The following is a 51,437-nucleotide window of genomic DNA, read 5'->3' as shown; positions in this document are numbered from 1 at the left end:
CTTAATACTCAATACTTAATTTTAGATTAGTTATTTTTATTATTTATTTATTTATTTAATGTCATGTATACTATATTTTCGTAAATTAATTATTTATCATATGTTTGAATTGTTATTACTTTATTATTATTTATTACTTATTATTTATTTTTATCAAGTAATTTTATCAAGTAATTTTTTTGTATAATCAAGCTCTTTATTTACTAAGGATTTCGGAATCTTGAAATCGAGGCCCTCCCATCATACTGGTGGAGCCTTGATTCGGATCCCGAGCCTAGGGAACATAAACTCGGGATTGCGACTTCTCGCATCTCGATCGATTATCCCATCATCGGCCAATTGTTTTTATTAATTATATATATGTATATATTTTTTAAAAGGGTTAACTTTCTAATATTGATTCTCATACCTATTTTATTATTTTAATGCTTAATCTAATAATTTTTAATTTCTTAATCTTCTTTTAGCCTACCATTTGTTTCATTCGTTTATATTTATATTTTATTATTGTTGTTTTGTTATTTACCTATTTTTTATACATATTTTTTATTTTAATGATTCTAATTTTTTTACTCATTATTATTTTTATATTTTTAATTTATATTATCATATTATTATACTATGTCCCCATTATTTTACTAACAAAAGACTACATTAAGAAAATCATCATAACTAACACCAACAAAAGCCCAATAGGATAATCTAAAAATGGTACCGTCAATGGAACGGGCGTCCGAGGGGTGCTAATCCTTCCCCGGGCGTAACCGTACTCCCGAACCTAGATCCAGAAAATTGTAGACCGGTTTAAAGTTCTTTTCGGTGGGCTTAAAATTAATTTAAGTTTTCATCGATTAGAATCGAGTCAATAGGTGGCCAATCGCACCTAGTAAAAAAAAAAGATTGGTGGCGACTCCTAGTTTAATTTTTTAGTGAGTTTTCACAGTTCATCGTATAGCGGTCGGGTTCCCGGACCCGCACGTTACGACACTACTAAGGAAAATTGATTGCATTACGTAAAAGCTTATTAGAAAAACTTTGTGTTACCAAAAGGGATTGATAGTTCAACTATATAGAATGAAAATGCTACTCCATGAATGGATTAGGAATGGAAAAGTGAATTTGCCTTATGTTACACGACCACCAACAATAGAAGACAAGTCTAATATGAGGTATTGTGACTACATTGAACAATTGGTCATTCACTTCTTAAATGTAGAGACTTGAGTAAAATATTCCACAAGAATACGCTAATAGGAAAGTTACTAATTAAGAACAATAAGGTTCAGAACAACTCGCTTCCCGCTCATGCATGAAATTTTCAAGACTTTGACTCTTCATTATTTTATGAATTGCAATTTGACAATTAAAAAGAAAAGAAATTCATATTTATCCATTAGCTTTATTGTTTATATTTTGACTACAATTATGTTATACTATTAGTTGTAAGCTTTATCGCTCATTATTTGATCATAGTTCATCACTTCTTATTTAAGCTGTAAGCTTTACTGCTTATACTTTGGTTGTAATAACAATAAGCTACTGGTTGCAAGCTTTATCACTTATTTTTTTACCATAGTTCGTCACTCTTACTGCAACTGCAAGTTTTATTGCTCACATTTTGGTTGCAATGATTTTTTTTTATTAGTCATAAGTTTTACGCTCATTATTTGATCATAATTCATGATTCATATCCCAGTCACTACTTTTGTCGCTTATAATTGAACTGTAATGATGTTATGTTATTGGCTGCAAGCTTTATTGCTCATTTTTTAGCCCTGGCTTATTAATTACAAAATTCATCGTAGCTCTTACGCTTAATTATTTAATGGGTTGAATTAATCTCTATCACGTCAGGTTAAAATTAACCTTCTTGATGTAAAGTTAGGAATTCCCTTTGACCGCATACAATGATGTGAAATGTAAATAAGTACGCAACATGAGTATAACATTATTATTATTATTATTATTGCAAAAAGAAAAAAAGATACCATATATCATAGCAAAGTACTAACTCAAATGAGCTTGAAAAAAAAAAAGAGAAGTAAAAGTCTACCCAACTACAAACTCTATAGATAATAGTTACTATTTTAACCTTTACTATTGGTAAAGGGAATTAGTTTTTCTCATAATTCAATATCACGCTTTCTTAGTGAAGTTAATCTTTATTGCAATGTCTTTTAACTCATTTTCCAAGGAAGACTTGTCACCCTCCATCTTAATAAAAGTTATGGCTCTGTATCTATAATCATTGAGGCACTCAAGTTTAAATCCAACACTATAAGTGTCATCAAAATACTGTAACATCAATTGCGATTTCTCTGGTGAAGAACTCATTAGTGGAGTATGAGAAATCACTAAAGCTCTGTCCAACACCTCCATTATGAAACAAATGACATCTACATTATTTAAAGGAGATGTACTTCAAAATTTCCCCTATATATTAAAAATATGTTTTAAGTATTCTACATACTTCGTTGAAATTTGAAAATCCTGAAAGTCGACTTTTCTACCACTTTCCTCAGTACGAGAGTTACTTAAGTGTCAAAAATACTATTAGTACCCCTATATTATAGCATTAGGGAAGAAGAAGCATGAGGATTAATCAGAGTAGCTCTAACATCATCAGTAATTGCTCCAACATCATCAACAACCTCAATACTCGGAGTAGCTCTAACATCATGAATAACCTCAACATTCGAAGTAGTTCTAACATGAACTTTGACATCAAGAAAACCTTCAATAGCAAAAATAACCTCAATGTCAAGCACAACCTTATCTTGAGTAGCCTAAGGAGTAAGAATAATCATAGTTTCAAACAAAAAAATGAAACAACATCACTTGAAATAGCATAGTAATATGTTTCTACCTGGTTTATATTGGAACTCTAAGTGTGAAAGGAAAACAGAACATTTAAATCAACGAAATCATCAAAAGAGCTTGGCAATATATCCTGCTTTTTAAAAGAAAAAGCAGCATTCTCAACTTTAGCCTCATCAACATGACTCATCATTTGATTTGTCATTGCATTCAGAATCATATAATTCTTTCTTAGTCTCAACTTTAGAAGTCTCTTCCTCTTCAACCAAATTAAGTTCTACTCTAGTAGTTTTTGCTTTTTTAAAAAACATAAAATGAGGAACTGAATTAAAAAAAAAAAGTAAATGAAGAATCAAATGATGAACTTACTTTTTGATGCACATGTTTTGTTCAATAAGTAAGAGGGTGAGGAGCAACATCTTATTCATTTGAATTTTTCTTCTTTTTAAGAGAAATCAAGCATAAGGATACATCAATGTTACTAACACAAGGAGTGTAAAGACGAGGTTGGAATTAACTAATAGCACCATAAAATTTTTCCATTCTTTAAGATACTCTCCTCAATAAGCAAACCATCTAGAAATGTGAATACTAACTCTATTAAAAGATGGGACGACACAACTTTTAAGTTTATGTAAACAGAATTGAAGTGCTGCCATGAAGAATGAAGAAAAGCTGATAGATGAAGAAGAGTCAAGCAAAATTGATTGATCAAATCCAAATTGGCATGCCACTTTAAGGAAAATACACTTCAATCTAGAGAGTGAATCTCTATCTCTACCTGGACTAACACTTTCAAGCATATAAGGCAATTGGGAACTATGAACCCATATGTAAAAGTTAAAATCTCGTGAGCTTATTCTTTTAGACTATAATGGGTGATAGTCATAAAAAATTCCAAAATCACCAAATCCATTTTTAAGCTACACATAAGGACTCGTATTGAATTCCTTTGTCACATCTATCACTTGAAGAATATTACCTTTTGAGATCAGAACATGCCATGCCCAAGCTTTATAGTTATTTCTAGATAAATGGTTATTTAGACTTGACAATTCGTGTTTTCATATTTTAAATGTGTCAGATACTATTAGATAAGAAACACGCTAAGATTAAACATGAACACGACACGAATAATATATGTGTCTTAAATTTGAAATATGTACACGTATATATTTAATAACCATGTAACACAACACAATTAATATATTTATTAAACTGTCAATATAGGACACAACACTATTAATAACATGATTAACACATTTGACAAGTTTAATACGATTAATTAAAAATATTTACAATTAAATATAATTTTATTATTTAAATTTAAAATCAATAATTTTAAAAATAATTATAAAAAATAAAATAATAATAACATCAAATATAATAAAATTAATATAAATAACATATATAAAATTCATTATCATATAATATGATAAAATCCATCATTAACATTTAACTTAAAATATTAATAATATCTAAAATGATCCAAAATGATAACAAAGCAAAAGTTCAAAATTAAGGTTTAGGCAAGTCATAATTACATTATCATCCTTATAAAATTAAAAAAAAACTTATTAAAATAATTATTTAAAATGATTTAAGTGAAGCCAAAGTAGTCTTTGATTATTAATTTTTAACAAGTTGGTAAATATATCACGTATACACGTTTAAACATAATTAATATGATTAATTAAAAGTATTTAAACATGTTAGTCGTGTCTGATACATTAAGATATGAAAATTTGCATGTTTTAACGTGTCAGACACAATTAGACATAAAATATGCTAAAACTAAATGCAAACTTGTTTAACCCTGTGTCATGTTAATATGTTGTGTTTAAAATTACCCAATTTAGGGTTATTCATAAAAAAATATGTGAAAGGATATACATTAGTTATAGGAGTGCAACTACCAAACCTTTCTCATAAACACATTTAAATGAAAAAAACATCTATATAAGTCAAAATTTTATAATACCCAGTTGATTTGGCAATCTTAAGTTGGTACAAGTCCAACTTCTTATACAAAGATCCTAAATACAAATGAGCAAAAAGAAAACGTATCCCTTTGGCAATCTTTATTGCTAAAATAATGACTACTAAAGAGATACTATCATTTGAACACCTTAGAAATATATGTCGTGCCAACAAAAAAATTAATAAAGTCACTAGCTCATGCTCATGGTCTAGATACTCAGGAATATCAATCTCAACTACTTTAGCATTCAACTTTTTGTAAAATACCCTTATCCAATTCGAGAAGCATGCAATCTTCAAAATTTTACTTAAACTCTTGAGTAACTCAAGAAATAATTATAAAATACTTACCTCTTCTTAGAGATGTAAATGGGTATTAAGTAACTGAGTATCTGTGGGTACTCGACACGATAACATAGGATTCGAGTACCCCATAATCAATTATGGGTCGGGTTTGGGTATCACTTTTAGGGTACCTTAAACTCGAACTCAATTATATTTATTTCAAGTATTAACAAGTACCCGATACCCCTATAACCCCGATTATACTTATATTATATAAAATGTTATAAAATTTTGTAACTAGTAAGACTTGAACACGCCATGTGCAAAATAATTTTGTTCACGCCATGTTCAACAACAGTATGCTACAAGCCATTTTTTTAAAAAAATTTTACACACTGTATTCAAAAAAAAAAATCTACATATCATGTTCAAACATTTTGCTATATACTATGTTTACTACACACCATATACACAAACATATTGTTACACGTCATGTGTTCAAATATTTTTTACACGTCACGTACATTAGAGTTGTTACATGTAAACATGGCATGTAACACTTTTGGCAATGTTTTAATTTACAGACATAGTTTAAGAAATGAATAGAGTGGATTTTCCATTAACTTTGTGGTTCTGTGAAAAGCAATAAACCTAAATCATGTCTTGATATCATTTATGCTCTTAGGTTTGTAAATCAACAACGACATGATGAGATGACAAGAGATAGACCAGAGCGTGATGGTGATGATGCTCAAATTAGAGAGAGCTAAATATTTGAGAGAGTTAAGGAAGCATGTAATTCGTCTATATAGCGGGACGGTGAAATTGCATATTAATTTCTCTTAAATATCTTTAAAGGCATTTTTGTCAAATCATTATAAAAATTGAGTAAAAATAGTTAACTTTATATCAATGGTTATTATTGAAATGGATATATGAAGAGAGTTATTTCTCATAATTTTTTCAAAAAAATATCATATTAACTTGGTCATAATCATGAAATTTTAATGGTATTAGGATCTAAACTGAAATTAATAAATTGGAAAAATATGGTAATTCAATTTAGGTAAATTATTGTACAAGAATTAAGTTCACATTTTCTTATAAAATATAAAAATTAATTATATAATTTGACCTTTCTACCCTTACTACTTAGGTGAAAAAACCTAACGTACTTTGAACTTCTCATTCCTTCCCCATTCTATTTGTTCGGTCTTTTTCTTCCAAATGCTCCATCGCACACAATGCCACAGCTAGTTCCCATGTTTTCATCCAAATCTAAACCCAAGCCCCAAATCAAACCCCATTGAAAGAAAACTCCTTTTTCTTTTCCCTGACTCAAAAATTCAAAACTTCAAAACCTCAAAACCCAAAGCAGGAGAAAATCTCCCAAGGCCTCATTTCTTGTCCCCTCTCCCTTGTTCCTCTTCCCCTCCTTTACCAAAACATTTAAAACCCTAAATCCTTGATAAGGGAAAGACGCTTTGCCCCTTCTGTCCTCTTCCTTTTATTTTCCTTGATGATCTGACCAGTCATTTTGGTTTTTCTCATCGAGTTTGGTCCGCAATGTCGGACGACATGTTATTACATTTCTCTTCGAACTCGTCAAACCAATCGGACCATTCTTTGCCCACCAAGATTGCAAAGCTCGAAGCTCGCTTGGTAGGCAAGGCCTCTTCGGCAACTGCTTCTCAGCAACCGCCGCTACCGCAACAACAGCAGCAGCAGCAGCAACAACAGCAACAGCAACCGCCGGCTTGGTCTTCTTTATCTTCGGCTTCGAAATTCGCTTCTGCTGAGGAGTTGCCCGACGCTTCTAGTTCAAGTGATTCCGATGACGAGGTAAAAAGCCCTTACCATTCTCTCGACATTGTTTTTTATTTTTTTTTCAATTTCAAATGCGGAATGATAGAAAAATAACTGTTAGTTTCGGAGCACATTTTCTCGGAACAATTTATTTTAGTTGGAAGGGCTGCGATTTGGATGTTCCTATGTTTATGGCTTATTGCTTTGCAGTAATTATTTAGCGTGGCATTGGCCTACTTTGCATTGTGATAAGACATTCCTGATCGGAATGATTGGTGTAAATGATTAGAAGTTTTGATTCATTATGGTGGATCATTGAAACCAGTAGAATGTTTGGGTTCATTACTGCACTTTCACATTTGAAGTTGTTGCCAAGTTTGTAGATAAATTTTGTAGCATTTGATCAAAAGAGTAATCATATCTATGACATGTTTGGCAGTTTCACCATTTATATATATGCTATTTGGACTATGTGAATCCCCATCCCCTTATCTTCAAGTGTTGTGGAATTCATTGATATCGTTCTAGTTTTAAGACTTGGATTAATGTCTTTTTATATGTCTTATGATGCTAGAATGGAGGAGAGTTTTTAATACAAGCCAATACTCTGAAGCGCCAGAAAGTTCAAAAAGATGATAACTTGCCTGTGTTTGAACATGTTGAGGTAGGTTTATGATTCATGAGCTAATGTTTTTGGGGGTTTGAAAATAATCTCTTTGCTTTTGAGGTCGTGAAGGTGATTTGATGACATCTTTTGTGAAGCAGTTGGTTATATAGCCTCACTTATTGTCTCTATTTATCTCTCTGAGCACTGTAAATTTTCCTTATTGCTTCCAGAAAAGGATTATGTATTTATTGTTGCTTGAAAAATGAATCAGGCAGTTGCAGACGGGAGGCAGAAGATTGTGGAAGCCATGGAGTCCAAAGCAAGTTCTGATGGAAATAGGAGAAAACAAGGTCGTGGAAGGGGCCATTCTGTTTCAAGCAGAGGCCGTGGTTCTAGAGCTAATGATCAGACAAGACAACCAATCTCTAGTTCCTTACTATCACCTTCAAATGGTCAGCTTGAGAACTCATATCATAAGGTGTGCCTCCACTGCCACAGGATGTTCTGCTTTTTATTCTCTCCCTGATGACAATTAAAGTCACCAATGCCGGAAATGCACTTTTGCATTGTGTCTAGTGCCCTTTTTGGCATGTTGGACCATTGATTTGAGTGCTGTCTACTTGCTTAGCTCAAGAGGCGGAGAAGATGGCTAAGTTGGGGCATTTAGAGGTCAAACTTTTTAAGTTGAAAGAGTAGAGATGAAAAACAGAAGGAAAATAAACTAATCTTGAGGACATTGGTCACATTTCTTCTCTTTCAATATTTAAGCTTATTTTCTGCGATTTCTTTACTTTCTGCTCCGTATACTGCTCCAGAGGAAGCAGAGATATGAAGGACAACTAAAAACGTCAGGTTTCCTGTGATAAGAGAAAATGATTATACTTTAAACTGGAGCTTAAACCTGTGGGACTCTGGTGGCAAGTGTCTGTCAATTTTTTCTTCCATATTTAACTGATTTATTGAAAAAGACAATTTAATAAGAACTTTTCCTTTCTTAAATTTTTAAATAAATAGAGGAAAATTGGGAAAAAATGAAAATTTAATGCTCTTTCCTTATGGCTTACCAGACTGGTTCTTTAAGAAAAATTACAATATTATTATAACAGACTAGTTCTAAAAGTCAAATCACATACAATTACAGGCATTTTGATACTATTTATACTCATTTTGTAGGATAGTAGGCCTAAAGAGCAGTTTCGGACTGATGACCAAATTTCAGTAGAGGTATGTATCCTGGTAAAGTCTGTCTTCATTTTAACTATTTCAATTTCTTCTTCATTTATTTGGGCAATAGAATTTACTTCTTTTTAGTCTAGAAAATCTGGAGCAAAAAGAACTATGATTTGTTTTTGCAATTTTTCTAAAATATATTTTTGGGTCATTTTACTATCTGGGTCATTTTCTTTAGAGGTGCAGTAGATGTTATAACTCACATTTCTGACCCTTTTGGTTGGCAACTTACCTTAGGAAGAGGTGACATCTTTACGTGCAAAAGTTGCCGCATTGGAGGAGGACCTACGGAAATGTCGCCAAGAAGCTTCTGACTATCAAAATCTTTGCCAGCTACTAGAGAAGGTTTTAAAGTACCTCTGCTATATGACTTTTTTTTCATCTGCAGTGCACAATTCTTTATGTACTTACCTCTTAGTATTTATGGTGTTTTGGCAGGAATTGAAAGATATTAAAGATTATGACCAGCAAATGAAGCCAAAGGTGTTTATTGGGATTTATTGATGGATCTCAATGTGCTGCAAGTTCTAACTTTATTCAATGGCCATAGATATGAGCTTATATCACACCTCTAGCACAATTATAGTCTAGATCTAAGATAAACAAGATTTCTTTTTTGGGTGGTGTTTCCCGCCACCAGGGAAGGGGTGGGGGAAGGATTAAAATGTTGCAAACAAGAAATATATAAATTCTCTATTTCTGTCATTAACTAAATCCTGGAAGAGATCTAAAAACTCTATTTTTTTATGCTCAGAGGAAACCAAATTTTTTTACTTCTATCCATTTTCAGAAATACACATAAAAAATGAACATTTTTTAGCTGGAGCCTAGAATAGTAGACTACAAATGACTTTTACAAGTTCTTTTTGTATTCCATTGGAATAAAGTAGCAGCAAAGTTCTTGTATACTGCGTTGTAAACTGAAACTGTAGTAAATCGGCGTCATTGATTAGTTGTCCTTTTGATCCAAGGAATTCATCTTCTAAGGTCAATGTCAGAAAAAATAACCACTTCTTTTCCAATGTAATTTGACTCATTTCTGAAAGAAGCTTACAAGTTATGTAATAATGGAATCTAAGACAGCTAGATTCTTGTTATTGCTATAATAGAGGGCTTGTTCTTTGCTTTAGTCTGATAGGAAAATTTTGCCTAATATTTCAATACACCTCTGCGTCTTCACTGGTTACGCTTTTCTGTAATATTCTTGTGAACCATTAATTTAATGTGCATTATTGAACTTCTAAAATTGTTGTTCGTTTCACAAGATAGGTATTCACTCATACCTAAAAGGGAAAACGAAAATGACTATAAAGGAAAATTTTGTTTATTAAGTGTGCTCGTTAGCAATTTATGGTGTCAGTTTTAATTCTGGACCTCTTATCGATTGTGATTCAGAGAACAAAAATGATATCTGATCTGCTGATAGCTGTTTCAAAAGCTGAGAGACAGGAAGCTAGGATGAAAGTACGGCAAGATTCGTTGAGACTCGGGAATGTGGGTGTAATCAGGTATATAAAGAAGCTTTCAAGATTTAGTTAATGTGCTTGGAACAGATTCTTCATACTTGGTGTGGTGCTTAGTCGGAGTGAAGGAAAAAGCAATTAGGGGAAAATTTTGAAAAAGAATGTTCAAATATTTTATACAATGAAAAGCAAAGAAATGGTAACTATTTTAGGTATCTAATAGTGTTCAATAAAAGAATATAGTAATAAACTGGGATGAACGATTTCACAAATTCTTTAGACTTGGCAATGTGGGTGTATTCGGGTTTGTAAAAAATTCTTAGCTTTAGATAGCAAGCTTGCTATGGATTCTTCATGCTTGGTATAGTGCTTGGTCTGTGTGAGAGAAAAGCAAAAAGAAAAATTTTGAATTGATTGCATAACAAAAAGCAAAATAAAGGTGAAAATGTTAAGTATTTAAAAGTGTTCAAAATAAGGATGTACAGATATAGATGGACTCATAAAGTTGCAACATGTTATTTGAGAACATTATCAGATAGTTCCTTATGATTGTTGCAACCTACAGTGCTAAAATAACACATTGATAGTGTGATTCCTCAAAGAGAGATTTTACCATAAGAAAAAAACTGCGCACATTATGTATTGAAAGGCAGGCTTCACAATTTGCAGGGATTAATAAAACATGTGATCCTGATATTAAACTTAAGTGGGAGGAAAAAAAGTGTTTTGATAAATTATGCAAAAGCAAAATTTGTTATGATTATCTCTTCACACTGCTGGCGTTATATGGTTTGAGGATCCAAAAATGCTGCTTGGTTTAATATTTTTCTTTCTTTCTGTATCATTTGCATCATTCATGTTAATGTGGTACCATGGTATTACTACTCGTGTCATCTATTAATTTATAAGTTGACCTATGTATTCTATCCTTCAGAGCCGGAACAGTCATATCTGAGACATGGGAGGATGGGCAGGCGCTGAAAGATCTAAATGCTCACCTTGTATGTTCTTCTCTATTTCTGTCTCTCTCTCTAATGAGTAATAAAAGGATAAGTTAATTGATGCAATAAATTAGGCCTTAGCATTCTTTTTTGTAAGTATACTGGCATGATGATTGATATTGCTTTTCTCTTTTTTAAATATGTTTCCCTTTCCCTTTGCATTTTCTTTTCTTTTAGAGACAATTGTTAGAAGCCAAGGAGGCTGTTGAACGGCAGAGGAAACAATTGAAGAAGCGACAATCTGGTAAAGCATAATTTCTGTGATAACAAGGTTTAAGAGTTCCTACTGTCTGTATATCAAGTTCTGAAATTATGATATGGGAATAGATTTAGGAATTTGTTCAGTCTGTTTTAAGTGTTATGGAATTATAAACAGGATAACTTAAGGACATCAGTTCACATAATTCCAGTCTCAAAACCTGTTGCTAGGCTGAAGCCCAAATTTTTTGTTGCTTACAGGCATGCGTATTTGCTTATCTAGGAATAGCTCCAGGTTCTAGAGCTCAATTAAATTGAGAAATTATTACTCTAATTCCTAATTAGCTAGCAACCATCTTCTCTAGTACCAAAAGGACCTCTTTGTTGACAAAGGACCCATGATCTTAAGCCTTCGGCTTCCAAAGTGGATGAACTTTATCTAACTAAGCTATTAATGTGCCATTAACTTGCCTTTTGGTCCTTGTTCTTGTTGCCCTGGTAGTTATAATGTGATTTATGTTTAAAAAGCAAAAGAGTTAGACAAGGTGTTTTGCCTCTTATGAGACAAGAAGTAAGCCAAGTAATGAAGCATAAACCTTTTGAGAGTCAATCTCTTAAACTATAAGTTAATTCAATAAAAAGATTGAGGTGTAAATTGAACATAAAAATAAGTTTGAAACTAAAATTAAATAAATCAGCGTTAATATCAAACATTAATAATTTAATAACAGTTACACAAGTAAATATACTCAAGATAAGGAAAGGAAAAGATCTTAAGATCTGTTGGAATCTTTATGGTGGGCCACTATTTACTAATATGTCATGAGTCATTACCAAAGAAGTGGAGGAAGTTTCTGGTGAGCCATCATATGACCAAAAAGATGCCATGCACTGCAGAGACTCTTTTAATGCTGGAGGTGCCCAAAAAGCTTCAATAGTGTAAAAAATGTGCTATTTTAAGTCGCTTCATAAGAGAAGGTTGTGCTAACCTTGAGTCGAGCTATATTTAACATATCATATTATTTTTTAGCCATGCCTTGCATCAGGGTGCACCTTGAAAAGGATTTTGACCACATATATGACTCATTGATTTGGATTAATGACATCTGAAATGCACATGCACCTAACTTTTACTTGAAGATTTAGTCTTGGTGTACATGCACCTAACATATAGGTGCATACAGACATAAATCGATGCTCTCATTGATATGGAATATACACAAATATTGTAGCATACATGCAGACACACCCAAACATGACTCCACACACAAATAAATATGTAAAAGAGTACACATCTAAAAGACAAGCAATTTTCTCTTGCTTGAAGACAGGGGTGATGCGACTGATGCAGAACCAGGTGCACAAGAAGAAGATATTTTAATTCAAGATGAGATATACAAATCACGTCTAGCCAGTATTAAGCGTGTAAGTTTATCACTCCATGTGATTGTTCGTGATTCTATCTGATATTATTAGAGAGCACAAAAGTTCTACTGATTTTTAACTTGCACATCCTTAATGGTTGAGTTGTGGATTTTCTGTAGGAGGAGGAAAGTATTCTCCGTGAAAGAGATCGCTATGAACTAGATAAGGGAAGGCTTATACGTGAAATGAAGCGCATTCGAGATGAGGATGGTTCCCGTTTTAACAATTTTCAGATACTTAATAATCGATATGCCCTTTTAAACCTTCTTGGCAAAGGAGGATTCAGTGAGGTTTATAAGGTCAGAACTTTGGCAAGCTTATATCTTTTGTGATTCTATTGTTTTCTTAAGCATGTGTGACGGAGGCCTATTTGCTATGTCAAAAGTCTAGAGCTCCTTTGCCAAAATTGGCAATTGTGAAAGTATATCTTTTTGCAGTGATTTGAAGTAAGAAATTTCCGGCAGGCTTATGACTTGGTAGAGCATAGATACGTTGCATGTAAGCTTCATGGTCTGAACGCTCAGTGGAGTGAGGAAAAGAAGCAAAGTTACATACGGCATGCAATTCGAGAGTACAACATTCACAAGACATTGGTGCACCATCATATTGTTCGGCTTTGGGACATTTTTGAGATTGACCAGAATACATTCTGCACTGTCTTAGAGTACTGCAGCGGTAAACTCTCTCATCCATATTATTCTGTCTGGGGGTCTTATTTCAGTTTTCCTGGTAGAGAAGACCTGCAAATTCTGTCTGGACAATGGTTTTAAATCTGCCTTGCATGCTTGACTCTAATTTCTCTGTCTTTTGTCTTTTATTTTGTTTTCTTTTCTTTCTTTCAGGCAAAGATCTCGATGCTGTATTGAAGGCAACACCTGTACTGCCTGAGAAAGAAGCTAGGATTATCATTGTTCAAATATTTCAAGGCCTTGTATACTTGAATAAAAAAGCACAGAAGATTATACATTATGATCTGAAGCCTGGTAATGTTCTGTTTGATGAGTTAGGTGTAGCAAAAGTGACTGACTTTGGTCTTAGCAAAATAGTAGAGGATGATGTTGGTTCTCAGGGTATGGAACTCACATCCCAGGGAGCTGGAACTTATTGGTGAGTGATGCAGCTTAGTGTCCTTCCTTGTACCTTTGAAATTTTTACCTCTTCTGCTTCTTCTCCTCATTTATGCTGCAATGTCCTCATATCTTATGCCAATCATGTGCTAAATTTAGCACTTTTTCCAACTTGGATGCAATAAAGAGTCTCTGTTGAATAATTGACCATCATCTTCTATGGTAATTTGGCCTTTGAGAAGGGTTTGAGTAAAGAAAACTCGTACCTATTTGTTGTGGATGTTTTTGAATATGATGCTGTAGCAATGGCTGTATGATTTTGAAATACGTATAGGAAACAAGAGTGCTGATGTCACATAAATAATGATTGATGTCATGAGCACAAATTTATTAAATTTCCTAATGAGGATAAATTATTGGAAAGAAATCTCTATCTCTCTCTGGTTCTGATTCTTTGTGCTATATTTTTTATGTTGAAAACATAGTGCATTCTACATATTGTCCCTGAAACTGGATTTTGTTTATATCAGTGTTCAGTGGCTGTCATAACAGGATATGTTTCCATATAAGCAGCGTTGTTAATCCACTATAATGATTGTTTATAGGCTTTTTTATCATTTTCCCCCTTTTCTCTGTATTGCTTTTGAATTAATGAGAGATTCTAGTTTCCTATGTTTGGATGTAACCTCATCTCTTTGATATGTGCTTGGTCATCTTCACAGTTTCTTTTCATGAGCAACAGTGTGTCAATTTTTGTTTTGTAATTTCAGGTACCTGCCCCCAGAATGCTTTGAGCTCAGCAAAACACCTCTGATTTCATCAAAGGTTAGTGACTCTATCCCCAATCATTTTCTTCTCTCTCTGTTTTTCTTGCAAAATGAGAAGTGGGGCCATCTAAGTCGAACTGATAAGTTGATGGTTTCTTTACCATGTAGACTGTAACTTTTCTGACCTTGTGAATTTTTGTTTCAGTTCATTGGATTTAGAATGCCTAAATGTTGTCTGACCCAATACACCATTGTTACTTGATTTGTTATTTGGGTCTTCAGCTTTTTATTAATGTGATATTCCTTTGGAAGCAGGTGGATGTTTGGTCTGCTGGTGTTCTATTTTACCAAATGCTTTTTGGTAGACGCCCCTTTGGGCATGACCAGACTCAAGAACGAATATTGCGTGAAGACACAATTATCAAAGCACGCAAGGTTGAATTCCCATCAAGACCTACTGTCTCCAATGAGGCAAAGGTTAGTTCTGTCTATTTAGGTAGATTCTGCTGCATATTGTTTTCTTGATGGATGAAACAACTTCTGTACATAAACATCAAAATCAGAGTTATATATTATGGTTATCATAGTATGACAGTTTGACTATGATTTGATGTTCAATTGTTTATTGTAGATAATTTCTTGTCAGATAATACTTCCGCTCAATGGTGATCTCATAGCTGCAGAGTTTACTTACTCTTCTCCTGTGTTAAGAAGCACAGAAATTGTATTGCTGCATGCACAATAAGGGCATTTGTTATCTGTTAATGTATAATGATGCAGATTTTCTGGGTTTAATATTGTTTTTCAGAAGTTTGAGGCTTTCATTTGCTTTGACTATCATGGAATGCCGATACATGTGGAGAACTTGTGGTAGCTTGATGATTGACTTGATCATATTTTTAAACGTGCAGGATTTGATTCGTCGATGTCTAACCTATAACCAATCAGAAAGGCCGGATGTTTTGACAATAGCACAGGATCCATATCTTACATATTCAAAGAAGTAAAAAGAAAAATGTACACATACACAGCTAAAGGGGCTCAAGAAGAGCAGGGGAATAGAAAATTTCCTTTTGAATTATTTTGGAATATCCTCATGGAATTTTGTATAGGTTGTAAAGGTTTTGTAATTATACCCTGCTTGTTTTGACCTGACAATTTAGTTTATTTTTTTGGTTATCGTTTAACTTCAATTCATTTTTTTTCGTTATGTATGTTGTTGTGCATATGATAGTTTCATTTTTCTTGATAGCCAAGCATAGAAAAGATGGCTTTTAACTGATTAATCGAATGAACCTTTCTTCTTTTTTTAAAAAAAAGTTTGTATTACATTATACCGATTAATTTAATAGAGGGAACTAATTTAGAAAAGAATACCCTTTGAATGATTTCGAAAGAAGTTGTGATTATGAGTGCCTAGTTGATCTTATTGAGGATAAATGTCTACAATTCTATATTGAGATATTTATTTAAGTCCATTTGTATTATAATGTTAAATCTTTTAATTGAGGGGTTTGTTTTACAATTTAGGAACCCTTTCTGTCCTGTCCCATATAAGACCCTCTACAAGCGACAAGTCTTACAGCAAGCAAAACGACTAAACACATCCCCCGCAGGCTGGAGCCACAAAAACATTATCCTCCCATCTCATGGCTCCATCTCTATCTTCTACTTCGGCATTTCCATGCTCAAATTCTCACTGCAACCCAAGCCTGCTTCTAAGGTGTGAATCATCATCGCCTGACTCAAGGCTGCCGGCAAGAACATCGAGACTTGAGATAGGGTCTCCCATAATTGTGGTTGAAGCACCCAAAATGGTGAAGACTGCCGCATCAGTTCCATGCCTCAGAGTTAATGCCGGCTTGGTCAAGCCTGGGGATGTTGGAAGGTTTGAGCTTTGGCCATGGTAAACAAATGTTGTATGTTAATGAATGTATGACTGGACTTGACTTCCTGTGCAGAATTGTTTCAAGAAAGCCCAAGGATGTGTGGGCAGTTCGTCTGGCTATTGGCACCTATCTCTTAGACAGGAAATACTTCAAACCATTGGAGTTTGATGAATGAATCTGATTCACAATAGCTTCAAGGTCCTTTTCCAACAGAGAAGCTCTATACTTTTTGTGCATGTAATTGGTCTTAGTTTATGCAACTCCCATGTTTGGGGGAACCAAATATTTGCAGCAATCTTCACTTGTATTTCGTTTTCATAATAAGGAGAGAAAGGTGCAAAGGGTTATATTGTCATTATACTTTAATTATCTATCTATCTATCTATATTTATATAATATTACGGATGTTGAACAAATTTTTATTAATAAAATTGGTCATATTTATTCATTATATTTTCAAATTATTATTGTAGATATTTTTTATCGTTAATATTATTAATTAAATTTATATAATTTTTAAATATATAAGATCATTGTTGTTAAAAATATTTTTTATTATATATATTAATAAGATTTATCTAATTTTTAAATAAAAATTTAAATTGTATTTAATGATTTTAGTTAAAAACATTTTTTTAATTGTAATAATATGAATAATGTATAAATATTACAAAATTTCAATTATATATAATTAAAATGTCAAATTTTTTTATGCATATAAGTGTCTTTCAATTATAATTGTCTTTTATTGTAAAAAATTAATTTTATCTTTTAAAATATTTATACTTTATATATAATTCTTGAGATAAAATAATATTATCATTATAAATCTATAACTATATTGAAAGAAGCTCCAAGAGGGTTTCAACATTCTGACACGTCCAGTCTTTGGTTTTGCTCTACGTAAAGCTTTAATCATTTGACTTGTGACTGATTTTTTTGTTATGAGTTTGAGATTTATGGGACATGGTTAATGACTATTCTTTCTATCTTTTTGCTCATTTTGCTTGCTCTCAGAGGTGGCTGATTCTATGGGCTCCGACCTTCAGATTTGATGGAGCATAGTTGATGGTTTTCATTTTTTGTTCATAGTTTTACTCCTTTTGCTTGCTCTTTTTGATTACATTTTTAGATTCTGGCTTCGTTGACAATGTACGGCAGCTGTTTTCGGCTCGACTTGGGTTCCTATTTTGGGCTTTGATTATCAATAATAGGTGTTTCTGACTTTACTCAACTTTCTATTTTGGGCTTTGCTTTAAGCAAACGATGACTGCCGGCTCCTTGCTACGCTGCATGTCAGTTGTGCTTCCGTGACGTGTTCAACTATTTGATTTTTGTTGTATAGTAATAGTACCATACTAGATATGTGTTTGGGTTTGTTGAAATTTTTTCTTCTGCTTTGCCTAGGGTTCTTTTAGGATTTGTAAAGAATAATTAATGCATTTTGGTATTTTTGCTCTATTTAATCCATTCAAGAACCTTCATGTCTACTGTTTTCCCTTTACTTTCTTGCCTGTTTTCTTTTTGCTTCTATCACCAGTGTTGTGGTTATGGTTTGGTTTCGATTTGTTGTGCTTTGTTGGTTTTTGTATGTTTCATTTCTTTTGTTTTGATTTGCTTAGCGTGTTTGTCTTCTTGGTCTTTTGTTTATTGTTTGGTTTTGTTCTGTAATACCTTACTAGATAGGTGTTGAGATTTGCTTAAATTTTTTAGCAACTACAAATTAGAATACCTTATCCTTTTTGTATGAAGATAGTAGTCTTGCATTTTTTTTTTATCAGGGCATCAGTCTTTTCTCAATAATATAATCATCATTTTTGTTTAAACATTGCGTAATAACTACACTTATACTCCATAATTTTTTGAAAAAAAATATTTTATATACTCCAAATATTCATTGATAGTTTATATGCTAATATAATTAATATTACATATTTATATGTCTATTACATCAACAGCTCTAAACTGAATTAAAAAAATTAATTAATAATCCTGATTACAACTCACGTGCATCACACTTGTATGAAAATAATATGAATTTGGGAAAACTACTTGAATAGCAATTTGTCTATCTAATCCACCATGTTTGATCAGCTCTTCAATGGAAAGTTCATCTCCTGAGGCTGCGATTGTATAGCCCATTGGGAAGTAGGAATTGATTTTGCAATTTGTTAATCGTGTAATAAATTGTAATCATAATAACGTCATCATTATTGAATAATCATGGTTCAAAAATCATAAGGTCGATTTGCTGGAGAAGATGATTGAGGGAAGGACACTAATAGAGGTGACAAAGCTGGAAATGCCAATAGAAAGATATAAAAAAATATATTGAGAAGGGAAACGAAAAAAGAAAAGAGAAAAAACACACAAGATAAAAATCAAATAAAGGAAAAAAGGAATTTCAACAAACCTATATTGGTCAATTTAACAAATCTTAGATTTGATTCATTAAACTCTTGCGTTGATTAGTAAGCTCTAAAACTAGTTTAACAAATTTTGAAATCGATTCATTATACCTTATAATTGATTTTAAAGTTTAATAAATCGATTTGAGAGTTTGTTAAAATAGTTTTTAGGATTTATTAAATCGGTTTAATCAACCTTGAAACCATTTCAAAAATCAATTCATTAAACCTTAAAAAGGGTTGTAGAATTCAATAAATCGATTTGAGGGTTTGGTAAATTGATTTTACGGTTTAATGAATTGGTTTGAGGTTTTGTTAAACTAATTTTAAGATTTAATGAATCATTTTGAAAGTTTGATAAACTGGTTTTAAGGTTTAATGAATTGGTTTGAAGGTTTATTAAACCAATTTTAAGATTTAATGAACCGATTCGAGGGTTTCTAAACCTTTTAGAGTTTAATGAACTGATTTGAAGGTTTATTAAATCGATTTTATAGATTAATGAATCAATTTGAAGATTTGTTAAATCGATTTAAGGGTTTGCTAAATTGGTTTTAGGATTTAGTCAATTGGTTTAAGGGTTAAACTAGTTTTAGGGTTTTACTAAAACGATTCAATAAATTCTAAAACCGATTCTAAAGTTTAATGAATTGGTTTAAGGATTTGTTAGGTTGATTTACTAAATCGGCTCAATAAAACCTAAAATCGGTTCAATAAACTTTAAAATCGATTCATTGAATCCTAAAATCAATTTTAAAGTTCATTGATTTTAGGGTTTGTTAAATCAATTTTAGAGTTTAATGAATCGGTTCAAGAGTTTATTAAATTATTTTTAGGATTTAAGAATAGATTTGAGAATTTGCACGATTTTAAGGTTTAATGAACTGGGTCAAGGGTTTGTTAAATTTATTTTAAGATTCAATAAACTCTAAAATCAATTTAACAAGTCTTAAAATCGATTCATTAAACCCTAAAATTGATTTATTAAACTTTAAAATCAATTCTAATAAACCAATTTTAAAAGTTTGTTAAATTAGTTTTAGGGTTTAAGATTTATTAAATTAGTTCAAAAACTCCAAAATCAATTTAATATAATCTTAAAACCAGTTCAACAAATTTTAAAATCGATAAAAAAACCTTAAAATCAATTAAAAATATATTTAAATTAGTTTACAAAATCCTAAAATCAATTTGAAAAACCCTTAAACCGGTTCAAAAAACCTTAAAAATTGATTCAAATTTTCTTGAATGAATTCTTAATTACTTAGTTATATTTTTTGATTTAAATTTATTCTTATCAATTTAATTGATTCGACATTCGAGTCTCATCCTCGTTAAAGGATGGTTCTAGCTTTGGCTTTTCTACAATGTGTATCTATCTATTGGCTGTTTGTTGGTGGAAATAAAGGGGAAAGAGAAGGGAAGGAGAGCGGAAGGAAAGCCCTCGTCGGCATAGAGAAGGAGAGGGACGACTAAATGAAGGTGGAGGGGAGACAAATGCTATGAACAGGTGTCAAGCATAGGGACCCCATGTAGCTAAAATTAAAATAGTTTAGTCTCGATTCTGTTTGCCTTATAAGCAGTGACTTGTTCGCTGTAGCGATAACAAAACCTCATAAACAAACAATCATACATAATCGCGCACAATACGCCCTATATGGGCGCACCGTAGCAAAATTCAGGAGTAATTTCAGCTTTGCGCCTTTTGCCGCCCATAATTTGCATTTGTTGACCTCCCACACTATATCCCAACCTCTGTCGCTAAACTTCACGGCGTGTTCTCACGCCTTAACCTGCGCACCCTACAGCGACCTTTAAAATCGGAGCAACCAAGAAACTGCAAAAACATCCGAAAAAGGAAAAAAAAAAAAAAAGACACTCAACGGCCTCAGTCGTCCGTTTTTCCACTGCAAGTCCAAATCATTTCTCTCTGTTTTTCTCTTTGAGGCACATGAACTCAAATTAGCTGCTCTTACTGGTAAGTTTTTTTAACATTAATTTCATTAATTTCTTTTACAATCTCCTACGCTTTTTTAACCGCAATTTTTTTGTTTTAAATTAAAGTTGTTGAAGTACCCTAGAGTGAAATTTCAAGTAGATAGTTTGTGTTATTTTTGCTTTATTCGCTTGATATATTTTGTTTGGCTTGGGTTTTGGCTTGCTAGGTTTGAAACTATTGTGTAGGGTTTTGGAAATGATTTTCTTTTTCTGCTTTAGGAGCTTTATTATTGGAAGTTTTTTCTGTTTGTGAGAATGACAAGGATTTTCTATACGCAAATGAGGCTCGAGTTGTTTTTATTTAGGGTTTATATATTGTAGTACATGGATTTGATGTTATTTTCTTTTTGAAAGACAGAAAAGGAAAACTAATTGAGAAAGAGATGTTTGATTGTTATTTTTGTTGTTTGCTTTTTGGCTTTCACTTCCTGGAAAGTTGCTAAAAAGCACAGGCAAATGATGAAAAGCAAAATCAGATATTTAATTAAAAATAAGCACATGGTTAAAATAAGCAACATGTTCGAACTTAATTGTTCTGTATTAATTAAACCATGCATTTTGATATTAACAAGACTATAGTTCTTAATTTTGAATTATCCAAAAATATCAGTACTATTTGTGTTGTATCTAAACGCTCTTATTGTTACGTAATAATCAAATAATACTTCAAAAAATGTTGATCTTGTATGCATAGTGTTTAGGATGTTATATTGTTGCTTTCAGATGCATAGCTGTCTTTATTTATTTATTTCTTCATATCTCTAAAATTGGGAAACTTACTCTGAAAATTCTAGGTATTGTATCACTGTTTATCATTTCTGCTAATTGTTACTGATTTACTTTTCTTCTTAATTCTTTTACAGAGGCTGGCTAATTTTGTAGTTCATCATGTTTATAAAACAGGTGATCATTATTTTTTGATAGAGTTGGCTTATTTAGTTTTGAACTTTCTGCCTTTAGTTCATTTTTTGATGACTTTTTTTTTTTGAATATCTTTTATTTCCATATAGATTATTATAGAAGGGTTCAAAAGCTACAGGGAGCAGATTGCTACTGAGCCTTTCAGTCCAAAAGTTAATTGTGTTGGTAATGTTGTGTTTACTTAAAAATGCTAGTTGATTCTTTTCTATTGCTTGTTGAAGGCAACTATAGAGGGCATTGTAAGAGATTCCTGTCTTTTGAAGCTTTATGCTTGTTTTATCTTTTTGTGATTTTAAAAGTATGCTGATTTATTGTATGGAGAAGCGTTCAATATAATTTTTGCAAGTAATTTTCTTTGGACTCTGAAAAATATTAAATTTATTTTGATGGAAATTTTGGTTTAGAATTGCTTGGCACCACTTTTCTCCTGCTATCAGTTGGAAGGATGTCCTTAATTTATCATGTGTGTATGGGAATTCCCATTATTAAAGAAAGTAATTTTTATATTACAATTATAGCATGGAGATCATGGATAGTTGTTTTGATGCTTTTATCTGTCACCAAGGTTATCCATGTGGTTTTTAAGGTGGACTTATTATGCTTTGAAGGAAATAAATAATAATTGTACTTTGCTTTCATGGAGATGTACATATTCTTTTCTTTTGTGTGTTTGTTTCTGTGTTCAGTAAAATCTTTTAGTGTGTCAACCATGCTGTCTGAGTTATAATCTGTAATCATTTCTGATTGCGTGCTATTAAAACTAGGTAATTTTATATCTAACATTTGGTATTTATTTAAATGATGGCTTCTGCAGTTGGTGCTAATGGGTCTGGCAAAACAAACTTTTTTCATGGTAACTGTAATTATATTATTTCATTTCAATTTGTTGACTGGTGTTTCTTGAAACCAAATGACTTTGAACTTGATCTTTGTGCTTTTATTGTAGCAATTCGTTTTGTTTTGAGTGACCTCTTCCAAAATCTGCGAAGTGAAGATAGGCATGCATTGCTACATGTATGTTTCACAATATATTTCTTCATTTTAAACTATTTTGATGTGGTTTTCTCATCCTTTAATTTTAATATATGTCACAATTAAACAGGAAGGTGCAGGACACCAGGTTTTATCTGCATTTGTGGAGATTGTTTTTGATAATTTTGACAATCGTATCCCGGTAATTGTTCTTACTTCGTATTGTTTCTTTTCTTTGGAAGAGGAAGGTTGTATGGCATGACTTTTATTTTCCTTTCCGTGATGAATGTCTGTGAAATATTAGTATTATCTAAATTTTTGATACTATTACTGGTAATTTTAGTTGTTAAAAAAGTTATTTGATTAATGCTGCTCTCTGGTGTTTAAATGCAAAAAGTTCGCCTAAACTGCACCATTTTCATATGATTGTTTTTTTTCTTTCTCTTAATCATATGAAACCTTTTATTCTTGTTTTCCCATCATTCTTTGAAATAACAAGGCTCCATCATCTGGACATCGAGACAAGGTGTTCTTTTATTTGCTGAAAAGAAGTTAGTGCTTCGACAAATGGCAAACATTTTCAGGTTATGTTAATGACTGATGCTTTTAATCGTGTATTGGCTATCTGGCTTTGTTTCTAGAAAGAATTAGAGAGCATGAGAAAGTAGAAAGGTTTCATGGGGCTTAATGATGAAAATATTTGATATGTTCTATTTTATTTTATTTATTTTTCTGGTGCTTTTCGAGATTTGAATAGACTGTGATTGCTTAGGTCCTCCTTTAAATGTTCCTTTGATAATCATCGCCATTTTCTGGATGATTCTTAAATCAATCACTTGTAAATACTTAACCTTTTGAACCTTCTTCCTTGAGATTTTCCTTGCATTTTGCTATTTAAACTTTCTATATTTGTTGTAAGTCCTCCTTTAGATATTCCTTTGATCCAGAATGACTTTATGGATGATTCTTAAATTTACTCGCTGGTGAATGCTATTCAAAATTTCTGCAATTATGAAATGCTGTGTGCTGCTTCTTAAGTCTTAGTATCATATGCAAGCCTTTGAAATTTGTCAATTTTTAGGATTTTGGATTTAGCAACTTGTCTTCTGAGTTGGTAGTTTACCCCCCCGGATTAGTTCTTTTCATTTCTTTTGGTTGTTGTGACCAACTGCACATTTTCTTAAGGTGACCTTTGAGCCTATCATCTTCTCCTACTACTGTCATGATGATGAAAAGGATCCTCATTTATTGAGGTAGAGAGTAAGATGATAGAGGGAGAGCAGTAGAGATCAATTATAGAGCCAAAAGGAACTTTTCTTCTGGCTTCTAAGGTCAGGATGTGAAAGAAAAGGTCTTTTCTTTAATATTTTTGCCTGACAAGGTCCAAATACTCTTACGACATTAGTAAGAGTTCTTTATGTAGCATAAAATCCTGAATAAGACTGAATGCTAGCCCTTAAATAATTCTAATTTCATGCATTCTAATTAAGTTAAGGAAAACGGACCAATAAGCTGCAACAGTACGCATACAGTAGGGTGAGCGGTGCATTGCTTTAGTAAGTTAATTTTTTTCTTCCTCCTGGATCAATTCCTTAGTATGGAAAGAAAATCTGTTGTTGAGTTTAGGACAAGCTTGCCATGATCAATTAGAACAACCCTGTCCATCCTTGCTTTTGTTGCTGTCTTGAATACATTGATACCTTATCTGTTAGCTTGGCTTGAAAACTTTGCACTTTGACTGTGTAAATACACTACAAATTCTGAGAAATTGAAACTTGGCTTGTAAAGGGGATCAAAACCCATCTATGGATGTTGATAAAGGCAATATAGATGCCAAAATCTGAAAAAGGGCTTATTTAGAAAACCCTAAAATCTGATGTAGAGTGAAAGAGACAATGAGAGACAAGATCTAATCTGCTTTGATACTGTGTCAAGTTTCCAAACTAAAACCAATTGGCAATAGGTGGTGAAGATGCAACCTAAATATAAGGCCATAACAAACTCTAAACCCAACCTATGTGGAATAAGACCGCTTAAAAATGTCAACCTTATCTCCCTCAGGATGAGGCTTGCACTTTGAATATTCTTTGGACCTGTTTTCCAATTGGCTGAACCAAGGACAAGTGATTAAATGATAACCAGGGTTTGCATTCTCTAACATCACCAAACCTTGTGTCATCAACAAACTTACTTCAATCTTCTAATTTTTGAGAAATTAGTTTCTTTCCATTCTGCATGAGATTCAGCCCAGGGTTTCTCCCTCTCTTGCTGCCATAGCAAGTTTATGATCATTCTTTAGCTCTGATAGTAGCATGAAGATTGAAGACACTCTTTGCTATAGTAACTTTTTGTGAAAAACTTTTGCTGCTGCATCATGTCATCGAAAGTAGATTTGGAAGGTGTTCATTTTATCTTAGATGAATCATATCTGAGGACACTTGTTGAGACCAAAAACAGGGCTGTAATGTGGTTATTCTAGCATGGATAGGCTTTTCTTCCTTTTTGGATGATTTATTTTCAATGACATGAGTAGATTTTGGCTAGAATAATAAGGCTCCATTTGGTTGGTGCTTTTGCTACTCATTATTTACTTCTGGAAACCAAATAGTAAAAAGTGTGTTTGGATAGCAAAGCCAATATAAATTTTGAAGAATTATACACCAAATGTCACTTTTTTTATGATAAAATGCGTGATTTTAATTATATACAGACCTATTATGTTATAATTAGTTTTATATTTTAATTATTTGTCCATTTTAAATCAAATATGATATTATCTTTTACTTTTGGCTTTTGCTTTTTATAGCAATTCTTCCAAACGTAAAAGCAAATAGCAAAAGCATCTACCAAAGGGAGTTTAAATTGTTAGGTGTTGTATTAAACAGTTTAACAGGCTTTTGCTCTTTTGAACAGGTTGACAAGGAGGAGGTACGCCTACGTCGAACAATTGGCTTGAAGAAGGATGAGTACTTCTTGGATGGAAAGCATATCACGTAAGCTTCTTCTTCTTCATTGTTTTCTTATAGTAATTGAAAGTAGTTAATGTTGTCTATCTTTTGTCATATGGGCCTTTTGAGCTTTCCCACAGTTAAGTTTTGTTGAATAAAACAAGAAGGTAATGTGCAGGAAAACAGAAGTTATGAATTTACTGGAAAGTGCTGGGTTTTCTCGTTCTAATCCTTATTATGTTGTGCAACAAGGCAAGGTATCGGCTTCTGCTTTTTAGTCACATGTAACTGCCAACCTTGTTGAAGTTATTATCCAGTGGAGCTGCTGTTGCTTCATTCTTAGTAAGTTAATTTGTAAAAAATTTGGGCTGGTCTACAGATAGCATCCTTGACCTTGATGAAAGATTCTGAGAGGCTGGACTTATTGAAAGAAATTGGTGGTACTCGAGTTTATGAAGAGAGACGTCGTGAAAGCTTGAAAATCATGCAGGAAACTGGCAAGTCATTCTTGAATTCTCCCTCTCTGATTAATGATGTATTCTTGTATGTATCCGTGCATGTTGTTTTTTGTTTGCTATATTTATTTTTTCTGTTAAGCAGGCAATAAAAGGAAGCAAATAATACAAGTTGTTCAGTACTTAGATGAGAGATTAAAAGAGCTGGATGAAGAGAAAGAAGAGCTTAGAAAATATCAGCAGCTTGACAAGCAGAGAAGGTCACTAGTATACACCATTTATGATAAAGAACTTCAAGATGCTCGGCGTAAATTGGAAGAGGTTAGTTTAATGTTAGGTGCTTGGGCAATGTTACTGCTAATCAGCATGTTAAGTTGCATATAGTTGGTGGAAGACATGCCATCAAAGAATCAATGTGTGTACATGCCTTAACGTGAACTTTTGTTGTTAAACATATGCATAACCACCTAGCCATTTGCTGTTGCCCAAGAAATGATTACTAAAATAGTTTATATGTTTTCTTTTGGAATTGTAAGCATCCTAACATTTTCTTTTCTATATAATGATGAATTATCTTATATATACTTGGAAGAGTATTATACTTTTCTGCACACAAGTACCTGAATTTTATACACTTTATTTTTCTTTCTCAAAGAGGTAGAAAACACGATTAAATTGGCATGCAGATAGCTTTTGATGTGAAGGGCCCAAATGCTTTCCAATACACTAATACGTCTACTTTCTTCCTAGTTATCCATAAAAAAGGAAACCTACTTTCTTCCTAGTTATCCATAAAAAAAGAAACCTACTTTCTTCCTGCATGTGGTATTTACTTGTTGATATGATAGAGATAGTAAATCGTTTATGAGAGTGAATGCTGTCTGGTAGCTTTTTCAAGATCTTATTGTCGTTCAGCATGGGCCATAAGTTATTCGGATACCATTGCCAACTCAAAATGTGTGCATCTTAACTATAGGATTTGAAGATTTTATGACGCTTAGAAACTAGGAAGTCTTGAGGGTCTATTTATTTTTGTTCTAGACTTGTACAAACATGCACAGATGTAGATGCAGGCGTCTGCCTAATATGCTTATATAGTCCTGTTTTCTATGTTCCTTCAACTTTTGTTATCTTTCCTCTCTTTTTTTAACTCTGCTTGTGATAGACTCTATGTTTCAATGTGTAAGCACACGTGCATATGTCTGTTAGTCCTTTTTTATTGGTCTCTCTCTCTCTCTTTTCTCTCTCATGCACTGTCAAGAAATTACATCTCTGATAGAAAGAGTTCTATTTGGATTTATCACATATATGAACTGTTTAACCCATTCGTTGTTATTGTTAATAGCAGTTGTATCCTAACATGCCTGGCATGGCACCAAATGGATCTCTAACTAGCTTCTGTATGCATTAATATAATGGTACTGCAGTGTTAAAATAATTTATACATATGGAGCAGTTGGTTGATGTTGTAAAATGATGAAAAGAATCCAGTGTAGAAGAAGAATGTGAGGATTTGGGTATTTGTATTGTCTTTTCCAATCACACCCCCCTCCCCAGCCACCTCCAAAACTCCCACCCAAGAAAAAAAAGAAATAGGAGAAAAATATGCTATTTAACTAAGATGTTGGGGTGAACCCAAATTTCTCACCCCTATGTTTGTTGCGGCTGTGTATGTACCTAATTGTCATTAGTCTCTCAAAAATGGAAAACTGAGTTTGATCATATGGATATTTAGGTTCATGAGGCTTATGAGTTGCTCCGGCTGCCTTTTGAGAATGACCCCATGAAGAACATTGCATTAGGTGTCGCATTACAAATTTGGAGTTAGTTGAAGGCTGAGCCATAATATGTAGAGATTTAGTGCGTTTGCCATTTATAAATGCAAAGATATTGTGTGTTTTGGGTTCTTAGAAGGAAGTCAGTTGGTATTTGTCATAATTTAAACAAGTGGAATAATTTTGTTGTGCATGTTGTGAGTGAAGCTATTTTAAGTACCAAGTTTCATCCTAGTCTCCATCTCATGTCCTTATGATACAAAATAGATGTTTACTTGAGAGTATCGTAATTTGCTTGGAAGCAAGGAATGTGCGAACTAACATATTGTGAGAGCCTACTGTTCTTGAAAACAGAAGGTCATTTATTTTCCAGTTCTTCTGCCAACAATGATTTTTAGTGCACAGATTGTTATGATCATCATACCTGCTATTATAGCATTTCTTTTTGATCCCTGGGCACGAAACTTCTCCTTTTTCTGACCTTCTCCTTTTTATTCAGTTAGAAGAAGCTCGAACCAAGGTTTCTGAAACATCAGCTAAAATGTATAATGCTGTGCTGGATTCCCATGAAAGGTTCAAGGAACTCGACAAGATGTCTAAAGATGTGACAAAGGAGCTTCAAAGTTTAAACAAAGATAAAGAAGCCTTAGAAATTCAACAAGCGGAAGCTCTAAAGAAGCAGACTGCACTCGACCTTGATGTAATTGATCTAGAAGAGAGGATGTCGGGGAACATGCAAGCCAAAGTATTATTATCTTACAGAATTTCCTCCTTAATTACGTTTTTAAAAAGGGGGAAATGTTAAAATTTTTTTGGTATTTTATTTTCATACTTGCAGGATGATGCAGTGAAACAGCTACAGATGTTGCAGAAGGAAATACAGGACTCAACAGAGGAGCTTAACAGGATTAAACCACTGTATGACAGCCAAGTCAAAAAGGAGGAGAATATAACAAAAGGGTATGCCTGTATACAATTTGTGTATTATGTTGATCATAATGGACGGGCCACCATTTTTTAGTTACATGTTTAAAATCTCTAGATGCCAGATGCCAAGTGCAAATATGTGCTTTTATGTCTTGAATTCGGTTTCTTAGGCAGGATGCTCAAGATTAGCACTTTATGTTAAGCTGAGTGCCTTTTTATATACAACTGCCTGAGCGTCTGCCCAGTTTGCACTTCGCTTCATAAGCTGCCCATTCAGTCTTAAGTATGAAATGTATTAATTTCTTTTGTTGAACTTTATTACTGTAGCACATATATTAGTGACTTAATGTGGTTTTTTTTTTTTTTTTTTATGTGTTTTATTGCAATTATCTTTGTACCCAAAATAATGGAATGGTTCCGCCCACCAGACCATATTCTTTATAGTTGTTGCTCTTGCTTTTTCATGATTGTTTCTGATAATTTATAGGATCATGGAGCGTGAAAAGCAGCTTAGCATTCTTTATCAGAAACAAGGTCGTGCTACTCAGTTTTCCAGTAAAGCTGCTCGTGATAAATGGCTTCAAAAGGAAATTGATGATTTGCAACGAGTGCTTTCGTCAAACTTGATGCAGGTTGGTTGGTTTTGTTCTGAAAATATATTACTTAGTTTGAGATCTTATGATGGATTGTTGTCAGGATATTCTAGGTGGTAGATATCATGTGAGTGCTTTATCGTGTCAATACAGTCAGGAAAATGCAACTGAATGGAGAAGAAACATTAGAGGGGAAGGGTCAACGAACTTGAATGAAATGAATATTTAAAAATATATGAAATAGAATTTTTTTTGTCTCCATCTTTATCTACTGATGCTTATGATAGTTTTGATTATTTTGATATAATGATGCCATTTTGTATTAATAATGTTTTGTTACATTCTAGGATATCTAGCGTACATACTGCATACTGTAATATTTAATGGTTTAATAATATTTAATTGGCTTGATGGTGCAACCTGATGATCATCATGAAGAGAGTATTTGAATAGGATACACTTTTTCCATGGCATGGTTGATGGATAGCACAGTGCACTTCTATTCTTTGATTCTGTACAGCAATATTTTACAATTAAAGTCATTTTGTACACAGCTATGGTGCTCTTTGTGCAAGTACAAAATGACATCTTGGATTCTATCATTGCCTGTGGATATTAGCTTAGTGGCAAGATATGACATTTGTGTGGGGTATGGGTTGTAAATGATTATTAATTAGGATAGCAGTTCTAAACGATCTAAATTCTTGATTGTGTTTGTTGACTCAGCTTACTTCCCCTAGGATATATCTTTTTGTCAAGTTTTTGCTTGCTAATTTTTGGAGGAATCACATCTAGAAAATGACATAGTTTTCATTTGTCTGCAGCCCTTGTTTCTTACTTTTCCTTGTATCTCTTTGTGCATGAGTTGCTTATTATCTTATTGTACAATAAATTTGGTATTATCTTTTGATTGCACTTGGCTACTATTGTATTTTTCAGGAGCAAAAGCTTCAGGATGAAATTGGTCGGCTTAATGCTGACTTGAAGGACTTGGATGTTTCTATTGAAAGACGCAAAACTGAAATCAAAGAGTTAGAATCTTCAATCTCTCAGTCACGGTTCAACACTCAGAAAACAGAAAGAGACAAGCTGCAGGATGAAAGGAAGTATGTCCTTTGAAACCTTTAGTTTTTGTCTAGTCGATATTCAAATAGTCGACATATCAATTTCATTTTTCTTTGGCTAGGTCCTTATGGGAAAAAGAAAGTAAACTTTCTGCTGAAATAGATAAGCTGAAAGCAGAAGTTGAGAAAGCAGAGAAGAGCCTCGATCATGCAACTCCTGGAGTGAGTAATTACTTTCCTTTTTCTTCTTCTTCTTCTTCTTCTCTCTCTCTCTCTCTCTCTCTCTTGTGTGTGCACACACGCTTGCTAGGTCACTTGCTCGCAAGATCGTCTTGCTTGGTGCAGATCCTAGAAATGGAAGAACTAAACTAATGCATATCACATTGGGTGTGTTATACTAAATAATTATGTTATTAAAAAGAGTGCAAATTGAATTTAATGTGCTTATGGTTTGTGAAAATTACCTCTGTCTCAATGTTATAACTAAACCTCTTTTGATTTATGATGTTAATTTTTAGTGAAATAATAACTCTTTGATTACCATGTCTCTCATCTCTCTCATTTTATTTTTGTCCTTTTGGTCTTCTTCACCATTTATCTCTTCTTAACCCGCTCTTTCCCATGCAAATTGTCACTCAAGCCCATAGTTATAGTTCTCCCATGATAGCCTTGATCATTCCAAAACCTCTGCATGCTCCAATATCACCAAGTAGCTAGTACAAAACACCCTTAACAAAGCCAAGCAGGCCAGTTACCCCACCATTCTTCCATATATGCTGCAATGCTGGAGGTTCTTCCTGGAAAAGATCCAACACTTCCTTTGGCAGGGGGGTTGACCCAATGCCTAATCAACAACAAATAGAATACTCTTCTTTGAAGACATCCACTATCTAGCCCATTGTTTGCAATAATCTATAATTTTCAGAAATTGACCCTTCCAAATTCACAAGACGAATTACAGGTTAATCCTTTGCGGTTCTGCCTTTGGAATTGCCTATCCCAGTCCCAAAAGAAAAATATCAATAATGAAGCTGAAAATAAAGAAAATAACCCAAAAGTGTAATGTATAAAATTTACCCAAGAATCACAGTATCTTAAGGGAAACCCATCCTGTGTACATAGGTAGAGCCTATTAGAGCCTTGTGAAATCTCTAGTCAGTTTCTTCTTGCTAGGGGGTGCACATGGGTGCTTCTTAGCAGAAACAAATTTTGTTCAAACTTTAGAAATGGAAAGTCTTTGTTTTAGAGATATCTGAAGATCTTTTTAAGAACATCAATGAGAGAGTAAACGAAAGTAAATAAAGCAAGTCAATGTCATTGGTGAATATGACAATGATGATGGTGAAATAGGAAAAGTTGGAAAGGGTGATAGAGTTAGAGAGAGGAAGAGAAGTATCCCAAAACCAATAAAAGAACTGTTAAGTGGTCTGGAGAAGTGTGAAGTGATGCTATCTCTCATTGGCTAATTCTTGAGTTTGTTGTGGTTTTATATTTGGGCCTCTCCACCTATTACCAATTTGTTTTTGATGGATGCGTAACAAGAACATAAGGTGACTTAGAGAGGGTATTGTTGTCATGTTTTATAAAGTAATGGAGATGAACCCTCTGTGATTAATTGCTCAAATAAAAAGCATTAAATGATAAGGATGAATTTATAGGGTTAGATTTGATTTTTGGTCAAAACTAAAGAAATAAAAACCAGAAAGGGCCCTTCTCATTTGTAGCAACCTGATATATCATTTCATGTAATGTGTTGCAATGATGGGGATCAAAGAAGAAAGTGGCCCCATTGTTCTCAATGGAATTTTTGTTGCATTTCCTTTTGCTTCTTTGAGTTAGGGATTAGGGAACCTTGCTAATGATACTAATTTGCCCATGCAGAACTTGCTGTAGATGTTTTGCATCATACATTCTGTATTCCTATTGATAAAATTGTTGCCTTGTTCGTTTCTAGTTTTTGTTTTTTGTCATATGTGTGTGTGTGAGAGAGAAAGAGAGGGGAAGACATCCAATTCATAATATTTGAAATGGGCCTATTTTTGCATGAGATCTAGGCATTATTTCATGTGGTGCAGGTGTGTATTGAGTCCTACAGTGGATGTGTATTACAGATGTCTTGGCATATATAGAGGGATGATATCTTTAGCCGATAGGTTAGTCTTTTGGGTTGATTCCCAAGATTTGGCATTTGGTATCAGAGCCACCCTAGGGGTACTATTGTGCGGACTTAGGGGCACTACGTTACCAGTTTTACACTAGGGTGTGGGTTCTGTGGCAAAGGTGCTATGGATTGGATAGCAGAGTTGTCATGTGAAGCTGGTGTGTGTTGAGTCCATGTACTCATGATGTCTTAAGCATATATGAGCAATAATATCATTATCTAAAGGCTAGATTTTTTGGCTTAAGCCTGGGTCCATGACAACTGTATAAACATTCAAATATGTATGTTGTATGTATGAAAAGAATCTGTTTAACAAAAAAGATGACATTCAATGTCCTTTCTCTTGGACTATACCATTATTGTGTTGTAAAATAAAATCCAAAACGTTTGCAGTTTCTTTTCTATTTTTGGTACCTTAATTGTATGGTATGGTCAGATGTAGAAGATAAAGTTGATCCTGCTGTGACTTAGAATTTTGTTCAAAAATTGCTTCAATGGTATGTTTTTGTCCTTTTTGTTATCTTTTCATGTAATTGTTGTGTTTCTTTCTGCTGTTAAAGTAATATAAACAATCAGGGGCTCTCAATTTTTTTTAACTTTTTTCCCCGTTGGTTTTAATTCTTAGAAAGGTGTACCCTTGGCAAATAGATTCTTAGATTTCAGTTTTGTGTTTGTGACCTTAACATTTTTATACTTTTTCTTCTTTTCCTTTTGTTTTATATTATCAGGATGTAAGGAGAGGGCTGAATTCTATCAGGAGGATCTGCAGAGAGTATAATATTGGTGGAGTGTTTGGTCCAATTATTGAGCTACTCAATTGTGATGAGAAGTTTTTTACTGCAGTTGAAGTAACTGCTGGAAACAGGTATAATCTTCCTGATGTTTCTATTATAAGACTGCAAATTATTTTAATAACTTTAACTTCTTTTTGTGCACACTGGGCTTAACATGGTTTTGCTCTTGTTTTTCCACAGTTTATTTCATGTGGTTGTTGAAAAGGATGAGATATCAACCCAGATAATTCGACATCTTAATTCTCTGAAAGGTGGACGTGTTACTTTTATACCACTTAACCGCGTAAAGGCTCCACATGTTACATATCCACAAAGTTCTGACGTGATACCTCTGTTAAAGAAATTGAACTTTTCTCCCAAATTCACTCCCGCATTTGCACAGGTCAGGTTCATCCTGAGTCTGTTTCTTGAATGGGCATGAGCATGGATACCTGCAAGAACTAAGATGAAATTTTAGCAAATATACTTTTAGCTTTATGATTTCCTTCGTTTTTCCTTTTCTTTCTCTCCTAATATCCATGTATTTTGTTAGGGCCTATATTTGATCACTAAATTAATGGTTATATTGCTAACTTTGTCATAGGAAGTTGTATGTTGCTTTTGCATCTTTAATCATTCTGAGCTTGTTCCAAGTGTTCATAGCCATGTTTTACAACTTTGGATTCATTTACTTGGTTATGATGAACTTGAGAGAGCCAAATTTAACATTTAGATGACTGAGAAAGAGGAATTGTTTTGACCATTGGTACTGCTTAAATTAAGAATGGTTTATTTCTTCCATTGTGAGGAATTTTGACAGCTTTTTCACCATCTGCATGTCATGCATGGTGTCTAAAATATTGGATGATTATTCCTTGTTGGAGACAATGATTTCTAATATTTGCTCAGGGGGTAACATCATCTTTGCAATTGGACCTTGATAGGTTTAATCTGATTTATGTTGTTTTACCATGTTTTCATATAGGTAAAAGATTTGGCCCTACTGTTTTAGCTCAGAAAGTGGAGGTGGAAGTTGGGGATTGCTGTTTTGTTTATTTTAAAATTTTAACCCTCTCTTTGTAATATTAAAAATCAATGGAAATTAGAGATGATCTGAGATGTAAAGTTTGCTGAAAAGAAAAAAAATTTGAAGAAATTCCTGGGTCAGAGTCAGGGCTCATCTCTTATTGGGAATAAAATAGGAAGTCTTACTGGAGGTTATAATGTTTTCCTAACTGCTAGAATGTACAAATATATTCTCAGCTTCATCCTCTTATATTATGTATTCTAGTTTTTATCAGGTATTTGGTAGAACAGTGATCTGCCGAGATATTGATGTGGCTACAAGAGTTGCTCGGACTGATGGCCTGGATTGCATAACTTTGGAAGGTTGGCAATGATTTTTCCTTCTATTATTTGGCTTTGGCTTATGTCTCTAATTCTATAACAAGTCCCTTGTCGTGTGATAACAGGTGATCAAGTTAGCAAGAAGGGTGGTATGACTGGGGGATTTTATGATTATAGGCGCTCCAAATTAAAGTTCATGAATGTAATTATGCAAAACACGATGTCTATAAATAAGAAGGAAGAAGAGCTGAAAGGAGTTGGCTCAGAACTTCAAAATATCCTTTTGCCGTAGTTTATGGTTTAATGTTATTCTTTTCAATTTGTTTTCGTGTATTGTGTATTTTCTCAGTTTGTATTACGTGCATCAAGGTGTTAACTTCTTTGTTTGAGTTTGGGTTCTGGTGTGTGTGTAGTTAATAGTAGCAAGTTTCTGTCTATCAGGGAATTGGAAAAAAAATTGTGGACATTGAGGTTTTGTGCTTTTTCTTTTATAAAATTCTTGACTGGGTGTTATTCTGAATTCTGTATGCATTCAGGCATAAATTCATGCGTATTGTATTTACATCAAGACATCTAAATATGAGTGTACTGCTTCTTTTCTTGATGAATGTCTTAGATCTGCTGTGGCTAGTTAGAGAGGTTAAAGTTGAATATGGAAGCAACATAGCTAAATGTAAAGGAACATGGAATAAAAATCTGACAGCGACTAAATTACCGTGCATGACTTTACATGAGCTCTGCATTCTTTGTTATCCTGAATTATTTTCCATCAATCCTTATATGCTTCTATGCTTTGTTTCAACTTAATTTAGCTCACAGTTAGAACAGAAAATTACAGCTTTTGTTACTGAACAGCAGCAACTTGATGCTAAGCGGGTTCTTGACAAATCACTGTTGGAACAGCATAAGCAGGACATTGCTAATGCTAATAAGCAAAAGCAATATATATGTAAAGCTCTTGAAAATAAGGTATTGAAAAAACTTTTAATTTACTTCCTATGCCTTGTTATTAGGATTACTCGTATTAGCTATTTGTGATTATTTTAGTTCAACCTGCTCAGATTCTTGTCACTTGTTTATAGGAAAAGTCACTTGCAGATGTCCAGACGCAAATTGATCAGCTTAGAGCTAGTATGGCCATGAAACATGCTGAAATGGGCACAGAGCTTATTGATCACTTAACGCCAGAAGAGAAGGACCTTCTGTCTAGATTGAACCCTGAAATAACAGATCTTAAGGAGCAGCTTATCAGTTGCAGGAGTGATCGCATTGAGGTCTGCTCACTGAACCTTATCTAATTTCTTTTGCAGTGACTTGTGTCCACTTACATACTTTGTCCATGCACAAATTCTATTGCTAGACCGAAACGAGAAAAGCAGAGCTTGAGACTAATCTCACAACCAACCTTAAGAGGCGGAAACAAGAGTTGGAAGCAATAATATCTGCGGCAGAGGCTGACACGTTGCTTGATGAATCTGAATTAAAGAGGCATGAGCTGATGGATGCTAAATTATTGGTTCAAGATGCAACACAGGAGCTTAAAAGTAAGAGCTTTTAGAAGTTGCCACAATATTTAGTTATGGAGTTAAGATCTAATGCTCAGTGTTCACATTGGTTTTGCTCTGCAGGAGTTTCTGATAGAATTGATGAACGAACAAAGCAACTTAGGGCAATCAAGGATGAAAAGAACAATCTAAAGGTAGTTAGTTCTCTGATAAGGTTTAGCACAAATCCGTGATATTTATTTTTATGGCTGAAAAGATAACTTGCTAGTGCAGGGTTTGGAAGATGCCTATGAGGGGACACTTCAGGATGAAGCGAAAGAGTTGGAACAACTATTAAGTAAAAGGAGTAATCTTCTTGCTAAGCAAGAGGAGTTCTCAAAGAAAATAAGGGAGCTGGGTCCTTTGTCGTCAGATGCTTTTGAAACGTATATCTTCTGCCTGAAATTTTAGTTTCCTCCCTTACTTCATTTCACCTCTAGATGGTATTTGGACTTCATAAAAGTTGTTAGATACTTGGTCTCAGATTATGTCGCAGTGAATTTATTTAAGGATTTCTTATGTTCTCTAGTTAAGTTTAGCGGTATTTTAATCAATGTACATCATGTTTTTCTTTCTTCTATTTGATTCTGTTTGATATGTAATAAAATTTGGTGGTTTTTATTTGTTTCCCTTAGTTATGATAGTATCTGCTTATCTTGGCAACATATAGTTTTTCTTTTAAAAAAAAATTATTTAATTCTTTCGTTGCCATGTTGAAAATGATAGGTATAAGCGAAAGCAGGTGAAAGAGTTGCAGAAAATGCTTCATAGGTGCAATGAGCAGCTGCAACAGTTCAGCCATGTGAACAAAAAAGCACTTGACCAGTATGTAAATTTCACAGAGCAAAGAGAAGAACTGCAGAAAAGGCAGGCTGAGTTGGACTCAGGCGATGAGGTAATACTAAACCTAAATTTCCCAGCAAATGGGGCTGTCATATGAACTTTGCTCAGCTTAACCTTGTATATATATGATTATATTTTTTTTTTTGCAGAAAATTAAAGAACTTATAGCAGTTTTAGATCAGCGGAAGGATGAATCAATAGAACGCACTTTCAAAGGTGTTGCCCGACATTTTCGAGAAGTATTCTCTGAACTTGTGCAAGGTGGTCATGGTCATTTGGTGATGATGAAGAAAAAGGTTTGTTGGGCTTAAGTTTATTTATTTTTATTTCATCTTTTTGAATTATATAGTCTCTCATCTGTTGGCTACTTTGGTGTTTGATTTGTTACTTGCTGGCCAATGCATAGTTCTCTAGACTGGTGAACTTCTCACTTCTGATTTATCGTTTTGGAGGGTCCAAAAAATTGGTATTATTATTATTATTATTATTATTATTTTGTTTTGCTCTGTCTTCAATAGGTGCACCTCCTTGTCTTGCCATCTGGAGGCTTCAATATTTTCTTTTGGATGAATTTCTTATTAAGATAGGTCCTGTCAGTCTCTTTTTTCTTTAGTTCTGTGGTTATGCAGGAGCTGGGCTAGAACCTCAGCCCTGAGGGAAGTCCATCCCCTAAAGGGGTTAGGTGAACCATTGGGACGAAGCCCGAGGTTCGATACGTCCTGTCAGTCATTTTGCTTCAATCTAACTTATATCTTATGTTTATGGGAGCTGTGATGAGAGGATGTACCCCTAATCTTTAGATTAATTTCAGTTTCTCAATTTGTTCTTGTCCCCACCCTTATCTCTCCAATGAATCCACTTGTTAACTTGATGTGATTGAGTTGCAAGATATAATTTTTTTGAGTTCATGGCTTATTTATGTTAGACTTACACTTTAGAATCAAAACCTAGATAAATCATAATAGAATTTTAAGAAACATTCTATATTTGACCCTAGCTTCTCACCATATGAATAAAGAATTTCTAGGCAAATTAGGAATGGAGGAAATATAGCAATTCTGTTATAATAGTTGTATTTTCTTTTCCACAGGATGGTGATCGTGCTGATGATGATGATCATGATGATGATGGACCTCGTGAGGTGGATTTGGAGGGAAGGGTTGAGAAATACATTGGTGTAAAAGTGAAGGTACGTATATTTATGCAGTATCACTTATTTTCTTTAACAAAAGTGAGGTGGTTAACTATTGAAGCTTGTTATTTGCTTGACCTTGCTGGACATAGATGTGCATGTGTTGCATTCTAATACTACGTAGGAATATTACTGGTCTAGTTCTTGTTTGTTAATTTTCATATGTTGGTCCGTATTTGGAAAGTTGGTAGAAGGTTACATGTGAAAGTTAAATTAGGCCTATTGCACTGAATTCTTAGATTTTACAGCTGAATCTGGAAGCAAATTCCATTTCCTCTTATACATTCAAATGTAATGTTTCTAAGCTTTGTTATTGATGTGGTAGGTTTCTTTTACTGGGCAAGGTGAGACTCAATCAATGAAGCAGCTGTCTGGAGGACAGAAAACTGTTGTAGCCCTCACGTTAATTTTTGCGATTCAACGATGTGATCCTGCTCCCTTTTATCTTTTTGATGAGATAGATGCAGCGCTGGATCCTCAATACCGAACTGCTGTTGGAAGTATCCTATTTCTCATATATAAGATATTTAGCTCTGTCAATGATTAATGTTTGTTTATGGTTCCATTTCTAATTCATCTCTATCTTTATAATTATGCTTCCTCACCTACGCTTCATTTTTCAAAGGTGATGCTTGCAGAATGGGGGAAATGTGGGGGATAGGGGCAAATTTGTGACCATCTAGACCCCAGAGAGTGGAACTTGAATCCTAATGTTTTGTCATTAAGAAACAAATGATTTAGCCCAAAAGGTGTTTCACCTTTTCTTGAGCATCCATTGCTGCAATATAAACCTTTTGCTCCTTGCAGTCCTATACCTAAATTACTTTCTGTGGTTGATTAACTGAAGCTGTCTCCATGAGGAGTTGAAACCAAACTGCGTTTTGGAGAAAAGGTGGCAATTTGGCAGGTTGGGGTGGGTTTCAGATTGGTTTGCATCATTCTAGGTTCAGGTTTCTCTGGTGTTGTGTTTGGTCAAGTTAGGTCAATTGGATCAAAGGCCATTCAGGTCAATTGGGTCAATGCATCTTTGACACTGTTCATTATTTTGGAACAGTGACTTTCTCATGTCTTAGCAATTGAACAAAGGAATTTGTTATACACAACAGACTGCATTGTTGCAATTTTTTGCTGCTCAAACATTATGCCCTAGTAGGGAAGAAAACACGAGGAAAGGGGCCTGCATAATTGATTTGTTTCTGAACGTTGGAAATATTTTAATCAGAATGTCTTCCATGGCATGTTGATTTGCCTTTACAACCTCCCTTTTATTAGCTAATGAAGTTGCTGTTATTGATTTTTCATTTTCACAGTTCCTTTCATTGACCCTCAGCATATTCTCATTTTTATTTCTTAGCACTTGGTTTGTCTTGTATAATTCTGGTATAAGTGAACTATGCAATTTCGTCATTTTTTCTTTTCTGAAGGTAAGTAGAAGGAATGATATTTTTGGATTGCTGGTGGATCCTTAATTACCTCATCTAGATATGATTCGTCGTCTGGCAGACATGGCAAATACACAATTCATAACCACCACATTTCGGCCAGAGCTTGTCAAAGTTGCTGATCAGATATATGGGGTGACACATAAAAACAGGGTGAGCCGTGTAAATGTTGTCTCGAAGGAAGATGCGCTAGATTTTATCGAGCATGATCAGTCTCATAATACTGATTAAGGTTGGAACCTTTTCTTTTCATTAATATGTTTACTAGAGGGCATAAATTTTCATTTTAATAATACTGTTTTAGTAAACAATCCCACCTCCCAATATGTACTGTCCCTTTGCCCCAAGCTTCCCCCCATTTCTTTCTTCTACTTTAGTTCTCCATCTCTATGTTTTGAGCCAACTGTTGTTTGTTGGCAAGTGCAGGAAAGTCCCATGTAAATAACACAAGCTGATTGGAGGCTGTGGAATATTTACTTGTTAGTTGTCAGTGTAAAGATTAAATGCTATAGGTAGCCTGGAGTGATGTGGATCTCGCATAATGTTTAGGTCTTGCTGTGAAATCATAGGGCTGTACGGTGCTGAAGAAGTCAACACGAAGTTGTTTTACCTTTATTTGCTGGTGCCTGCCTGTTAACTTACAATGAATGTGATGGTATATATATGGAGCCTTAGTTGCTAAGCTTGGTAGGCATTGAATCTCCTTAGTCTTTGTGGTCAGTGTTAAATGAAGTTGGCTAGTTATCTATAAATCAAATTTGGAATTTACGTTCATTTTCAATTTTATGTTATATATGGAATGATGGTGGATTGTGATTGCTTTACATAAATTGTTGAAAATATTTTTGTCAAGGGCACCCTTTGTCTTTTCTTATTACTAAATAATGGTAATGGCCGTGCATGACTGCTTTATTTGCTACTAAATTACCTTTGGTTTTTCTTTTCTAATTTCAACCGTTTGTTTTCTCCGCAAGTGAGTGTGCAACTACAAGTCTAGAAACTGCCAGTGTTGCCGGCCACTTTAAAATAGACCAGATAAATGTGCAAAACCCGCTTAATTTACAAATGGATGTTTTCATTCCAACCTAGTGGATTCAATCCTTGTTTTCCTTGTGCAGAATTATTGCTATTGTATTCCGTGATAGCAAAGCAAAACCTCTTTTCATACGCCATTGGAATGGCAAACAACAGTTTAACTGCTACTGTCAAGCTAAACTAGAAAGGACAAAAATCCAAAAAACAAAAACGAACCTAAGGACTACCACTTAGACAAGATCAGAGGCCCGAGGCTAATTTGTTGGCTAGACAGGCTTGGTTGTGAGGCCATAACCGAGGGGGTAAAGAGGGTCGTAATGAGGATCACCGACATTCATTGGGAGCTGATCCACAGTCTTGAACCAGGTTCTAGGCAGTTTACCTGTGAACCCGTAGTCTCCAAAAAGAACATCAGCAACCCCTTGGCCTTCAGACCCAGGCAGCCACGCTGCAACGAAAGCGTCTACTTGGTCAAGATGGGGCATTACCTCCAGAGGTCGACCGGAAATTAGAACAACCACACACTTGATATTCGCACAGACATTGTATATTGTATATTGACTTTGCTCTGGAATTGTCAAGTTCATACTGTCTCCTTGTCCCTCAGCATAGGGAGGCTCTCCAACAACAACAATGGCATAGGAGAAGTTTTTGGACTTGACAAAATCCATGTCAGGATTCTCTTTGAAGACAATTTTTGTGTCAGGGTCGACAGCTGCTGAAATACCTTCGAGAATGGTGGTTCCTGTTGATTAAAAACGCGTATAATGCTTTCGTTAAAAACTTAAGTGTTTGCTGATGATAGAGTTAATTACTACTTCGTACTGAAAGCTAAGAGAAGGAACAGTTACCAGCAGTGTGGTTTCCGCTAAGTCCTTGCCAAGAGATAGTCCAACCACCGCATTGATTACCCAAATCATTGGCATGGCTTCCAGCAACCAAGATCCTAGATGCCTTCTTGGGAAGGGGTAGCACAGCATCATCTGCATTTTCTCCATTCTTCAACAAAACAAGCGATTTTCTGACAGCCTCCCTTGCCAATTCTCGATGAGCCTGTTTCAGAAAACACGTATTAATTTTGCTGACCCGAAGCTTGTTCTTAATGTCAATGTTACCAGAATCTCGGGAAAAGCATGTTGGTTAATAACCTGGCTTCCAAGCTCAGCCACAAAGCTTTCATCAGCCATGGGGTTCTCGAATAAGCCAAGTTTGTATTTCACTCTCAAAATCCTCCTAACAGCATCGTCAATACGGCTCATGGGAATGAATTTGTCTCTGACAAGTTTAGTCAAAGTATGAATAAACTCGGTATGGTTGAAGGGAATCATAAACTGGAAAGCAAGCAGAAGACAACCGTAAGGAAACCAACCGGTTGATTTCTATGTAAGGGGAAAAAGAACTTAAAAAATTAACTGGCCAGAGCTACTCACCATGTCAATGCCAGCTTGAACCCCAGCCAGAACGGAATATGTATAGTTTGAATGGGGAGTAGCTGTAATCTTATCAATACCCTCCCAATCAGTGATGACAAAGCCCTGCAATTTGTACGTGATGCAAAAGATCATAAGATTTTTGTTTTGCTCCAGTTGTCAATAATTAGTGATTTAGTAAAATTTACCCTGAACCTAAGGGTGCCCTTGAGGAAATTGGTGATGAGATCGTGGTGAGCATGCATTTTCTCTCCATTCCAGCTAGAGTAGGAAACCATGACTGTCGACACTCCTTTAATGATGGACTCATAATAACCTGGCATGTGAATGCTCAGCAATCCATGCCTATCAATCACCGTGTTGTTTTCATTGATGCCGTTGGTTGTGCCACCATCACCCACAAAGTGCTTGGCACAAGCTGCAACCTTGTTCCTTTTCCAAAGCACAAAAGACAAAAAAAGAAGAAGAAGAAGAAAGTTTACAAATAGATGAAATTAATGAAAGAGCAAACTCATTAACAATCTTCAATCTTCTCAGAGATTCAAAATGAAAGAGCAAACTGGATAACAATCTTCAATCTTCTATGGAGATTCATACTTTGCGCATTAACTTACTTTCCACCAATGTAAGGAACACCCTTACGTGAATTCTGAGGGATTTCACCCTGCAATCCATTTATGATTTCTGTCATTTCCCTGACGATCTCAGGATCTTCACTGTAACTCTCATAACATCTACCCCATCTAGGATCTCGACAGACCTATCACTCGTCAGAATTAACATATCAGCCGCACTTCCATTTTGTAACCTTGAAATATTTGAGAAGTTGGAATATAATTTCTGTGAATAGAGAAACAAAGCACAACTTATGGTCAATTATTCCTTTACCGCAACGCATGGTGCAAATGCATAATTTATGCCAGTAGCTCTAACTTCAAGAGCCGTCGCAGCACCAATCCTCCTCACAAGCTCGGGATCCCTACGTACAGGAATAGGAGGTTAATTTGTCCAAGATTAATAAATAATGAGAGTAACCAACAAAACACAGACTTGTCTTTGAAAATTTTTGACAGGAAGTTAACTTGTACTAGAAGAAAATAAATTAAAAAAAAATGGTGTTACCTTGTAGCACCAAGGCCAATGTTATGAGGAAATATGGTGGCCTTGTAAACATTGTTCTGTCCATGCACCGCATCAATGCCATAAATCATTGGGATCCCAAGCCTGGTTGAGAGAGAACCATTTTGGAAATTATTAACCATTTTGATCCAATCCTGTGGAGTGGCCTTAGGACGCGGCACGCTTCCTCCGCCGCTTAGGATGCTTCCAATCCCGTAGTCCCTCATGATCTTTGGAGTGGCTACAGCACGGTCTATTTGCGCCATCTGACCAATCTTTTCTTCTACAGTCATTCGTTTCATGAGGTCCCTAATCCGAATGTTAGTGGGCAGGCTGGGGTCCTTGTACTTCATGTGCTCAGTTCTTGCTTGTGCCGTGAATGCCAAGAAACTGAAGAGAAGAAATAATCCCACTAAGGGGACTGATACTCTCGCCATTTTCTTTTGCTTTATGATCTGATCTTTGCTTCTGTGACAAAATAACAGACCACAGTCCACTCAGATTCAATGCCTAAAACAACGAGGAAAACAAAAAAAAGAACAAAAAAGAAAGGAAACAATTTGCTGCAAATGATTAACACTTGAAACATCTTCCATCCAAATTAAAGAATAAACTTGCATTTCCAATAACTCCACAAATATACATTGTTCTAAACTAATGAACAAGTTTTATCAAAAAGAAATGTAGAATTTAGTACTGGAAAAACAAAATCATACTCAAACCTTGCTGCTAAGGCACAAAAAGGAAAAGAGAAAAGGAACCTTCAGAATGGTTAATAGATTAGCCAAGGAAATATACAAAGGAGTATGTTTAAGTTGTTACATAGGCATGGTCATGCAGTGGGGATTAATGGAGATAATGTTGGTATGGAATGAGGATTAGATAAACACAAGCAAGATGCCGCTGTTTTACTGAATGGATTATTTCAAGTTTTGGATAATGAGAAGTTATATAAAGTTACCTACAATTTTGGTTGGTTTGTTTAGATTTGTTTCGCTATAAAATGATTGTGCTTCTAAACTTCAAAAGCAAAAGATTTATTTACGATTAGACCTAGAAAGCTTTTTCATTTTTTCAAATTAATACCACTCCACTCGAAAAAACAAATGTTAACATTTTGCTAAAACTGTTGCTCTTATTGCCTCTCTCTCTCTCTCTCTCTATGGCTATGGGTGATAAAGAACAATACAGTTTTGCACTTCAGAAAAATACATATGATTTCGAACGTGGAGAGGAGGACATATGTCTAGGAAGACATGGTCCTTTGGATTTTCTCATGGCTAAAATTTCATATTACCCTTAGACAGAGCAATCAATTTTCCCATCGCAATTGGGGTGCACACCATTTGCAAATCTGTTCTTCACGTTAAAAGTTTGAAAAGAAGATTGTCATCCCTCTTAAACGTTTCTCGACCACTTGATATAAGATTAATAAGTAGAAATTGTGAACTCTTCAATGAAGAGGGACAATATCTCACAAGTTTCTACATGAAAAAATAGGAAAAAGAAGTCAAATATAAAGCAGCAAGCTCCAACGTGATTTTAGTTCTGGTTGGTAGGTTTAGTAGTCAAACCAAATCCAAATGGGAAGAGAGGGTCATAGTGTGGATCACCAACATTCATAGGGAGCTGGTCAACAGTCTTGAACCATGTCCTTGCAAGCTTGCCAGTGAACCCATAGTCACCAAACAGAACATCAGCAACACCTTGGCCCTCGGTTCCTGGAAGCCAAGCAGCTACAAGTGCATCGATTGATGAGAGATAGGGCTGCATGACAACGGGGCGGCCAGAAATGACAACAACAACACATTTCACAGCCCCACAAACATTGTAAATAGTGCTTGGTCCAGGCTCGGATATTGTAAGATTCAGGCTGTCACCAAATGTTTCTGCATAAGGGGGTTCTCCCACAACAACAATGGCATAAGAAAATTCGTTGGACTTGACAAAGTCTGCATCAGGGTTCTCACTGTAGACAACTTGAGTGGTTGGATCAACAGTTTTTTTAATAGCCTGGAGGATAGTGGTACCTGTTCATGCAGATTGTATTCAGTTAAATCATTCTAAATTTACATTTTGAGAAAATTTCCAATTGATAACACTCCGACTATTAAGGATCAGTTTGCACATTTTGCTGATTGATTGTTTCTTCCGTGATACCCGAGACATAAGCCATAGAACATAAGGGCTTCAACTATGATTAAACTAAGCAAAACTGATGTTATATTTCAGTTTTAGCTAGGCCCTCAAGATAGGGTGGTTGATAACACTGGCAAATGCACTCTAGCAATCACATGACATTTACCACTGGGATTGATTTCAGACAGTGAAATCGGTGCCTGATATCTTTGTAGTTAATCAAGCGGCTCTCATATTAATTTGGAGCTCCTGTTCTATTAAGTTCCAAGCATGTCACCATATTGTGTGCCTATGGAAATAAAAATACTACTCACACAGAAGTCCAACTGCACCAAATTGGGAAAATCTTTTAACAGAGGCAAGAAGGTAAATTTCCCCGTCTCTTAAATGCTTTTCTGGGTCAGTATTTATCAAAACCTATATGTCTTTAGTGTTTTAAGTGTAAATTTAAAGCGTACCACTTGTGAGATCATTGCCACCAAGACCCTGCCATGTAATGGTCCAGCCTCCACATTGACAGCCCAGGTTATCAGCATGACTTCCAGCAATTAGTATCTTAGTTGTTTTCTTGGGAAGGGGTAGCAATGCCTCATCAGCAGACTCACCATTCTTCAGTAGGACAAGAGTTTTCCTTACAGCTTCCCTTGCCAACTCCCTGTGTTCCTGTTCAAAGCACATTATTCATTTAGTAAAGACTATTTGCTTTCCTCTTTGCCTGTAAATGAAGATAAATGAAGAGAGTCCAAGTCCATATATAACAACAGAATAGATAGATGTACCTGACTCCCAAGTTGGTTAACCAGGCTGTAATCAGCAATTGGATTCTCAAAGAGACCCATCACAAATTTAACCCTCAAGATCCTCTTCACAGCATCATCAATCCTGCTCATAGGAATGATATTGTGCTTGACCTGATAGGTTAGGTCATCAATGAACTCTGTGAAGTTATAAGGAACCATAATCTGCACAACATCCAGAGACATATTAGAAAACAAGAGGCAGAAAGGTGAATGTAAAAATCTTGAATGCTTGAAGGAATGTACCATATGCTAAAACAAATTGTGCATTGATAGCATCAAATTTTTAAATTGCATCGACATTGATAGTAGTACTAAATATTGACTGACCATATCAATCCCTGCACTGACTCCAGCTTCTACAGAATATGAGTAGTTAGCATGTGGAGGAGAGGTAATCCTATCAAGACCCTGCCAATCTGATATAACAAAACCCTGAAATACACCCAAAGCAATGTGTCAAACCAATGCTTTAAACTGATTTTAGTAAATAGAAACACATGTAGTTCAAGTTATTTTTTGTTACCCTGAACTTAAGCTTGTTTTTCAGGAACCCAGTCACAAGATCACGATTAGCATGCATCTTTTTTCCATTCCAGCTAGAATAAGATACCATAACAGTTGCAACACCCTTCCTGATGGAGTTAATATATGCAGGCATGTGGATGCTGAGTAATCCATTCAAGCTAATCACAGTATTGTTCTCATTGATGCCCTTTGTCGTACCTCCATCCCCCAAATAGTGCTTAGCACAGGCTGCCACCTTTTTCCTAACAAAGTAATTAATTGATTAGGAGAAATTATTACTTTTGAAGTTAAAAGTTCAGACTTAATCAGACCAAATTGATTAATTACTTCATGCCTAATTTGAAATTATACATTAGGAGAACCTACTTTAAATCTTCACAACTACTTTACCATGATACATTTTTTCCCAGCGGTAAAATTCAGCAGCTATCTATCCACTGAATCAGGTAAATCCGTAAAGGGAATTGTCTACTTTATGCCAAACTTGTGTTTGTGCTACCAGACAGAATGCAGAACCCCCAAAAAAGAAAATGAATGATTAAAACTGGAAAATACATAAAGCTCAATATGGAAGCTGGGGCAAACATTTTGCTTGAGTTTTACCCTGCCTTCTGCATAAAGCACTGGATGGCTGACCACTATAGCAGAGTGTTATAAATCTAACGGAGCAGACACTTTTCAAGACCGGATCAGATGATGTAACCTCATCTAACTGACAAGGTATGAAATTGAAGTGTTTGGTGGACCTAATGCTTTGCTTTCATTATTCAAGTCATGCTTTATATTTAGATGACTAAATGGCCCACAATGAGAGCCTGCCACATGATTACACCTAAAGATGTCCAAAAGAATTAAGACAAATTGGGGACACTTGCCGGTTGAGAAATTGCCATCATAACTAATATTTTCCTAAGTATGAACATTAGCGTTATCAGGTTGCTGTTTACAGTAAAGACTCTTACTTTCCAGCAACAAAGGGAACACCCTTTTTAGCATTGGCAGGGAGGTCTCCTTGTAAACCAGGTATAATCTCGGTCATCAACTGAACAATCTTATGATCCTCACTGTAGCTTTCATAGCATCGACCCCACCTTGGATCCCTGCAAACCTGTGAAAGATTTGACAGCAGAAGTAAAAAGAAAAGAACAATCAGACACATGGTCTAGGCCACAGTAATCAGCATTCAAGCATGTTCCTGTGTTTTAATTACCGCAATGCATGGGGCAAAAACATAGGGGATTCCTGTAGCTCTAACTTCAAGAGCAGTTGCATCACCGATCTTCTTGATAAGTTGAGGATCCCTGTAGATAAAAAAAAAGAATAAATAATTCCAACCAAGAATTGTAAAACAATTGATTTGACTTTAATGGATGGGCAATGCAGAAAGAAAGCACTCCAAGCTCTCCATTCAATTTTCAACAATATTTCCAATTGCTTTACTGATAGGGTAAGAAAACTCAACACCATTATAAACCTTCTCATTAATCTTCATTCTGGAAATCCCAGAATATCCATATTCTTGATAGCTCAAGAAGCAGAGTAGCATAGAATACCAAATTCATAGGAATATCATTTAGTTATTTTAAAGATAACGAAGTTCTTAATTGTTCAAATTTTCATCCACTAAATTTAATACTACCATTTGGGTCTATGCAGGTTAAACGATTTGAATCTCAAAGCACCACTTCAGTTCAATAACAAGACACTTAACACAAGTTAGGATAACAGCTTTCTATATAACAAAACAAAAATGAAAGTTCATACTTCAAGGTAAAATATACAACCTTGATTAAACAAAAAAAAAAATTCAAAGAACATGTTTGCCTCAAGAGCATGACTTGCCTGGTCACTCCAAGACCAACGTTATGAGGAAAAATAGTGGACTTGTACACATTGTTGTGGCCATGAACTGCATCTATCCCATATAACATTGGAATCCCAAGATGGGTGGATAATGCCCCCTTTTGGATTGAGTTCACCATCTTAATCCAAGTCTCAGGAGTAGCTTTTGCAGCTGGTACACTCCCTCCTCCGCTCAAAACGCTCCCTACACAAACCAAAGAACATCCATTTACAACACAACTCGTTTGTCATAAACAGTAGCAAAAGCAAGACATTCATTTAGATAAATGTAAGAAAATAAAAAAGGAATATTATCTTATACACCGGTAGCAGAGTTAAAGTTTTTAAGTGGACTTATATACACTTACCGCTTATCCATTAACAGTAAATAAGATAATGAATTTGTTTAACATATTTGATTAAATGAATACGTGCCAAATGTATAAATCCGCTGCTAAATGGAACCATGAAAGTGACTAATTGAATCTAAATGTACAAATTATAATGGATTTTTCATCAAATTGATAAAAAAAGGATACAATTATAGAACAAATGAGATAAACAGACCATTTAAACAAACGTGTGAAAAACTAAAATGTGCACATACTAAAGATTGTTAAAAAAGGATTTAGCTTATACCAATGAAGTACTTCTTACCAATAAAGTACTTCTTCATCACATCTGGGGTAGCAACACTGCGCTCGATCTGCGTCATTTGGCCAATTTTTTCAGCTAAAGTCATCCTGCTCATTAAGTCTTTGATCCTAACACCCAATGGCAGTTTTGGGTCTTTGTACTTCATATATGTTGCATCTGTTACAGCTGCTAAGCAGCACAAGAGTAGAAATCCCAACTTGGGTATTGAAAATCTAGCCATGTTTCGAGTTCCCAGATCAAGCTTTTGCTCTGAAAGATTGAAGCTTTAAAGATTGTTAGAATGGTAAGTAAGCAAAAAAGTGAAACTTTAGCATGCAAAAAAAAAGAAATCCATTTTTGGCACTGTAAAAATGTGAAAACGTTCTTTAAGGAATGATGAAAGATCTATATTTTAGATAGATAAATCAGTGAATAGAATGAAACAGTGAAGATTAGGATCTTAAAAATGGCAGAAAACTAAAAGAAAGGACGAGACAGAGCCAATGTGAAAGCAATCTGTTTGTAAGCCAAAAACCAAATGCTTCAAAGCATTTCCATTTGCTACCAGATAAGATAAAAAAATAAATGACAATAGAAAAAAGAAAAGATTCTGAAAAAGAAGATTGAAAGTGAAGTATTACATTGAAGCCCAGTAGCGGAACAATGAAGAATAATGCAAATGTTATATTGTGGAAGCAGTGAACCCAAAAAAGGGGTTTGAACTTTGAACTTACTGGGTTGAAACTAATAGCTGAGAAACTATACGCAAAGAGAGAAGATATTTGTAGTCTCAATGAGACTGCCAGTGGGAATGATGAGAATGTGAGAATGCCATCTACTTATAGAAACCATAGTCATATTATTTTATTAATTTCTTCTTGTCCGGTAGCGTTTCTATCTGCTTATTTACTTTTACTGGGTGTTCAAACTTCAAGCTGCCTGGTTTTGCTATCCAGCCTTCACCTTCAGTCACGTTGTAACTGTCGGGAAATAGGAAAGGAAAGTTAGCAGGAAAAGAAAAGATAAAATGAAAAGAAGGGAAATTCTTTTTTTTTTTTTTTCTTGATATGATGGAATTCGATATAAGAGTACAACATATTATTTTCGATTACTTTAATTTAAACTATTTATTATTACTGTATTTTTTACATCTTTATTATTTTCCCCCATTATTTTGGAGTTATAACTATTTACTTATAAGAAATACTAAGTCAAAAGTGATAGGAGGATCGAGGCTTTTAATGTAATATTTATTTTTTTATTTAATAATAAATATGACATAATATTTGAAAAAAAATTTTAAATTATTTTTTTTGTATTACGTGCAACGAAACCTCTATATATTTATTTTAAATCAAATAAACTCTTATTGCTAATGATTTATTAATCGTCTATAATCTTAACACTATTATCATTTTATATTTTTATGACATTAGCGTCACACTTATTATCATCAATTATATCATATCAGTATACTACATTAATCTCATATAACATAAAATGATAAAATATATTTTAAGTAAATTAATCGTAATTATAAAATTTTATTTAATTTAAAATAATTATATAAAAATTTAATTTAACGTAATAAATATTGGACACATCATGCAAAAATTAAGTGTATGATGCAACAACAGGTAACGTGGGGGCATCATTAAATTCCTCCACTGCTGAAGGAAAAAAAGGAAACCTTAAAGTTTTCAATGATTGAATTTTGGATGAATTCTCCTTGAGATGCATAAAAATACTTGTTCAACTTGGCTTAGAAAAGAGACAAATTCTCACTACTCAACATGTTTTACCTGTCCATTTCCTACCTTTAACACCTACAAAATCTGGTCACTACAAAACAAGAAGACAGGTTTCCCTTTTTTTTTTTCTTTTTTTTTCACAATTTATAGCAAAATAATTGCAATCTAAAAGTCGATTATTAAATAGACCTTTTTTCTCAAGACAATTATAAATTTAACAAATCACGATATTACATGTAAATATATATATATATATATATGT

At 34.3% G+C, this 51,437-nt stretch overlaps 5 protein-coding genes across 9 annotated transcripts; 3 read left to right on the top strand and 2 right to left on the bottom strand.

Moving 5' to 3' along the window:
- Positions 1–6,286: 6,286 nt before the first annotated feature.
- On the top strand, positions 6,287–15,839 carry TSL (Protein kinase superfamily protein). 3 transcript variants are annotated; one of them, XM_018127416.2, is made up of 16 exons: positions 6,287–6,924; positions 7,463–7,552; positions 7,767–7,973; positions 8,669–8,719; positions 8,963–9,070; positions 9,164–9,208; positions 10,121–10,233; positions 11,123–11,189; positions 11,367–11,433; positions 12,715–12,812; positions 12,932–13,111; positions 13,277–13,487; positions 13,655–13,919; positions 14,650–14,704; positions 14,962–15,123; positions 15,558–15,839. In XM_018127416.2, exons 1-16 carry the CDS (start codon positions 6,649–6,651, stop codon positions 15,651–15,653), a joined length of 2,091 nt encoding a protein of 696 aa, XP_017982905.2. In that variant the 5' UTR covers positions 6,287–6,648; the 3' UTR covers positions 15,654–15,839. The 3 variants fall into 3 exon arrangements, with proteins under 3 accessions (XP_017982905.2, XP_088665946.1, XP_088665945.1); XM_088809820.1 differs by having other exon boundaries at positions 14,959–15,123; XM_088809819.1 differs by having other exon boundaries at positions 8,963–9,208.
- A 364-nt stretch (positions 15,840–16,203) lies between these two features.
- On the top strand, positions 16,204–17,769 carry CRR42 (DUF3148 family protein). Of its 2 annotated transcripts, none has more exons than XM_007015523.3 (3): positions 16,204–16,534; positions 16,608–16,733; positions 17,668–17,769. In XM_007015523.3, exons 1-2 carry the CDS (start codon positions 16,296–16,298, stop codon positions 16,708–16,710), a joined length of 342 nt encoding a protein of 113 aa, XP_007015585.1. In that variant the 5' UTR covers positions 16,204–16,295; the 3' UTR covers positions 16,711–16,733; positions 17,668–17,769. The 2 variants fall into 2 exon arrangements, with proteins under 2 accessions (XP_007015585.1, XP_007015586.1); XM_007015524.3 differs by having other exon boundaries at positions 16,206–16,534; positions 17,553–17,769.
- Positions 17,770–20,558: 2,789 nt separating this feature from the next.
- On the top strand, positions 20,559–40,679 carry TTN7 (Structural maintenance of chromosomes (SMC) family protein). Of its 2 annotated transcripts, none has more exons than XM_088810207.1 (30): positions 20,559–20,921; positions 21,805–21,844; positions 21,952–22,027; positions 22,677–22,715; positions 22,809–22,876; positions 22,965–23,036; positions 25,748–25,827; positions 25,961–26,039; positions 26,162–26,279; positions 26,383–26,558; positions 28,512–28,757; positions 28,851–28,972; positions 29,427–29,571; positions 30,472–30,638; positions 30,719–30,818; positions 33,486–33,622; positions 33,732–33,933; positions 34,832–34,919; positions 35,003–35,153; positions 35,696–35,846; positions 35,960–36,151; positions 36,238–36,421; positions 36,506–36,576; positions 36,656–36,807; positions 37,148–37,316; positions 37,414–37,560; positions 38,355–38,453; positions 38,782–38,956; positions 39,939–40,130; positions 40,448–40,679. In XM_088810207.1, exons 2-29 carry the CDS (start codon positions 21,830–21,832, stop codon positions 40,127–40,129), a joined length of 3,612 nt encoding a protein of 1,203 aa, XP_088666333.1. In that variant the 5' UTR covers positions 20,559–20,921; positions 21,805–21,829; the 3' UTR covers position 40,130; positions 40,448–40,679. The 2 variants fall into 2 exon arrangements, with proteins under 2 accessions (XP_088666333.1, XP_088666332.1); XM_088810206.1 differs by having other exon boundaries at positions 20,560–20,921; positions 40,325–40,679.
- Positions 40,680–40,981: 302 nt separating this feature from the next.
- On the bottom strand, positions 40,982–43,919 carry LOC18590155 (uncharacterized). The gene is made up of 8 exons (XM_007015519.3): positions 43,486–43,919; positions 43,252–43,342; positions 42,978–43,123; positions 42,552–42,795; positions 42,364–42,468; positions 42,082–42,264; positions 41,785–41,986; positions 40,982–41,678 (listed from the first exon to the last, which is right to left on the bottom strand). Exons 1-8 carry the CDS (start codon positions 43,917–43,919, stop codon positions 41,200–41,202), a joined length of 1,884 nt encoding a protein of 627 aa, XP_007015581.3. The 3' UTR covers positions 40,982–41,199.
- Positions 43,920–44,827: 908 nt separating this feature from the next.
- On the bottom strand, positions 44,828–50,226 carry LOC18590154 (Glycosyl hydrolase family protein). Its single transcript, XM_007015517.3, has 10 exons — positions 50,066–50,226; positions 49,446–49,694; positions 48,789–48,993; positions 48,157–48,247; positions 47,909–48,054; positions 46,945–47,188; positions 46,749–46,853; positions 46,401–46,583; positions 46,080–46,284; positions 44,828–45,512 (listed from the first exon to the last, which is right to left on the bottom strand). The coding sequence occupies exons 2-10, from the start codon at positions 49,663–49,665 to the stop codon at positions 45,025–45,027; spliced, it is 1,887 nt and encodes a 628-aa protein (XP_007015579.3). The 5' UTR covers positions 49,666–49,694; positions 50,066–50,226; the 3' UTR covers positions 44,828–45,024.
- Positions 50,227–51,437: the final 1,211 nt, after the last annotated feature.

This window comes from Theobroma cacao, chromosome 9 (genome assembly GCF_053813885.1).
Source record: "Theobroma cacao isolate CCN51 chromosome 9, ASM5381388v1, whole genome shotgun sequence".
Lineage (NCBI taxonomy): Eukaryota > Viridiplantae > Streptophyta > Magnoliopsida > Malvales > Malvaceae > Theobroma > Theobroma cacao.
Note: the sequence above shows the minus strand (reverse complement) of the source record. Positions and strands in the feature narration are given on the sequence as shown.

Bases quoted from the DNA above. Each gene is read 5' to 3' on its own strand.
- CRR42 (XM_007015523.3), top strand. From the start codon at position 16,296: ATGGCTCCATCTCTATCTTCTACTTCGGCATTTCCATGCTCAAATTCT. The intron at 16,535-16,607 runs GTTTGAGCTTTG...CTTCCTGTGCAG, and splicing joins AAGCCTGGGGATGTTGGAAG to AATTGTTTCAAGAAAGCCCA.
- LOC18590154 (XM_007015517.3), bottom strand. From the start codon at position 49,665: ATGGCTAGATTTTCAATACCCAAGTTGGGATTTCTACTCTTGTGCTGC. The intron at 48,994-49,445 runs GTAAGAAGTACT...TGGTTTGTGTAG, and splicing joins GATGAAGAAGTACTTTATTG to GGAGCGTTTTGAGCGGAGGA. The intron at 48,248-48,788 runs GCAAGTCATGCT...TTTTATCTACAG, and splicing joins GTTGGTCTTGGAGTGACCAG to GGATCCTCAACTTATCAAGA.
- TTN7 (XM_088810207.1), top strand. The intron at 28,758-28,850 runs GTATTATTATCT...TCATACTTGCAG, and splicing joins CGGGGAACATGCAAGCCAAA to GATGATGCAGTGAAACAGCT. The intron at 30,639-30,718 runs GTATGTCCTTTG...TTCTTTGGCTAG, and splicing joins AAGCTGCAGGATGAAAGGAA to GTCCTTATGGGAAAAAGAAA.
- LOC18590155 (XM_007015519.3), bottom strand. From the start codon at position 43,919: ATGGCGAGAGTATCAGTCCCCTTAGTGGGATTATTTCTTCTCTTCAGT. The intron at 42,796-42,977 runs GTAAGTTAATGC...GCTTTGGAAAAG, and splicing joins GTTCCTTACATTGGTGGAAA to GAACAAGGTTGCAGCTTGTG. The intron at 41,987-42,081 runs GTTATTAACCAA...TTTCTGAAACAG, and splicing joins TGGCTGAGCTTGGAAGCCAG to GCTCATCGAGAATTGGCAAG.
- TSL (XM_088809819.1), top strand. From the start codon at position 6,649: ATGTCGGACGACATGTTATTACATTTCTCTTCGAACTCGTCAAACCAA. The intron at 11,434-12,714 runs GTAAAGCATAAT...TCTTGCTTGAAG, and splicing joins ATTGAAGAAGCGACAATCTG to ACAGGGGTGATGCGACTGAT. The intron at 12,813-12,931 runs GTAAGTTTATCA...GATTTTCTGTAG, and splicing joins GTCTAGCCAGTATTAAGCGT to GAGGAGGAAAGTATTCTCCG.